The sequence below is a fragment of the Pinus tabuliformis genome, chromosome 5_2 (genome assembly GCF_031772625.1).
Source record: "Pinus tabuliformis cultivar Carrire ecotype Pingquan chromosome 5_2, CPIR1, whole genome shotgun sequence".
Classification (NCBI taxonomy): Eukaryota; Viridiplantae; Streptophyta; class Pinopsida; order Pinales; family Pinaceae; genus Pinus; species Pinus tabuliformis.
Genome location: NC_142306.1, coordinates 891,633,899 through 891,705,987, shown reverse-complemented (window position 1 = coordinate 891,705,987; position 72,089 = coordinate 891,633,899). Strand labels below are relative to the sequence as shown.

The 72,089-nt window shown below is 36.7% G+C and overlaps 1 pseudogene; it reads left to right on the top strand.

Moving 5' to 3' along the window:
- The first annotated feature begins 36,280 nt into the window (after positions 1-36,280).
- LOC149162165 (UDP-glucuronate 4-epimerase 2 pseudogene) lies at positions 36,281-66,359 on the top strand (annotated as a pseudogene).
- The last annotated feature ends 5,730 nt before the right edge of the window (positions 66,360-72,089 follow it).

Here is a 72,089-nt window from a genome sequence, read left to right as displayed (position 1 = left end):
ATCCAAGCAAAGAGAGATACATGTGTTTTAACCAAAGAACCAAGAAAAGAGAGAAATAAAAGTGACAGATGCGTTTTAACGAAAGATCCAAGCAAAGAGAGAAATAAAGTGACAGATGTGTTTTAACGAAAGATCAAGGAAAGAGAGAAATAAAAGTGACAAAATGATAGAGGAAATATAGTGCATGATTCTTTTAAGTTTTTATTTTTTATTTTTGTATTTTCTTTGACATGCTTGATCCAAAATATATGTTTAATATTTTACAACCAATTATTTTTTTTTTATTATTTTAATTTAGATACTTTCTTAAATAAAATACAATGGGATCATATTTAATAGAGAGAGAGTGACGTCGAGGGGGAATAAAGTGGGGAAGAGATACATAGAGGTGGGAGAGACACGAAGAGAGGAAGGAAGAGAGAAAAGAGGGGGGAGAGAGGAGGAGAGAGGGAGGGGGTAGAGAGATGGATTTGGAGGGGGAAAGAGAGGGAGAGAAAAACAAATACATTGTGTGTGTGTGTGTGTGTGAGAGAGAGAGAGAGGGAGAGAGAGAGAGAGAGAGATAAAGGAGAGATGAAGATGGAATGAGGGAGAGCAGAGATGAGGGATGGGAGAGAAAAAGAGAGGATATGGATGGGGAAAGAAGGGGGGGAGAGAGACATGGATACATAGATATGGAGGGGGGAGAGAGGGGGGGAGAGAGAAGGAGAGAGAGAGGTAGATAGTGACAGAGTTGGAGGGTGGAGAGAGACTTTGTGTGTGATGGGGGGAAGAGACAGAGGGAGGTGGCAGAGAAAGGGAGAGAGAGGAAGTAAAAGAGAGGGGACTTGAGAGAGAGGAGAGAGAGATGGAGTTGGAAGGGGGAAAGAGAGGGAGGGCAGAACAAATACATTGAGAGATAGAGGTGGAGAGAGAAAGGGGGTGGTAAGGGAGAGATGAATATGGAATGAGGAAGAGAGGAGACGAGGGAAGGGAGAGAAAAGGAGAGCATAGAGATGGGGAAATAAGGGGAAGAGAGAGACATAGGGACATAGATATGGATGGGGGTGAGAGGAGAGGTAGAAGGGGAGAGAGAGATGGAGATAGTGACAAAGTTGGAGGGTGGAGAGAGAGAGAGTGTGTGTGATGGGGGAAGAGACAGAGGGAGGTGGGAGAGAAATGGAGAGAGAGGAAGGAAGAAGAGAGGACTTGAGAGAGATGAGAGAGAGAGAGGATGAGAGAGAGATGGAGTTGGAAGGGGAAGAAAGACATAGAGAGAGAAAGGTGGAGAGGGAGAGGGAGTGAAAAGGGAGAGATAAAGAGAAGTGAGAGAGAGAGAGAGAGAGAGAGAGAGAGAGAGAGAGAGAGAGAGAGAGAGAGATGTAGAGAGAGTGTGTATGTTTTAGTGGTGAGAAGGACATAAAAATGGAGATAGAGATATAAATGGGGGGGGGGAGAGGGCAGAAGGGAGAAGCAAAGAGAGGAATGGAGGAAGAGAGATAGATATGGAGAGAGAAGGGGAAGAGAGAGAGAGAGAGTGAGAGAGAGAGAGAGAGAGAGAGAGAGAGAGAGAGAGAGGAGGAGGGAGAGAGAGAAGGAGAGGAAGGAGGGAGAGAAAGATATATATATATATATATATATATATATATATATATAGAGAGAGAGAGAGAGAGAGAGAGAGAGAGAGAGAGAGAGACTTTGCATGTTTGGGGGATGAGATGCAAATATAGATGGAGGGCGTATAGAGTGTTATCACAAAATCTGACCTTGATAGGCTGCTAATCAAGGAGACTCTAAGTAAGGCTTAGCCTCCTCAACCCAAGAGGGCTCTCTCACTAGGTTTAGGGTTTTTGATTAATGATTAGATGGCTAACTCTAGGAACAAAATGAACAAAAGTATAACTGGTTGACTGGTTGAAACTATGATTAGCAAATATCTATTGGGCTATGGAGTCAAAATAGTCTTCAAAAAAACAACATGATCAACAAAACATGGAAGTCAAGGCACTTAGAGTTTAGGTTTATGAATAGAACAGTAAAACAGTAAATCAACACAGTTTACAAGCATGTGAAGGAAGTTAGAGAATTTTCCAATGAATTCTAAGAAACACAAGATTATACCACTACAAATAAGTAATTGAACAGAGCCATAAGAACATCAAACACATAAACTCTTTGTGAATCCTAAGTAGTCAAACTGATCTATGTATTAAGTATGAAAACCATAGTTTCTTACAATAACACAATCTTTCCTCTACTAATGAAATTTCCAACCTTGAGGAATTTGATTTTCAAGCCTAATATAAAACTTTACATCATTTGATACTATCATCCACCTTTGGAGGAATTCGAATTCCTAACTTAGACACCTATCTATTCAAAAACAAGCTATTTAATTACAACTTGATAGCTAGCTGTCTTTTATGAGTCCTAATACAAATAGGAGTAAAACTCCTAAAACAAGCCTTCAACACCCTTATCTCAGTCTTTAATACATTATTTAATCAACTTCCAACCCTGTCCTCGAGTTTAATGATGACCATGATGCTGTTGCAAAACCTATTATATTATGCCTTAACTGCCCTAAAAATCAGGAGATCCTCTTTTTTTAGGCCCTTAAGCCTTTTTTTTTTATCTTCAAACAGTTTTCTACTGGTGTATAGGTGTCATGCATTAATAATTTGTTGAAACATCATTTTCCACCTGTGCAAAAGGGAACTCGAGCATGTGGATGAAAACATGACTGTGCTTACGAAAATACTCTGTTTTCGTAGCACAACCTTCATTTTACCTATGGAGTACTCCTTGAAGCTTTGCTACCTGCACCCTGCCATCTGAGAGTTCACACATGAGTCCATATCCATTAGAAACTTCAAAATTTGGAACTGATCCAACATTCCCTCCACAATGCATCTATAAGAGCCAAATGATCATCTTCAGCAGTTTCATAGCGCGCTACGAAACTGCTGTGTGTGTTCTTTTTCAACATGGCCTTCAAAAATCAGTGGTTTGGGAGATTTTTCCAAAATTTTGAGAAGACTGATGTATTAACCAAAAATCAAAATCACATCCCTTCATAGATGTTCTTCTTTGCAGCTACTCTTCCTTTATATGCCAAAATTCTTTTATGTGCCAAAAATTGTTTTAATACCTTCGCTACCTTTCTTCAACACCTTGTTTCATCATTGTTGTAGACCCTTTTCTAGAGTGGTTAGTTGTATTTCCAGATCTTCAATTTTCCTCTTCAAGCCCTTGTTTGTAGCTCTGAGTTGAGTATTAATTTTTCTCACAAATTTGGCTTCTTTGATTGCAGGAACAGTCCAGGTAAAGTATTGTTGTTCACTACTAACTATTTCTGGTTTGGGCACTCTTTCAGCCTCCCAGAGAGCCTTCATCCTTTTGAAGTTAGTCTTTTCAGCAGCATGTTCTCTTTCTCTCGCCCTTAGTTTAGCAATTTCATTGTTGGCACCTTCTAACCTTTTTTCCATGGCTTCGTAACTGGCCTTTTGCAGTTAAGTAGCAGAAACTGTGTTTTTGTCTCCTTCCGGTCTTGAAGATGGTAATTCTAACTCTTCTTGAACAACAAAGGCTTCTTCTATTCTCTCCAATTCATCATTGGACTGTTGCAGCTTCTTGGATTGCCGAGTTAAGGGTTTTTTGGGTTTGAAAACAAAAGCTGCAACCTCATCCTTAAATTCCAGTTTTTTGGAGGATTTCACTTTCTTCGACTTCCTATGATCAACTTCTGTCACATCTTCCTACACCAAAGGGGATTCCGTAATGTCAATGGCCCTTAAGATATCACTTAAGTCACCCTTCAAGCTTGAACCTTCTCCTGAAATCAATGTTTTCCCCTTTTCCTTTGCAATCTGGTTCCTAGTAATTTTCCTTTGAACTAGTTTGTTGGATGACTATTATAGTGTTTCTCCTTTAAGTTCAAATATCTTTCCCTTGGCAGATTTAGGAGTTTCAAGAACGACTGCTGGACTTTTAACTGCTAAGGTTTTGCTTGCTTGTTCTTTCACTTGCTTCCTTGGCTTTAATTTAGCGTACCTTTTAGCCTTGATCATTGCAGACCTGCTAGCTTTTGCTGATGAAGTTTCTTGAAACCCAAAGCTAGTACCTTCACCTTCTTTTTCTGTTCCAAAGTCACATACAAACAAAAACGAAGACCAATATTTTTTGACCCTTTTGAGTTCATGTAAAACTATCAATTTAATTAGGCCATGATGAAATAGGGAAGTCTCACACCCTTGGGACTTTAGCTGAACTTTATCTACCATCTTAGCTATACTTTGAAATAAGAAGTAAGGAAAATCTAGAGAAATCATACCAGTAAAATGCAAAAGGAGTTTAAAATGATATGAGTAAACCTTTTGATATCTGCCTTCACAGGTGAAATAACGTTGAATGTTAAAGAGTAAATTGGTATAGCTGTCCTTGATGTAGTCTTTGGAAACTGCCTTGGTCAAGTCGGTTTCTGAAAATTGCGACTTTAGGAACACCTTACATGGTTCCATGTTGAATCTGAAGTTCTTGAACCGGGCCTCTTTCCCCCTAGGAATTTCAATCACCAACGCTATAACCTCTAGAGGAACTTGCAAATCAAGCATTTCGACCTTTGTCCTTAAACCAGTAAAATGAAGTGCAAACTCCTTGGTTACCTCGGTATGTCCTCCCTGCAATTTCTTGTAAAACTTCCAGCACCCTACTTTCTTGAAAGCCTCCACAACTACTTTGACTTTGCTTAGGACCTCAGTGTTTTTTGGATCAGTTCTCAAACAATGGCTAGACCTGTGGCATTTCTTCTCCTCTGTCATCTTTTCTTCTGAGCTCATGTAAAAAAACCGGCTTCTTTTGAAAATCAATTGATCAGCCTTGCTTGAATGATGATCAGCCTCGCTTGAATGACGGATGAGGAAAACCTTGGTGAATAATTCCCAAAGTTTTTAATCGAAAACAACTCTATTTCACAGGTTTGCATGCAAACTAAGACGATGAGACTAGCCAACTTCTTTGAATTTTGAAATTACCATTCATAAAGGCCCCTAAATTCGAAATGATGAGTTTGGATCGGTGGGATGCTCGTGGAATGACTTGTAACTAACACCTAATCATGAAAATTCTAATAGGTTTTTACCAGATTGATGTTTGACAAGACTTTTTTTACGAATCTGTGCTTTCATAGCACGCTACGAAAAGAGCAACGTTTTCGTAGTTTCAGGACTAATTTCAAAGTTTTCAAATTTTCCTTGAGCTATGAGTTTCTAACAGGGCTGTGGCACTTATGAAACATAGGAAAGGGATGTTAGACTTTGTTTGGACATAAAAGAAAAACTAAACCTTTGAGACATCTTAACCTAACACCTACCCACTAAAGCATAAGATGTCTTGACGCTCATCTAAGACAATGAAAAAGAAAAAGTAAACTCTTGTTTTGGTGATAACAGTGGCTCCACTTGGGATAGTGTACCCCTGTGACACACTAAGAACTTGTAGATCCAGTGCTATTCATTTTTGGTAAAGAGGAAGACTTTTATTTGACTTCACAAGCATCTTCTTCAAACTGTTAGTCCTTCAATCAGGCTTAAGATCTCTGTTTTAGATTGTCATTATTAGCAATAAAAAACTGATCAAAATGGAATATATACAATGTCACGGGTAACTGATGAAACTTCAGCAGGTATAATGCTTTAAGAACCTGCCATTGACAGGCCCTCCAACATATGATCCTCCATCAATTTCCTGCAATATATAGGTGTTGTTTCCATGAAAACCAACAATCTTAAAAGGACCTTTGCATAAATTCTCAAACTTACCATGCTTGCCCTTTTCCTCAATTTTGGCCTCCCACTTCAGCACTTTGTCTTGTATTTAGAAACTGTCTTCTTTAATCTTCCTGTCAAATGTTCTTTTAATTCCGTTTTGAGCATGCGGATGATTTCCATAGACTTCATTCCTTTTCTCCTCCAAGTCTATCAACTAGTTTATCCTCCTCTGAATGGCATTTGGCTCTTCTTCAAGTCCTTGAATTAACTTCCTGACTAGTACCCCCAGTGATGTAAAAAAAACAACTTCGGCACAATAAACTAATTCATATGGTGAAGTCCCAATTGACCTCTTTGTACATATCTTGTCAGCCCATAAGGCGTACTTCAGCTTTAAGTGCCAAGCTTTCTTGTTCTCCTGCAATACCTTTTTGATGATTCTAACAATGCTCTTGTTTGATGATTCAACAAGACCATTTCCTTGCGGATAGTAGGCTGTAGAGTGTCCAAGAGTAATGTGATATTGATGACAGAAATTAATCATTTTCTTAGACTTGAAAGCTTGAGCATTATCTGTTATAATCTTCATGGGGCAGCCAAATCAAGACAATATATTATTCTCTAGGAAAGAAATAATTACAGAATCATTAGCTTGCCTTGTTGGAATCACCTCTATCCATTTGGTGAAGTAGTTTGTTGCTGTGAGAATCCAACGATGTTGTACTGGTAATGATGGATGTATTTCTCCAATAAAATCTAACCCCCACTGCTAAAAAGGTGCTTCAACATAGATAGGAACCAAAGGTAGAGGCATAAGTTTTCTTCTTCCTTCAAAAATTTGGCATTCATGACATGCAGCAACTCTTTTGTAAATATCTCTAAACATTGTTGGCCAAAAATATCCTGCTCTTAGGATCTTATTTGTTGTATCCTTCCAATAATGATGTCCTCCACAATCACCTTTATGGAATTCTTCAATGACCCTTTCAGCCTCTTCTTCAAGTAAACAATTCAACAAAATTCCTCTTGTATCTTTCCAAAATAGATTTCTATAAAATATAAAATATCTCAAAAATTTTAGTTTAACAAACCTTGCTCTAGATTTTTTTAGATCAGCGGGAGCTTTTTGATGTTGTAAAACAAACACCACATCTTTTACCAATCTAAAACAAGATATTTCTCATCAATTGGAACCATATCTTCCTCATCATCAGAAATTTTTGATATTTCTACATTCAGATTTATGTCAAGACAATCCAAGTTTGACTGAGTCATTAACTTTTCCAATCCTTGTCCCTTCACCAATTTGGTTGGTTCGATATCTATATCATATTCCAACAATTTTGCAATCCAACTTCCCCTTTTTCCATGATGATCTTCCTGAGTTAGAATATCTTTCACCACAGTACTTGGAACATATGCCATAATGTGAGAATGCAGAATGTAAATTCTGAAGTCTTTAATAGCCTTTACCAAAGCATATGCTTGTTTTTCTAGAATATTATATTTCAGCTCAGCATTAGCTAATGTTCTATTAAAGAAAGAGATAGGTTGTTCAATACCTTGTTTTCCCTTTTGAAGCAAAACTCCAGCAATGGTGTTTTCGGAGGCAAATGTAAGAACCAGAAATTCCTTTGAGAAATCTGGACTGATGAGTACTGGTGCTTGTGCGAGTGTCTTCTTAATTTGCCCAAAAGAATTCCTTGCCTTAGTTATCCATTTAATATCAACTCCTTTCTTTAACATCCTTGTTATATCTTTGACAATCTCAACAAAGTTAGGAATGAAACGCCTAACAAAATTCACTTTTCCAAGAAATGATTGAATTTCTTTCCTACTTCTTAGAAAATATACCCTTTGAATGGAATAAAATCTATTAGGATCAATCCTAATTCCATATTCATAAATTATATGACCAAGTAATTTGCCTGAAGTTAAAGCAAAGATGCTTTTAGTAGGATTAAGAGATATACCAAACCTTCTACATTTGAACATAATTTTTTCTAGGTGCTTCAAGTGATCCTCTTCTTTCTTTGAAAAGACTGTGATGTCATCAAGATAAATAACCACCATCTTGTTCTTTTCTTCAGAAAAAGCAATGTCCATTGCTCTTTGAAAAGTAGCTCCCACATTCATGAGACCAAAAGGCATCTTGGAGTACATGAATGTGCCCCATGGTGTTGTGAAGGCAGTTTTCTCTTGATCATCCAAATGCACAAGAATTTGATTGCACCCTGAGAAGCCATCAAGCATATACATTCTTTGTGAACCAACAATATTTTGCAGAATTGAATCCATCTTGGGAAGAGGATAGTTGTCCTTTAAGGAAGCCTTATTCAAATTTCTGAAATCATACAAATTCTGATTTCTCCACTCTTCTTTCTAACCGGAACCAAATTTGCAAGCCAATTTGAGAATTTGATTGGGACAATGATTTTAGCATCAAAGAGTTTCTTAATCTCCTTTTCAATCAATGGCATGAGAAGGGGATTAATTCTTCTCAACTTTTGTTTCAATGGTTTCTCATTTTCTTTAATAGGAATAATATGTTGAATAATGGAAGGATCATACTGTTTTAAGTCAACATAACTCCAAGAAAAAACATCAAAAAACCTCTTCATCATCTCAATATACTTGAATTTCATATCAACTGAAAGAAACTTTGAAATTTTGATCATCTTAGGTAAAGCTGATGTACCCAAATTACAACTTTCTATTTCCTCTTCATCAGCTTGTATCTTAGGCGATTTGAACACATCATTCTGATCAAAAAGCTTTTCAAGAGGAATAAGACCCTTTGGTACTGAATTATTCTTTAATTGCAAGACTTCAAAATTTTATTTAGACTCAACAAGCATGTTTTGTTGATCTACTTGAGTACTTTCAAATTCTTCTTTCAGCTTGATAAAATTCTTTACCTGTTGATCATCTTCAAAAACTTGCCAATTGGTGATATTATTTGGTATAGCTGGTCTATGACGAACTTCAATCTCATATTTCTTAAAAGAATGAATAGGAATGACAAAAAGACTTGGAAAAACAACAAGAGAATCAGCAATAGAATTTTGGTCTTTAGTTTTGATAGTGAAAGAATATTCTTGAAAATTTTCCAACATGTCTAAAACTAGATTTCTGTTTTTACATCCTTTGTTTGATAGACACCCTCAACTTCTCTGATAACCAATTCAGAATCTCCAAAAATGAAAATATTCTGAGCCTTCATTCTTACCAAAACATCTAGACCCAAAATCAAAGATTCATATTCAGCCATGTTATTTGTGCAATCAAAATTCAGTTTATAAGAGTAAAACTTACTCTCATCACTTGGACTTGTGATCCAAATTCCTGCTCCTACCCCTTCTTTTCCTGCTGATCCATCAAAGTACAAAGACAACCATCCCTTCATGTCTTTATCATTTTCTTGCTGATTTTCTGAGTGGTGATTTTCTGCTTTCATTTCTTCCATTCCACTATCAACTGACTCATTAAAAAGAATGGCAGATCCAAGCTCAGTATCAAATGAATAAATAGGAAAGTTCTGAGGTCTATCTCTGCTGCTTACCATATAAGCCATTCTAGTCTCCCGATACAATCTCCTTTGTTCACCAAAAACATGAATGGTGGCATAAGTGAGGTTCATCTGGATTGTTCCTTTGATTTTTGCTGCCCATGATCTTGATAGCAACATCCCAAACTTTGGCAGAATATCAACCACAACAATGTCCATAAAAATTGTCTTTGCTGAGATTTGTGTTAGACCAACAACAACATCTTTGATCAAACCAATACATTGGAATCTTTTTGAGTCAAAAGAGAATAAATCCTTATATGTTCTTGTTACCTATAATCCTAACCTCTCCATAATTACTTTGGGCATGAGATTATGAGAAAACCCCCGATTCCAACATAGCATTATGTAGAGTCATATCATGAATACTAATGCTTACATAGAAAGGAGGAAACTCTTCATTTTGATCATCTTCTAACGTTGGACCCAAATATATATTAGGAATATCTTCTTGGACATTTAAAATATCAGCAGCTCCTCGTTGTGAATTCAACATCTCAACAATCTTGCTTCTATATTTATTTACCTTGAGAACCTCACTAAAAGGGACTAATAGTTTAATCTTTGAAATTTCATTCTCAAGGTTGAAAACAGAAACAGATTTTTCAGCTTCTTTGATAGGAGGAGGGAGTTGAGTGTCCTTTTTACCAAGTGGAGAGTCTTCCTTACCTTCAGTAACCTTTGGGGTATCTTTTTTGGCTTCAGCAACCTTTGAAGCATCTTTCTTGGGCTGTGCTTTGTTTGCAATAGTCGGCACTTTTCTGTTTCTAAGATTGTATTGTTTTTGCATCTCAAAGATAGCATGTTGATACCCTTTAAAATAATATGAACGCTCTTTCCCTTGATTGGTCAAACCCAACTCATCATGTTCTTCTTTAGTCAAGAAAATTCCTGACACCTCTTCATCCAGACAATGGATAGATTCTTCAGGAATTTCAGGATCATCTTCTTCATCAACCAATTTTTGCTGAAAATGAGGTCTGATTGGAGGATCAGGTTGCTAATTTCTATTTTCTCTTGGTCTTTGTTGGTTTTGAGGTCTCCTGAATTGAGGGTTTCTAAATTGAGGTTCATGTTGCACAAGAGGAGCTGAGGTGTTTCTAATAGCTAACCTATCCATCAACTTCTCCATGGTTTTCATCATTGAGTCTAATTTATCTTCAGGAGTTGAAAAGAAAGGTTTCTCTTCTTCTTTCAATTTAGCTTTTCCCATTTTTTACCTTTTGGCAGCTATCATGTTTACCTCAACTTTAACATCATTACTCTGCATTTCAGCAAGTGTACGTGATTCTCTTTCTCTCAACAAAAGAGAAAAGTCAGAATCAAAAGCTTCAACATATCTCATATGTGCAAGAGCCTCTGGGGGTTTCAACTGAGTTGGAATTGAGTTAAACACTTTATTGAATATTTTTGAGAAATTTTTAACAGTTTCATCAGGTGCTCTTCTAAGGTTGTTATACTCAGTAAGTGCTTGAACCGGGTTAGTTCTGTTTCCCCATTTTCTTAGAAAATTGTCTTCAAATTCAGCCTAGTTTCGAATGCTTCTCGGGGTAAGAGTTTTAAACCATTTTCTAACTTCACCAATAAAGGTCTATGCAAATAGTCTTAGCTTCACATCCTCATCATCAACTTCCTATCTATCAGCAAAATCATTAAATCTGTCTACATGTTCTTTTGCTGTAATTTCTTCATCATCACCCCATGTAGGGATTCTTGTAACATATTTACTAGGAAGATCCTGCAAAACAACAGGGAGCACAAGTGGGGCATAACTAGCAGGTACAACCATGATTACAGGATGAACAAGGGTGACAGGGACAATAGGAATAGAAGATGAAGAGCCAATATGAGCAGGACTACTTGGTTTTTGTAAGCCACTAGGAATAATTGAAATAGAAGATGAAGAATTGATATGAGAAGGACAACTTGGGCTCTGTAAACCAGTGACAAATGTACTCCAATTTGGAAGAGGTAAACCAGTTTTAGATTTTAGCAAGACTTCGAATGGATCAAGATCTTTCAATTTATCTAGAGCCTTGTTTTCTAACAACATCTCAGAGGTAACAACTTCCCAAAACTTTTCCTTATCTTCTTGTGTTACTAGGGCTAAGGTGTCAATTCCTCTCTTTTGCAGATCTAAGATAATACCAATGAGTTCTTCTTCATTTTCTGATATAAACAACACTTCGTGAAATTTATCATTAGCTATTTTGTCTTCAATACTTCTTGAGAATTCAGAGAGCAAAGATTTTGAATAAGATGGAGTACTTGATATTTTTGAAAATCTTTGACTGTCTCTTGAAACAGTGTCCAGATTGTCCACAGGAGTAGCTGGATTGGGGTCAGGATTGCTCCATGTATATCTCCTTCTCGAAGCCACCTTTAAATCTTTAAGAATATATGGAGTCACCAAGGTAGATTTCAACCTCAAAAAGTTTTCTGAGCTCCCACTACCTTCAAAAGTTTAGCTTCTTGATTTCGGGAATGAGTAATCTTCAGGCTCTCGGTAGACGCACCAAAATATTATCACAAAATCTGACCTTGATAGGCTGCCGATCAAGGAGACTCTAAGTAAATCTTTCAAACCAATCTTTTGGTTGAGGCTTAGCCTTCTCAACCTGAGAGGGCTCTCTCACTAGGTTTAGGGTTTTTGATTAATGATTAGATGGCTAACTCTAGGAATGAAATGAACAAAAGTATAACTGGTTGACTGGTTGAAACTATGATTAGCAAATATCTATTAGGCTATGGAGTCAAAATAGTCTTCAACAAAGCAACATGATCAGCAAAACATGGAAGTCAAGGCACTTACAGTTTAGGTTTATGAATAGAACAGTAACACAATAAATCAACACAGTTTATAAGCATGTGAAGGAAGTTAAAACATTTTCCAATGAATTCTAAGTAACAAAAGCTTATACCACTACAAATAAGTAATTGAACAGAGCCATAAGAACATCAAACACATAAACTCTTTGTGAATCTTGAGTAGTCAAACTGATCTCTGTATTAAGTATGAAAACCACAGTTTTTTACAATAACACAATCTTTCCTCTACTAATGAAATTTCCAACCTTGAGGAATTAGATTTTCAAGCTTAATATAGAACTTTACATCATTGGATACTATCATCCACCTTTGGAGGAATTCGAATTCCTAACTTAAACACCTATCTATTCAAAAACAAACTATTTAATTACAACTTGACAACTAGCTGTCCTTTAAGAGTCCTAATACAAATAAGAGTAAAACTCCTAAAACAAGCCTTCAACACCCTTATCCGAGTCTTTAATGCATTCTTTAATCAGCTTTCAACCCTGTTCTCGAGTTTGATGATGACCATGATGTTGTTGCAAAACCTGTTATATTATGCCTTAACTGCCCTAAAAATCAAGAGACAGAGTTCCTCTTTTTATAGGCCCTTAACCCTTTTTGTTTATCTTCAAATAGTTTTTGGTTGGTGTATATGTGTCATGCATTAATAATTTGTTGAAACATCATTTTCGACCTGCATTAATAATTTGTTGAAACATCATTTTCCACCTGTGCAAAAGGGAACTCGAGCATGTGGATGAAAACATGACTGTGCTTACAAAAACACTCTGTTTTCGTAGTACATCCTTCATTTTACCTATGGAGTACTCCTTGAAGCTTTGCTAACTGCACCCCTGCCATCTGAGAGTTCACACATGAGTCCATATCCATTAGAAACCTCAAGATTTGGAACTGATCCAACATTCCCTCTACAAGGCATCTATAAGAGCCAAATGATCATCTTCAACAGTTTCATAGCACGCTATGAAACTGCTGTGTGTGTTCTTTTTCAACACGGCCTTCAAAAATCAGTGGTTTGGGAGCTTTTTCCAAAATTTTGAGAAGACTGATGTATTAACCAAAAATCAAAATCACATCCCTTCATAGAAGTTCTTCTTTGCAGCTGCTCTTCCTTTATATGCCAACATTCTTTTATGTGCCAAAAACTGTTTTAATACCTTCGCTACTTTTCTTCAACACCCTGTTTCATCATTGTTGTAGACCCTTTTCCAGAGTGGTTAGTTGTATTTCCAGATCTTCAATTTTCCTCTTCAAGCCCTTGTTTGTAGCTCTGAGCTAAGTATTAATTTTTCTCACAAATTTGGCTTCTTTGATTGCAAGAATAGTCTGGGTAAAATATTGTTGTTCACTGCTAACTATTTCTGGTTTGGGCACGCTTTCAGCCTCCAAGAGAGCCTTCATCCTTTTGAAGTTAGTCTTTTCAGAAGCATGTTCTCTTGCTCTCGCCCTTAGTTTAGCAATTTCACTGTTGGTAGCTTCTAACCTTTTTTCCATGGCTTCATAACTAGCCTTTTGCGTTTGAGTAGCAGAAACTGTGTTTTTGTCTCCTTCAGGTCTTGAAGATGGTAATTCTAACTCTTCTTGAACAACAAAGGCTTCTTCTATTCTCTCCAATTCAACATTGGACTCCTACAGCTTCTTCGATTGCCAGGTTAACGGTTTTCTGGGTTTGAAAACAAAAGTTGTAACCTCATCCTTAAATTCCATTTTTTTTGGAAGATTTCACTTTCTTTGACTTCCTATAATCAACTTCTGTCACATCTGCTTGCACCAAAGGGGATTCCGTAATATCAATGGCCCTTAAGATATCACTTAAGTCACCATTCAAGCTTGAACCTTCTCATGAAATCATTTTTTACCCTTTTCCTTTGCAATCTGGCTCCTAATAAGTCTCCTTTGAACTAGTTTGTTGGATGACTGTTCTGGTGTTACTCCTTTAAGTTCAAATATCTTTCCCTTGGCAGATTTAGGAGTTTCAAGAATGACTGCTAGACTTTTAACTGATGAGGTTTTGCTTTCTTGTTCTTGCAACTGCTTCCTTGCCTTTAATTTAGCATTCCTTTTTGCCTTGGTCATTGCAGACCTGCTAGCTTCTACTGATGAAGTTTATTTGACCCCAAAGCTAGTACCTTCACATTTTTTTTCTGTTCCAAAGTCACATACAAACAAAAACGAAGACCAATCTTTTTTTACCCTTTTGAGTTCATGTAAAACTATCCATTTAATTAGGCCATGTTGAAATAGGGGAGTCTCACACCCTTGGGACTTTAGCTGAGCTTTATCTGCCATCTAAGCTATACTTCGAAATAAGAAGTAAGGAAAATCTAGAGAAATCATACTAGTAAAATGCAAAAGGAGTTTAAAATGATATGAGTAAACCTTTTGATATCTGCCTTCACATGTCGGTTTTTGAAAATTGTGACTTTAGTAACACCTTACATGGTTCCATGTTGAATCTGAAGTTCTTGAACCAGGCCTCTTTCCCCCTAGGAATTTTGGTCACCAACGCTATAACCTCTGGAGAAACTTGCAAATCAAGCATTCTGACCTTTGTCCTTAAACCAGTAAAATGAAGTGCAAACTCCTTGGTTACCTTAGTAAGTCCTCCCTGCAATTTTTTGTAAAACTTCCAGCACCCTACTTTCTTGAAAGCCTCCATAATTGCTTTGTCTCTGCTTAGGACCTCAGTGTTTTCTAGCTCGATTCTCAAACAATGGCCAGACCTGTGGCGTTCCTTCTCCTCTTTCATCTTTTCTTCTGAGCTCATGTAACAAAACCAACTTCTTTTGAAACTCAATTGATCAACCTTGCTTGAATGATGATGAGCCTCGCCTGAATGATGGATGAGGAAAACCTTGGTGAATAATTCCCAAAGTTTATTGCCAAAAACAACTCTGTTTCACGGGTTTGCATGCAAACTAAGACGATGAGACTAGCCAACTTCTTTGAATTTTGAGATTATCATTAATAAAGACCCCTAAATTCGTAATGATGAGTTTGGAGCGGTGGCATGCTCATAGACTAACTTGTAACTGACACCTAATCATGAAAATTCTAACGGGTTTTTACCAGATTGATGTTTGACAAGACTACTTTTACGAATTCGCGCTTTCATAGCGCGCTACGAAAAGAACTACAAAAAGAGCAGTGTTTTCGTAGTTTCAGGACTAATTTCAAAGTTTTCAAATTTGCCTTGAGCTATGAGTTTCTAGCAGGGCTATGGGACTCATGAAACATAGGAAAGGGATGTTAGACTTTGTTTGGACATAAAATAAAAACTAAACCTTTGAGACATCTTAACCTCACACCTACCCACTAAAGCATAAGATGACTTGACACACATCTAAGACCATGAAAAAGAAAAAGTAAACTCTTGTTTTGGTGATAACATAGAGAGAGGGGGGGGGGGAGAAATAGACAGGGAAAGGAAGAGGGAGAGATAGATAGATAGATAGATATATATGGAGAGTGAGAGAGAGTGTTTATGCATGTTAATATAGAGATATAAAGGAGGAGAGACAAAGGGAGAGAGAGATATAGATGGATGGGGCAAGAGGGAATAAGAAAGAGAGAGAGGGACATGTGTTTGTGGGTTGATACAGAGAGAAAAATAAGTTGATATGGAGGGAGGTATAGATATAGATGGCATGGGGGAGAGGGAATAAGAGAAAGAGTGTGAAAGGGAGGGAGAGGTGGAGAGAGAGAGAGACGGTGGAGAGAGGGGGGGGGGAGAGAGAGAGAAAGTGTAATGTCCCCTAATAATAATAAAAATAATAAATAATAATATAATATAATATAATATTAAAATATAAGAAAACAAATGATAAACAATAAAGAAAATATCATATTAGTAAATAAATAATAAATAATGAAGAAAATATAATAATAATAAATAAAAAAATAGTAAATAAGAATACTATAGTTCTAAACAAATATAAATAAACTATAACAATACTAAAAATAAGTAAAGTTAACAAAAAGTAAAATAAAATAAGGAAGAGTTAAATTAGAACTATAAAAATAGTAAAAATAAGTAAAGATATCAAAAAGTAAAAAGAATAAAATAAGAAAGAATTATATTATTAGAATTACTAAATTAAGTTAAACTTAAAATAAAGAAATAAAAGTTGCATGTTGACACATGGAGTGTGTGCATGCGGTCCCCTTTCCATTATTTGGTCTATTTAATACATGAAGAGGAAGATGAGATTCATTATTCCATCATCCATTTTCTTGGGAGAAAAGTGTTGTGAGAGAAAGGATTCCCTAGCAGTAGTATATTGATTGAGGACTCGGGGGTGGCCAATTGTAGAAGTATTATATCCATCTGAGCCTATGGTTGGGTGAAGAGTCGTCTCCAAAACTTTTTGCAGTTAGGAGGATTCAAATAACGTTCAACTCCGAAATCACAAGTAAGAAATATTGTCGCCACAAGTAAGTTATCTCTGCTCATATTTTCGAAATTCCATGTTAAATAGGTGATTAATTGTGTGTTGATTATAAATCACATAATTGATGTAATTATTTGTATATTTTAAAATCAGAGTTGTTACATATGATATCAGAGTATGGTTACAACTTTGAGACCTATAAACCCTAGCATGCATGCCTAATTGTAATAAAATCTATTATTCATATTGGATTTTATATATATGTATTATAATATGTATGAATAATGTTGTGCTCTCTGTTTCATTTTTTTTTTAAACTTTATGATTCCTAACACTTAGAAATTTATGATTTCTTGTTTAGTGCATATCACTAGCTATGAAGCTTTATTAGTTTCTTATTTTTTTCCCTGGTTAAACTGTGTTTCAAAATAAACAAGATTTTGTTTATCATAAGACTAAAAAAAAAGAAAAGAAAAAAACAGAATAAGTGGCTACCGTGGAATGCTTGAAAGCCTTGAAAAATCTTGTCTGGGGCCATTTTCAATGGAAGTCGAATACGTGGCTTCCGCAACTAATCTAATATTGATTTTCCTTTTTGTTGAGCATATTGTAAAACAAACTTCGCACATGCCCCATACTTTCGTTACCCTGTTTAAGGTTATTTATTTTTATTGCTAGGGGTATCCGTTTCCACTTCTCCATTGAAAATGAACCACGAAAATTGTTTGTCGGTCTTCAAACATCTTTCCCCTTCGCTATTCAAATCCCGGAGCCCTAGTTTCTCTACCCACTCGTGGGCTCTGCCACAAAAGAATATTTGTAGTCTCCTTTATTTATTTTGGAGATAAATTATTGAGTAAATTGATATTGCCGTGTGCACATAATGAAATTGTTTGAGGCGAGCCAGATTTGGGAATTATTAATACAGTTTAAATTTAGTTCTTTCCTCTTGGTTTAACCAGGTATTTTATTTTGTTTGCATGCATAGATCTTAATTATAAAATCTAAAATCTAGTTCACAATATCTTACTGCGCATAATGAGTGTTTCAATTCGACTTTAGTAAACAAGAAGACGCCATGGATTCAGTTGCCTAATGGTGATTATGCATGTGAGAGGAAAGTAGTGAAAATTCTCGGATCATAACCAATTTACAAAGAGATTTTTTTTTTCTGTCAACATAGAACAAAAAAAACAAACAAACTACCGACACCTTAGCTGAGGAAGAAATTCTCTCAACGACCATAATGACAATATGGCAAACACAACCCACATAAGTCAACGGACAATATGACATGCAATCAATTCATAAAAATATTGGAATACTTATATTAAGTATTTGAATATTTAATTTAAATTATATTATTTTTTATTTTCAACCGTGAATTAACACTTAGAATAACGCTTTCCACTCTCATTAATAAGAACATGGCCATTCTGGCTCTAGCTAACCCTTAAATAAATTTCGGGCTAAGATATTAGGACTAGGCTGAATTCCAATGAGGAAATCCATAACAAATATAATAATAATAAATCAAAATAAAATTTTCCAACCGAATGGAAACCAAAAAGGCAAGCACAGAATATTGAGAAAACGACCAGACACCATTTTAGGCAACTTAAGTAATGAATTTAAATTGCATTTTTAAAAAGAAATTTAAATAATCATTTCTTTTGTTTTTCTTAGGATTTAATCGTTAAGCTTTCATTAAATATGTATGTATGTAGGATTTAATATATCAGTGTTTTAAATCAGTTTGGGGGACTAATTATTATCTGAAATTTTAAATTAACTATTTCTTTTTGATAGGGAAAAGTTCGTGGTTCTATAGATTTTCTTTTTCCTTCAAATTATGTTATAAATTTACACATATATAAACTATACCATATAAATGTTGTTATATGATGATTTTATATTATTTATTTATATATTAAGGATAAATATCTGTTAAAATTGGACAACTAGGTCCAAACTCCATGTTCTGATGCTCAGATTAAGAGGCTAATATTTTTGTTGGATTCCTCTTTCTGAGAGGTGTAAAATCCATATAAAAATAGTCTTAATCCGATGAGCAGAACTTATATTTTGAATTTATTATTCTTAATAAATTATATGTGCAAGGTCAGCGAGTTTTGTAATGTAGGCTCACATGCCCAACAGATGTGTCACACACCCTCATTGATGGATATATATACAGGAAAAGTTGGAGAGAATTTGAAGACAACTCAACTCACATCTTCCTCTCTTATCCTAAAAGTACGAGCTACCAGGAGGGTTGTTGTGACACATGCTGGGCTGGCTGACCAAAGGAGACTTTGCTGGTTGAAGCATCCTGTTGACCGCCGTAACGAACACATTCATTTTTCTTGTTTCTGATTTGTCTTCTGTAAGATCTGCTTATATGTTCTATCTGCATTTTGCTTATCTACTTGTATGATTGCTGTGAGAAAAGTGAAATTGCTCTTAGCATAGAACATCTACAAAACTTTACATGGTATCAGAGCTGAGGTGAAGACAAACTCTATCTATAGCAATCATCATCGAAGAAAATGTATCCTTGAGGTAATCTCCTCTCCACGTCTGGGTTTTTGGAAGGAAAGAACCTAAAGATACACTGGCCTAATGGAGACCCAGCCGCAGTCATAAAGGATCTCAACGCAGTAACTGAAGCTATGTACACGTTGTTGCACGTTGTACACTCTGGTAGCATGGTTATACATGGAAACATATATATGCAGTCTATGTATGGAACCGCAGCAAATACCCTATACGCACAGCTATGACTATAACACAGTCTATACGGGAAATGCAGTCAGGTATGGAAACGTCTAATCCGTTGGCAATGCTCTATACGCACAACAATGAACTATATATGCACAGTTATATACGCACATATATATATATATATATATATATATATATATATATATATATATATATATATATATATATATATATATATATATATACGCACTGTTATATACGACAGTTATATACGTATAGTTATGCAATGAAGACATCCACGCAGCCATATATGCAGATATATATACGCACAGTTATATACGACAGTTATATACGCACAGTTATGCAATGAAGACATCCACGCAGCCATATACGCAGACATATATAAGCACAGTTATGGAATCCTAATACGCTGGTCATTAAGACACTTATACGCAGAGCACAGGACAATGAAGCCGTAGTCATAATAATGGAACCGCAATCAAGGAAGAAGATCTCGCATTTCCTCGCTCCAAAATCTCGCATGGAGAAGCAGGCCCGCATTAGGGTATGACTGCACCTCGACCGGGGTATTAGGTACAGTCATGACCAGAACTCGAAGGCATGATGAGGAATGCAGATGCGATGTAATGAGATATGCTGTAACATATACGCATAGCACCTCTCTCGCTGACATTAAGACACTAAGTAACGTAGCATAATACTGTTATGCATACGCTGATATGTATACGCAAACGCTAAAATCTAACGCAGTTATGGCATACACTATTCTTGAAAGACCTAGCCGCAGTTCATGAAGAGATACATGGAGACATATACGCTGTCCGCAGTTCATGAAGAGATACATGGAGACATGTACGCTGTCCGGAAGACATACATCCACGCAGTCTACGCTATCATGAAGTCAATATACGCTCAGGTATGGAAACCCTATACGCTGGGCAGGAAATGAAGAAATCCACGATGGATCCGTTGTCACATCACGTTGATCATCCAATGTGATGCCTGAAACATCAGCAGCCCTAAATTGGATCCGTTGGAATCATTACACGCAGCCAATGTGATGCCTGGAACAACTGCTGTCATAAATTCATAACACACAGTTAATAAAGGGTCCATACGCAGTCATGAAGATACCCTTACACACAGTTCATATATATGGTGTTCAACGTTGCTCATGTTATTACACGCTGTTCATATGTATATACGTTGTTCATGTTATGCACAGAGATATCCATATGCAGTCATAACAACTATCAAGGTATGGGGCTGTTATAAATTCCTATAGCCGTAGTCATGCATACATATATACACTGGGGTGATACAAGTTATACGATGTATGCTCATATATTCTAAACTATGCTCAGGACAAGGTATATGCTGGTTATGGCAATAAATATCTATGCAGGCAGAAGGACGTATTATCATTAGGATGCAGCTATGATATAATGATGCATGGGCAGTATGAGAAGTATGATGCATATGGGTACTATGAAGCAGCATAAGGCATATATCATGTGCATCATAATGAATTAGATCATGTGTATGGGTAGAACAATGATGCATGGAGCATGAACAACATCATAGTAAATATAATCATGAGGATGGTACAATTGTGATGAATGATGCAACGGGCAGCATCATGATGGTGCTTCACAGTTAAAGGCAGCACATGATGAGCAGCACTATGAGATCATGTGGATGGCAGGACAAATGATACATGTGTATGTAAGGGCTGTGCTGAAGGAAAACATACAAGGGGACCTTTCCCCTCAAGTGTCACAAAGACATCTGAAATATTGCAACTGGTCCATTCTGATCTTTCCGGTATGTTGCCTGTAACATCCCTGGGGGGATGTTCTTACTATATGACATTTACTGATGACTTCTCTCGCAAAACCTGGATATACTTCTTGAAGAAGAAGGATGAGGCTTTCATGTGGTTCCGTACCTTCAAAGCCTTGGTGGAAAATATGACCGGAAAGAAGATCAAGATTTTGAGGACTGACAATGGCACTGAATATGAGTCAAATGAGTTCAAAGACTTTTGCAGAGAAGCTGGCATTAAGAGGGAGACTACCACTGCATATACTCCTGAGCAGAATGGTGTTGCTGAACGCAAGAATAGGACTATTGTGGAAGCTGCCCGTGCCATGCTATGTGACCAGGGTCTTCCAAAGTTTCTGTGGGGAGAAGCTGCAAATACTGCTGTGTACATTCAAAATCGATGCCCTCATTCCGCTTTGGACTCCAAAACTCCCGAAGAGTTTTTCTCTGGTAAGAAACCTGATGTCTCACATTTTAGAATTTTTGGATGTCCTGTCTATTTTCATGTGCCGAAAGAAAAGAGAAGTAAGCTGGATGCTACTGGGAAGAAAGGAATGTTTGTGGGCTACAGTGAGACTTCTAAGGCATATAGAGTCTATGTACCTGGTCAAAGGGAAGTAGAGATAAGCCATGATGTCACTTTTGACGAAGATGCTTCCCTGAAGAAAGTAGTAGATCTTCCTAGATCTGAAGAAAACCATGAAGAAAGACCTGGAAATCTGGAAGAACCCCAGGATGAGACTATGCCTGATGTTGAAGGGCCAATGGACCCTTTTGATCCTTCCCCTTCTCTAGGAAAGAGGCCATCATGGCTCAGGGACACCCTCGAAGATGCTAAGGGTCATGCTGCCCCAAGGGGAACATTCCGAGAAAGCAAGAAGCCGTGTAGATACCAAGGGTATCTAGCTGCCATGAGTACTATTATACAATCTGAACCTGGATCTTTTGAGGAAGCCATCAAGCATCAAGTCTGGAAGGATGCTATGCATGAAGATTATGAGGCTATTATGAAGAATGATGTCTGGGATGTGGTCCCGAGACCGAAGGACAAATCTGTTGTCACCGCTAAATGGCTCTACAAGATTAAACATGGATCTGATGGGAGTGCTGAAAAGTTTAAGGCAAGATTTGTTGCCTGTGGCTTCTCTCAAAAGGAAGGAATTGACTATGACGATATATTTGCACCTGTGGCTCGATATACCACCATCCAATCCATCATAGCCCTTGCTGCTACGCAAGGATGGAGTCTTCATCAGATGGATGTCAAGACCACTTTTCTGCATGGTGCAATAAAGGAAGAGGTGTATGTAGAACAACCTTTGGGATTTGAAGTTCAAGATCGAGACACTTATGTCTGCAGGTTGAAGAAAGCCCTCTATGGGTTAAAGCAAGCACCCAGAGCTTGGTATGAGAGGATGGATAGTTACTTGATGAAGCTGGGCTTCACTCGAAGCAGTGCTGATCCAAACCTTTACTTTAAGGTTGAGGAAGGAAAGCCTCTCATTCTAGTGTTGTATGTGGACGACCTCTTCCTGACAGGTGATGACCCTCTCATTCATCAATGTAAGAGGGAGCTTGCTGCTGAGTTCGAGATGAAAGACCTAGGACTGATGCACTATTTCCTAGGCCTGGAGGTCTGGCAGAGACCTGGAGAGATTCTCCTTTCTCAAGCAAGTATATTGTGAAGCTTCTGGAAAGATTTGGGATGGTGGACTGTAAGTCCGTGTCGACACCAATGGAACTCAACTTTAAGAAGTTGAGTGGCAGCGCTACAGGGCCTATCTTGGCCAATCCTACTGAGTATCGACAACTCATAGGAGCTTTGATGTTCTTAGTGAACACCCATCCGGACATATGTTTTGCAGTGAATACTTTGAGTCAACAGATGGTTGAGCCTCATCATTTTCACTGGGTTGGTGCCAAGAATCTTTTGAGATATCTTCGGGGCACGATAAACCATGGGCTGAGATACACTGCCGGGAGTGTGATACTCCGGGGATATACTGATGCCGATTGGGCTGGCAGTGTGGTGGATCGTAAGAGCACATCTGGATGCTGTTTCAATCTTGGTTCTGATTCGATCTCATGGATGAGCAGGAAGCAGAAGTCGGTGGCTTTGAGCACCGCGGAGGCCGAATACATTGCTGCTAGTATGGCCTGTTGTGAAGCAGTTTGGTTGAGGAAGCTCTTTAGTGAGCTGTTCCAACATGTGCTAGATACCACTGTAATACTCTGTGATAATCAGAGTGGGATTCATATGACTGAGAATCTTGTGTTCCACGACCGATCCAAGCATATTGATATCAGGTACCACTTTATCCGGGATATGGTACAGCGAGGCGCCGTAAGGCTCGATCATATAGGAACTGATGAGCAGGTCGCAGATATTCTCACTAAGCCCCTGGGGAAGGTCAAGTTCCTAACCTTCCGTGAGAGTCTTGGTGTCGTAGAAAGACCCTATGATGTGGGTCCTGTTGGACGATGAGCTCTGGGAGCTCTGGGGGGCTTTGGGGATAGCTTCTCGGAGCTATAAGCACTCATAATGCTTCTGCCCCACCCTTGTGATTATTGAGCTGGTTCGCCACTCATTTAATCTGTGCCCCGTATGCATCCTACCCATTGAGTTCAGGGCTCATGGGAAGTACCTCTCATTTGGCCAATGAGGTGTGGAAAAGCTAGAGACTATTAGCAAAGATTGATGGACGCATCAGAGATTGCCGTACTCTCTATCTAGGATGGCATGGTCCAACCACTTGATCTGGGATCAAGATATGTGAGGTCTAGGACCTCTGGACTGATTATGTCAGTCGGGGAATGATGTCTTTGTGACTGACCCACTTCTGTTCTGAAATAAAGAAGCCAGCAAAGCAAGTTTCGGCGGGATGACTCACGATGTTAATTGCACTAATAGATGGAGTTCTCCCTAGTTGAGAGGGAGTGCTAAGATTGGACAACTAGGTCCAAACTCCATGTTCTGATGCTCAGATTAAGAGGCTAATATTTTTGTTGGATTCCTCTTTCTGAGAGGTGTAAAATCCATATAAAAATAGTCTTAATCCGATGAGCAGAACTTATATTTTGAATTTATTATTCTTAATAAATTATATGTGCAAGGTCAGCCAGTTTTGTAATGTAGGCTCACATGCCCAACAGATGTGTCACACACCCTCATTGATGGATATATATACAGGAAAAGTTGGAGAGAATTTGAAGACAACTCAACTCACATCTTCCTCTCTCATCCTAAAAGTACGAGCTACCAGGAGGGTTGTTGTGACACATGCTGGGCTGGCTGACCAAAGGAGACTTTGCTGGTTGAAGCATCCTGTTGACCGCCGTAACGAACACATTCATTTTTCTTGTTTCTGATTTGTCTTCTGTAAGATCTGCTTATATGTTCTATCTGCATTTTGCTTATCTACTTGTATGATTGCTGTGAGAAAAGTGAAATTGCTCTTAGCATAGAACATCTACAAAACTTTACAATATCAGTTAAGAAAAAGGATAAATATCAGTTAAGAAAATGGGAAAGGTAAATGCTTGCCAAGTGTATTTCCAATAGATTAAAAAGAACAAAGTATAGGTTAAAATAAAAAATACTATATGATTGTTTAAAAGAAAAGAAAAGGAAAGATGTCTTTGGAAGGAGAGGAAAAAACAAAATTGGTATGCTATTTTTATTAAAGTTTTGTAATATTAATAATAATATAATTATTTTAAGTTTGAGATAGATTATTATTTTAATAATTTTATTGGAGATATTGTCTTTCTAATTAGTTGCAATAAAAATAGTAATGGTGATTTATTTTTTGGGCGGTAAACAAATTTTTTAAATAAATTTCTACTTGCAATGAGAAATAAGGTATTTACACGAGTCAAAGAGATAAATGTAGTTTAGAACCCCTTGCAAAAGTGGATTTAATTTAAACTATTAAGTAAATTCAAGGAAAATTATTGGATGAAAATACGGTCATAAACAAATTTATATATGATGCCAATACGTTGAAGGAATAGTGTTTGACCTTGCTGGAGAGTAAGTCATCATTTGAAGAGGGGAAGAATAACAAGTCATAATTATTTAAGGGGAATATAAAAATTCATAAATGTACATAGAGTTAATGGTTATTTTGTATATGCACTAATATTTTTCTTTCTTTTCTTTCGTTTTGTGATCTAGTTGCATAAGGCCCAAGATGATGATGCTCTTTTGAAATTTGACGATTTACCTAAATTACCACACCTACTAAGATGGATGTAGAGGATTACTTAGCTATAGTGATCGAATTCATAGTTAATTTCTATTGAGTTGTCTTACTTCGAGGATGTTAATTCGAAGGAATGGAAGAATGGTAATAAAATCATTATGTCAACAAACACTTAAAAAATACAAACAAAAATAAAAATCAGTTAGTTCAAATCCGTCACCAACGAGGTTTGAACATCTAACCATCGACACACAACTTAATCCCTACTTGATCATGTGCTTATGTTGTAGACTAGTCGTTAGTGTTCTATCTTTTTAAGAAACTCATGTAAGCTTTTGACTCGTGAGGATGTATATTTGTGTTTTCATTTATATAGTGATTAAGATGCAAATGGGTATGGTTGAAAATATATATGATTGAACTCTAATAATCATGAGGGCATATCAACAGTTTGATTGGTCAACATTGCTCCAACGATGTCACCCCTTGAAAGTTAGAAATGATGTGTGTACCCCTACGTAAATAGTCAACTTTCTAGTTAAAGGAACATGGAATGATTATTGAAAAGGAATTGGTATCTTGATGGAAACATGACACTATAGTATGGATGAGACAACCTAGATCCTGAATGGTTATTGTATAATCTTATTTCAATGTTGATATTCTTTACTTAGGCAAGTAAATGACATAGATTTTTCGAATGAATCATGAAAAATGTTATTAGTAATCTATATCTTATATGTATTGAGATGATTCTCATATTTATGGAGTTATGTTATGAGGTTATATTGACATGGGGTTCCATTTGTTATGTGGTGTGATGATTATCTCTAATGTTATAATTTATGATGATATTTCAAGGTGAGAAGCTTGTGGTGATCACATGCAAATTTTATGACATGCATGAACATGAATTTTTTACTATTCATAATGTTGTGATAACAGTGATGTTACATTATCATGATGACATGCAAGAGTTGGCATGTAGATTATTTTCTATGATATTATGATTATAACTAATGCAGTGGTTGCATGTTGAGATGTTGTGACTTACAGGAACTCCACAAATGGGCCGAGAGGGCCAGTTTATTTGATGATCTCGTGGGAGCCCATACTTGCAAGGGAGAATATGTAACACCATATGGGCTGGGGACATACTCAATCAAAACTACATATGCCAGTGGTTCCTTTGTCTTGTATAAATCTTGATGGATAGCTCTTGAGGGTCTATGGGACCATCTTGAGGAGGCCAAGTGCCTGATATTGTAGGCTAGGTGCCTAGTATTGGATTAGGATGCCGAAGTCTGGTGGGGGTGTAAGGACTTCGATGCCTGGGGTTGTGCGCCTTAGTAGTTGTGGAGAGAGTGCGCCAGCCTTGCGAGATTCCCGGAGTCATTGAGTACTATACTAGATGCCTACCTTAGGGCAAATGAGGTCTGAGTCAGGTGCGAGCCTTGGGGCCAACCTTGGACTAGGATACAGACTGATGAGGCTTATGCTTGGTTCCGAAATTGGGAAAAAGGATGGAGATTCCTTGAGAGTTCCCGGGTGTTGTGAAAACTTTCGATGCCTATTGTTTATACTAGTTCAGTAGAGGGTGTAGGGAAAACATGAAGTAATAAATAACTAAACAAATAAATTGTTAAATAATTCAACTTAACTTTGGGATGAAGTTCCTTAAAGAGGGGAGGTATGTAATGTCCCCTCATAATAATAAAAATAATATTATAATATAATATAATATAATATTAAAATATAAGAAAATAAATGATAAAAAATAAAGAAAAAATAATAAATAATGAAGAAAATATAATAATAATAAATAAATAAAATAGTAAATAACAATACTAGAGTTCTAAATAAATATAAATATAAATAAACTATAAAAATAGTAAAAATAAGTAAAGTTAACAAAAAGTAAAATGTTAAATTAAGAGAACTATAAAAATAGTACAAATAAGTAAAATTATCAAAACATAAAAATAATAACATAAGAAAGAATTATATTAAGAGAATTACTAAATTAAGTTAAACTTAAAATAGAGAAATAAAAGTTGCATGTTGATACATGGAGTGTGTGCATGCAGTCTCCTTTCCATGGTTTGGTCTATTTAATAGACAAAGAGGAAGATGAGATTCATCATTCCATCATCCATTCTCTTGGGAGAAAAGTGTTGTGAGACAAAGGATTCCTTGGTAGTAGTACGTTGATTGAGGGCTTGGGGGTGGCCAATTGTAGAAAGATTATATGTAGCTGAGCCTATGGTTGGGTGGAGAGTTGTCCCCAAAACTTTGTTGCGGTTAGCAGGATTCAAATAGCGTTCAACTCTGAAATCACAAGTAAGGAATATCATCGCCATAGGTAAGTTGTCTCTGCTCATATTTCCGAAATTCTATGTTAAATAGTTGATTAATTGTGTGTTGATTATAAATCGCATAATTGATGTAATTATTTGTATATTTTAAAATTGGGGTTGCTATAGAAGGATAGAGGGAGGGAAATGAACACATAATGAAAGTTTGAGAGAGAGGGAAGAAGAAAGTGACACACAGAGACAAATACAAACATAGAAGTTATATCTAGAAAGTCATCTTGATACTTTGGTTTTTCACTAAAATAGATGTATGATTTCCGTGTAGTTGTTGATTTCTAATCATATTTGATCGCTTGCACCAAATGCATTTATTTTAGTGTAGGCGTTGATTTCTAATCCTATTTAATACCTTACAATATATGCATTGATTTCATTGTAGATGTTGATTTCTACTCATATTTAATTACTTGCACAAGATGCATTGGTTTCAGTGTATATATTGATTTCTAACCATATTTGATCTCTTCCACAAGATGCATTAATTTCAGTGTAGATGTCGATTTCTAATCTTATTAAATACCTTACACTAGATGCATTGATTTCATCGTAGATGTTGATTTCTACTCCTATTTGATTACTTGCATTGGATGCATTAGTTTCAGTCTAGATATTGATTTCTTAATGGTCACTTGCACTAGATGCATTGATTTATGTGTAGATGTCGATCTATAATCCTATTTAATACCCTACACTAGGTGCATTGATTTCATTGTAGATGTTGATTTCTACTCCTGTTTGATTGCTTGCTCTCGATGCATTGATTTTAGTGTAAATGTCGATTTCTAATCCTATTTTATACCTTACATTAGATGCATAGATTTTAGTGTAGATGTTGATTTATACTCTTATTTGAGTGCTTACACTGGATGTATTGGTTTCAGTGTAGATATTGATTTCTAGTCCTATTTTATGGCTTGTAATAGATGCATTTATTTTACTGTAGATGTTGGTTTCTAATCCTATTTGATTGTTTGCACTACATAAATTGATTTTCGTGTAGATTTTGATTTCTAATCCTATTTGATTGTTTGCACTACATGCGTTGATTTTAGTGTGGACATTGATTTCTGATTTGATGCAACTAAATGTATGATGTACATTAGTTTCAAAGTAATTAGATTAATAGTGTGCATTGATTTCAGTGTAAAAACATATTTGTCCCCTCCATCTATATCTCTATCTCCCCTTGTATCTCCTTCTTTATCTCCCTATCTCACCCCCCAAACATACACACTCTCTCTCCATATCTATCTATCTCTCTCTCCCCCCCCCTCCCTTTTCCACTCCCTCTCTTTCTCTCTTCCCCTTTTCTCTCTCTCTCTAATAATTCTCTCTCCATATCTAAATCTTTCCCTCCCTCCCTATATTTTTCTCTCTTCTTCTGTCTCCCCCCCCTCCATAAATATATTTATTCCATCCCCAAAACATACACACACTCTCTTAGTGTAAGCACATAAACATTATTCATGACATGAATTGAGTTCTGTGTTACAGTAATTAAACCATAAATACAATACTTGAAATTTCATGGTAAATAAAATGTTCACTTACCTGAAATGTCTTCTTCCTGAAACTGTAAACTATTTGTAATTGACTACATTACAAATAGCAATTTAAGTTTTATTGTTAATATCCATTCTTTCTTTGCACCTCCACACTCCACACAATGTATGAACATTAATAATTTTATATTTTAAATTGAATCTGGATACAAAAGAGTCGAAGATGGGAGGGAATTAAGAGCAAATAATCTAGCCAACCTTAATCTCAAAAGGTGTATCTGAAGATAAAAATGAACCTTACAAAACTTTTCAGATGGAATTAAAATTTTCCACATCCATATCGTTCAATGTTTCATTTGGAGAACAAGGGTAGTTTATGTAACATATCTCATGTAGTAATCTTTTTACGTAATAAAGATTGTTATGCTCTTGACCTATAAGAAATTCCAGAATACCAAATATGCGAAGAAATACAACCGAGAACAGAGAACAATATGAGAAAAACAACAAGTATTTTATTATTTAGAGATGAAAGAAATGTTCACTTTCCTCTTCGAGGGGAAAACCTCCAACAAAGAAGAGCTCGATTACAAAATAAGACTCGATATCTCTCAATCGAGAGTCTGTGTCCTTTATATAGGATTCAAACATACAATACCATGAGTGATTACCATGGTTCTCTCAATACCATCTATCTAATACCATGGTCCGTTTGCAGCCAACTCTGGTCTGTTTCTTAAATGCGAGTCAACCACTTACAATTATTAATACGAGCTTTATTGAATCTTTGACTAACTATAAATATGATCTGACCCTATTACATAAATAGAGGGGTTAGGTTTGGACCCTAACATGCCCTCCCCAATTAAAAGTAGCCTTGTCCTCAAGGCTAAAGCTGTGGAAATTGCTGAAGAATAGTGGTTGGTTCCTAGGTTGCATCTTTTGGAGAGGTGTCTTTCCACCTGACAAGGACTTCCTTGATCATGCGACCCCATAAATGTTGTTCTCATGCATCCAGGACCTGTTCAAGTTGGAGCTAGAGTGAACCTTCTTCATCCAATTCAGGTAGACTCATTTGAATTCTACAATTGTTCCCCACCAATTTCTTGAGGCATGATACATGGAAGACCAGATGGATTTTTGAATTTGGTGGCAAGGCTAGCTTGTAGGCTACTACTCCAATGCGCTGAAGTATTTGATAAGGTCCACTGAAATTTCAAGCTAATTTTTGGCAGTCCTTTTCTTTCAGCGATGTTTACTTATATGTTTGCAACTGCAGGAATACCTGATTCCCTTATTGAAATGTGCGCTTGTAACGATGTTTTTCTGCCTATTGCTTCATTCGATTCTGAGCTTGATGGAGATTATATTTGAGACATGATAGCATGGTTGCACGGTTCTGTAGGAGTTGATCCATTGCTTGCACCTTAGAGCATCCAGGGTTATAAGAAAAAGGGGAATGTGGGAGTTTTCCATACACTGCTTCATGTGGAGTCATCTTGGTGGCTTCATGATAGTTAGTATTATACCACCAGTTAGCTAAAGGTAGCCACTGTACTCATTGATGTTGCTTTTCTAAAGTTAAACACCTTAGATATGTCTCCAAACATTTGTTGGCTAATTAAGTTTGACCATTAGTTTGGGGATGATAGAAAGTACTTAGTTTGAGTTGGGTGCCTTGTAGCTTGAAAGTTCTTTCCAAAAGTCACTAGTGAAATTCGGGTCACGATCAGATACAATGGAAGCGGGCATGGCATGCAGTTTGAAGATTTGTTTCATGAAAGCTTGAGCCACCAAAGTGGCGTTAAATGGATGGGTAGAGCACAAAAATGAGCATATTTAGAAAGTCTGTCCACAACCACCATGATGACTGATTTGTTGCCTATCTTTGGGAGACTTGTAATGAAATCCATAGAAACATCCATCTAGACGGAGGTAGGGATTGGCAATGGTCGTAAGGTGTTTGGTAACTTGATTGTTTCTCCTTTGTGGCGTTGACACACATCACATTCAGCTACAAAAGTAAGAATGTTATTTTTCATGCCAGTCCAAAAGAAATAACAACGAGTGCGAGAATAAGTCTTCTGAAAGCCTACATGATCTGCAGTGGAAGATGAGTGCAACTCTGCCAAGATGCGCATTTTGAGGTTGGATGTCGGAAATACAACTACTTTATCCTTGTAGTGAAGAATCTCATCCTTCGAAGAGTAGCCAACTAAGGAATTAGGATCTACTCTCAATTTATCCATGAGTTGGGAGAGAGAGGGGTATGAAAGCCATTCCTTGCGGGCTTCTTCAAGCCAATCAGGTATGGGAAGAGAAATTGATAGCAGGGGGCTTTCATCCTCAAATTGGCGTGATAAAGCATTCGCTACTACATTGTCACACCATTTTTTGTAAATTATCTCATAATCATATCCCAACATTTTGGCCAGCCATTTATTTTGTTGGGGCGAGGATAAACGTTACTCCAAAAAATATTTGAGGCTTTGATGGTCTGTGCAGATTTGGAAACGCTGCCCCAATAAGTATGGTCGCCAGGTATCTACTACATGTAAGATGTCCATCATCTCCTTCTCATAGATAGAGTGTCTGAGATGTTTCCCACTTAGTTATTGGCTAGTGAAAGCCAAGGGTTGACCTTCCTGCATTAAAACAACACCAATACCAGTACCTGAAGCATCACATTCAATCAAAAAATATTTGGTGAAGTCGGGCAGTGCTAATACAGGAGTGGAACACATGGTCTATTTGAAAGCCATAAACATCTGTTGTGTTGCATCAGTCCAGAGGAATGAATTTTTCTTGAGAAGGTTAGTGAAGGGTCTAGAAATGCAACCATAATTGCAGAAAAAATTGCAATAGTAGCGGTGAGACCCAAGAATCCCCCAAACTCTTCAATGTTTTTGGTTCGGGCCAATCTTGCATTTCTTGTATCTTTTTGGGATCCACCTAGACACCTTCACGACCCACAATGTGTCCCAAATGCTCAACTTCTTTCATGCCAAAAAAGCACTTGGACAATTTGAAAAATAATTTGTGAGTCTCGAGCAATTGCAAGAGTAGGTCTACTTGTTGAAGATGTTTTTCCTAGGTTAGGCTGTAGATGAGAATGTCATCAAATAAAACGAGGACAAATTTTTTGAGATATGGTTTCAGCAGGGGATTCATGAGGCTTTGGAAAGTGGATGGGGCATTATAGAGACCAAATGGCATGACCAAGAATTCATAGTGGTCATCATGAGTTTGGAAAGAAGTCTTGGGAATGTCTACTTCTTTCATGCATATTTGGTGATAGCCCGAGCGAAGATCTAGCTTAGTAAAGAATTTGGCACCATGTAGTTCATCAAGCAGATCATCAATAACCGGGATAGGGAATTTTTCTTTGATAGTGAGCTTATTAAGGGCCCCGAAGTCTGGACACATGCTCCATTCCCCATCTTTCTTGAGCACCATGACCACTGGTGATGAATAAGGACTAATTCTACGACAAATAACACCGACTTGAAGGAGTTCCTTGATGATTTTTTCCATTTCATTCATTTGGGCGACGGGATATCGATATGGGCGCACATTCGGTGGTTGTGCCCTTGGGACCAAAGTGATGCTATGATCACGTTCCCCTCTAGAGGGTGGAAGCTCTTTAGGTTTTTCAAATACATACTGGTGACGGTTTAAGACCTGTTGCATCTTAGGATGAATATGAGGAGTAGTGGGCTCTATGGACTAGATGGCATTAAACTGGGCGATGAATCCATGATTGCCCTTTTCTTAAAAAAATTCCATTCGATGTGAGGTGATGATAGAAGGAGCACTTGCCTGGAGTCCATGGAGGTTATGCATGTGGTCATTCTGCTTGAAGCTCATATATAACTCCTGTAAGTCCATTGTGATTGGGCCTAGTGTGTGAAGCCATTCAACACCCAAGACAATGTCACAACCACCCATGTTAATCGCAAACATGTGGGTCTTTTGGTGGTAGTCTCCCATCTGAAGTTCGATATTTTCGCAGTAGCCTTCACATTTCATTGTCCCCCCATCAACAATCTGGACCTAGAAATTATAGACTGCCCCGATAAAACAATGAATAGCTTTGGAGACTCACTGAGGGATAAAGTTATCAGTGTTGCTGCTATCAATCAATAATACTACAGGGTGATGTTTAATAAAGCCTTTGATTTTGAGAGTTTGGGGCGCAGAAATGCATGCGAGAGCATGTAGCGAGATAACCGGTTCCTTTGGCGTAGCTGGGAGCTCATTTTCCTGCTGGATTTCCTCAATTTCATCCTCTGGTCCCTCAAGGGGTGGGGATTCCTCAGATTAGCTGTGATTAGTAAGATCAATTTAAAAGAATTTGAGTTCCTTGCATTTATTCCACGGGGAGTATTTGTCATCACAGTAGTAGCACAATCCTAGTTTTCTTCTTTCAACCATTTGTGCTGGAGACACCTTTTGAACCTTAAGTGTTTGGGTAGGGCCATGAGCCTGGGTGGGGCATCCCTTGGCTATGAAATTTGGACAAGGATACCAAGAAGCTAAAGCACGTTCCACTTCAATAGCCTTGTTGCAAGCATCTATCCATGTAGGTGGGTGGTGCATCCGAACATGTGCTTGGATGACTTCTTTGAGACCACTTATAAAACATTCCAAGTAGAATTCATCTCCTAGACTGTCTGTGCAGATGTCCAATGTCTCAAAGGCTGTATTATTCTTTTACTGTGCCAGTTTGTCAGATCTTAGTAAGACAACTCAAAACGTTAGAGTCTTTGTCAAAGTGGTCACAAAGATATTTGAGAACACCTACCAAGTTATGTTCCTGGGATATCATTTCCAATGCCACTGCCACCATTGCCATCTCTCTTGGTCCAAGTAAAGGGCTCCCACATGCAGTTTAGTTTGATCATCTCGAATATCATTTAGAAGGAAATTTTGTTCCATTTGTGCTACCCATACTCTCAGATTGAAGCCATCACATTTATAGATGTCTAGGTTGGGTGACCAAGGGTGGGAATGTTGGTGATTTCCATGGAAGTGAATATGATGGCTAGACTCTCCTTCAAGGTCTTCATTAAGACTATGTGGCTACGGATGCAATCCCGACGTGCTCAGTTTGAAATTTTCCATGAATTTCTGCATCTGGTCCGCTATGTCATTGAAAGAATCCAACTATTTTTCAAGGCGATCAATCTTCTCGTTGGTCATGGATTGAGATCTATTTTCTACCATACACATATCTTGGTCACTTGTCATCACTTTGAAAAAAATTGGGACCGCCCGAAAATTCAAGCTAACAAGTGAATGGTACCACTGCGATTAGCTTGTCATCCTAAATCTTATGGGATAAATATATTGTAAGCATCCCGGTAAGGCCTCAGAAATTCCACAATATTAAATATGTAAAGAAATACAACCCAGAACACAAAACAATATGAGAAAAACAACAAGTATTTTATTATTCAGAGATGAAAGCAATGTTCACTTGCTTCTTTGAGGGGGAAACCTCCAACAGTGCAAAGCTCGATTACAAAATAAGACTCGATATCTCTCAATGGGGAGTCTCTGTCCTTTATATAGGATTCAAACATACAATACCATGGGTCATTACCATGGTTCTCTAAATACCATCTATCTAGTACCATGGCGTGTTTGCAACTAATTGTGGTCCCTTTCTTAAATGCAGGTCAACCACTTAAAGTTATTAATACAGGCTTTATTCATTGTCTCACTAACTATAACTATGACTCAACCCTATTACATAAATAGAGGGGTTAGGGTTAGACCCTAATAATGACAGTGCAGTGTAGAGGTATCTAATAGCATCTACAAAAAAATGAGTACCTGAAGCATTACTAATTCAATAACAACCTGTATATATAGAACAATATATTCATGATATTCATAGAAATTTCTCCAAGTGAAGCATTAGAACAAGCATTTTATTCTTACTCACAATAATGTTTTGAGCACGTTCATAAAAAAAATAGCATGTGAAGCATAACGTGTAGCTAGAATATTTATTCTTCATAGCAGAGGGAATGCAAATATCCTACTTGTGTGTTCGTAAGAAGTGTAGCATAAATTTGATAGACAATATTATAGAACATATTCAAATCAGATTTGAAGGATAGATATTGAGTAACTGAAGCGACGCGGGAGAGTCGAAGCAACTAGGGTTACCGAAGCAAGTAGAGTTCGACTCTAATAGAGAGTGGCAGGGGAGGAAGCTTAGCTCCCTCCTAGAAAGACGCTGTGGCCAACAAAAGTAAATCATTGATTGGGAACAGTAAAGGCTGTACAAATGATAGGAACAAGGATAATGAAAAGGAAACAGAGGGGACCAGAACAAAAGAAAACAACAACACAAAGGAAAAAGAGGAAGAAGGCAAAAGTCTGGGTTCACAAGACAAAAACAAAAAGGACCTTGCAAACCAAAAGCATAAATCACTCCTCGAGTAATATTAAATGATCCTACTAGGCAGGATCATAGGGAACACATGGGGACCTATGCCATTATCTGTAAATTCATGAGACTATGGCCCACTGAAAAGGCTTTACAGACGTGGATCAAGTATCACTGGAAACCCAAAGGAAGAATTGACCTACATCTTGGGTAAAAAGGATTCTTCACAGTGGTTCTCTCTAACATCGAAGATAAAGACAGAATATCCGAAGGAGGACCCTATTTTTTTGTAGCAGCTAGTCTCTATATGAGACCTTGGAGAATGAACTTTGTCCCAGAGCGGGAGACTTTCTCTTCGGTTCCAATGTGGGTAAGGCTCTACTCTCTACCTCTTGATTATTGGAAAACTGAATCGTTGGCTGCCATTGGCAATAAACTAGGATGCTTTGTCAAAGCTTCTGAAGCCACAAGAAGGGGAAAATATACCTCCTTTGCAAAGATATGTGTGGAAATGGATCTATCAGGAGTGCCTCCGGATGAAGTAATCCTGGAAGTTTTGGATGAGTAGTGGGTGCAGAAAGTAGACTACGAGCATATCCCTTTCAGATGCCAAAGATGCCATGAACATGGGCATCTGTTAAGAGACTGCCCTCTCAGTAAAGAATATAACAATGAAAAAATTAATACAATGAAGGAGACTGAAAGCTTTCTGAAAGTGGCTAGTAGAGGAAGGGGAGGAAAAAAGGGGTCAAAGCAACAACATATCGAGGGGAAAAAGGGTAGTCAGAATAAGTTTGAAGTGCTAGAAGAGACTGAAGAAATCACAAGAGAGAACCAAAATCAGGAGGAAGGTGCTAAAGAAAAAGAAAAAAAAGAGGACAAAAATCAATCTCGAGATATTGATTCTCAAAAAGAAGCCATGAGAAGTGAAATAGAAATCGAGATGGACCAGGAAATAACCCAAAGTGAAACAGATCTGGAAGATCATGAACTACAAGAAATTCTAGACAAGGAAAACTTGGGTATGGAAGGATTCTTGATGTAGGGAACCAAAGGAGGAATAGATTCTCTGCCTCAAGAAGAATGCAACAGAATACATTAGTTGTTTTTATGGAAAACTTAGGAATGAGGGGTGGAAAAAGGTAAAAACATCCACAAATAGGAGCATAGAGGGGTGAAAACAATGAAATTAACTCCAGGATTAGCTACCAGAAATCCAAGAAATAAAAGAGGCAGAAAAAAGCAAAATGAGCTCTTGATGGAGTGTGGAAGGCTAATGATAGATTCGGGTAAGATTAAAGATCTAACCAATTACTCCTTTACAAAGCTTTAATTATGAAGTTCATATCTTGTAATATCAGCGGTCTAGGTAGTAAAAGAAAACAAAGAGTGCTAAGTAAAAAAATGAAACTAGCAATGCCGGACATAATCTTCATTCAAGAAACAAAATGCTCAATTCAGAAAATAAAACAAATCCATAGAAAATGGTTTAGTAAATTTGAGTTTCTATAAGTCAAAGCAGAGAACACAACTGGACGCATTCTCACTCTTTGGAAACCCCCAAAAAGTCAGCGTAATAGATGCGGAGGCATCAAGAAATTATCTATCATCTATTATTCAACCAGTGGGGGTGGCTGATACCTTCCTGGTTACGAATGTTTATGGTCCTCAAAGAATAGATGAGAAACTTAGATTTCTTGACTCCCTGTTAGATCTCAGAAGTAGACATGAAGAAATCCCTTGGGTCATTGGAGGAGACTTTAACATGATTAAATCTCTTTCAGGAAAAAAAGGGAGGTACTAGAATCCTAAGTAAAGATTCAGTAGCATTCCATTCTTTCATAGAAGACATGAAAATGGTTAACTCTGAAATGCACAACGACCTTTTTACTTGGAATAACAAAAGAGGAGGTAATGCCCAGGTTGCCTCCAAGTTAGACAGATTTTTGATCTCCGAGAAACTGATGCTCACAAATAAAGAAATATTTGCAAGTGTTCTCCCCTTTGGAGGCTCTGATCACTAGCTGATTCAATTAGAAATCAAGGGGATTGATTCTCCCAGGAATAGACCCTTTAGATTTGAGAACATCTGGCTCTCCCACACAGATTTCATCAACAACATTGAAAAATGGTGGTCCGAAGGTCTCAAGTTTCAGGGCACCAAAATGTTCCTCCTTCATAAAAGACTAAAGAACATAAAACTCAAACTCAAAGAATGGAACAAGAAGGATTTTGGTAACATTTTCGTAAACAAAAAATTACTGGAAATCAAAATATAGGAACTAAACCAAGCAATGATCATAGATGGTTTTGATAAAATCAAAAGTGAGCAAGCTGAAAAACACAACCAAGAATGGGAAAATTTATGAAAACAAGAGGAAATCTTTTGGAAACAAAAGTCTAGAGTTCAATGGCTCAAAGAAGGTGAACGAAATACAAAATTTTTCCACAAATCCACCATAGCCAATAGAACACACAATAGAATCTCTTCGATATTGAATGAAGAGGGGGAGCTTCAGACCTCTCAAAAGAACATAGAAGCTGTGATGGTTTAGCATTTCAGAGGCATCACAAAGGAAAATAATCTAGACAGAGACCAACACATCAAGGAAATTATAAAAAATATCCCCAGAATGGTGTCCAGAGAAGATAATTTTAACCTGAATAAACCAGTAACCAAAGAAGAATTCAATGCAGTTATCAAAGATATGCATAATGGCAAAGCTCTAGGTCCTGATGGTTTTAATGTAGATTTTTTCAAAGCCTGTTAGAATGTTGTCAAACAGGATATTTTAGATGTAGTAGAGGACTCCAGAAGAATCAGATCCATTCTAAAGGCCCTCAACACCTCCTTCATCTCCCTGATCCCCAAACAGGACTCAGCTCTGACTCTTGATAAGTTCAGATCCATTTCTTTATGAAATGTGGTTTACAAACTTATTTCCAAGATTTTGGCTAGTAGACTCAATCCTCTTCTTCCTTCTTTGATTTCAGGGGAACAGTCTGGTTATGTTGAAGGAAGGAAAATCCTGGACAACATTATTCAGGCCCATGAGGTAGTCCATTCACTCACTAGCAAAAGGCAGGTTGGTATGATCATGCAATTAGACATTTCAAAAGCGTATGACAAGGTGAACTGGATTTATATCAAGAAGGTCCTTACTGGCTTTGGGTTTGATCATGACTGGGTCAGATGGGTTATGGCTATGGTTACTTCTCCCAGCTTGTCAATTTTGGTGAATGGCTCGCTCTCAGAGATCTTTACTCCTTCCAGAAGCCTCAGGCAGGGAGACCCCCTCTCTCCCTTTCTCTTTATCCTCATGATGGAAGGATTGTGCCAATCCATTGAAAAAGCTAAAGTCTCAGGAAATATCAAGGGCCTCCAATTAACCGAGAATGGTCAAGCATTGACTCATCAACAATTTTTGGATGACACCATGCTGCAGGGTATCTCCACAGTCAAAGAAGCTTCAGCATACAAACAAATCCTAAATGACTTTGCCTTGGCTTTAGGTATGGAAGTCCATCTCTCAAAATCATTTTTTTTTCTTAAACACTAACATTGCTATTCAGAGGAACATCTCTAGAATTCTGGGCTTCTAAAGGGACCTCCTCCCTTCAAAGTATTTGGGAATACCTCTTACAACTAAACCATTGCACAAAAGTATCTGGGAACCGGTGTTCATCAAGATGCAAGACAAGGTCAAAAAATGGACTTTCAGATCGTTGGACCTTGCTGGTAGGTTGATTCTGACAAAGGCCATTCTACAATCTATCCCTATTTTCTTTTTATCAGCCCTTCCAGCTCCCAAAGGGGTCTTACAATAATTCATGAATATTCAGAGAGACTTTCTTTGGGGCAAGGAGGAACCAGGAAGAAATGGGCCCTAGTTTCTTGGGATAAAATCTGTAAACCCAAAAGTCATGGAGGCCTAGGCTTAGATGATGAGGACATTCTGAGTAATGTATTAGGAGCCAAGATTTGGTGGAGATGGGTTAAAGAACCAGGGGCTCAATGGGCTAAAACCTGGAAAGAAAAATATGCAAGCTCCTAGAAAACAAGGGATCTTATAAGAATGTCAGGAAACATAAAAGGCTCTCGCATCTAGAATAAAGCATGGGAAAACAGAAGCCTAGTACAAAACAATAGCTTCTGGGAAATCAGAGCAGGAGACCAAGCTCTCTTTTGGGAAGATAAATGGCAACAAGAACCAATGTTGTTAAGAGAGGAATTTATGAGCCTCAAGCAAGAAACTGATTCCCAAGGATTAATAAAAGTTAGAGATTTCTGGAATCTTCCTCATGACACTGAAAAGTGGAGAAAATGGAGGAAAATCAACTGCAGAGGGGACAACCCCATAAAAGCAAAAACAGAAGAACTCATGAGAATTTTAAAACAAAGGAAGATCTTGGTCACAGAGGGGCAGGATCAGTTAAGATGGGACCAAAATAAAGAAGGTGTCTTTAATATCAAGGAAGAAAAAAGAATAATCCTAAACCTAGATCCCTGCGTTTTGGCAAAGTCCTGGCAAAAACTTTGGAGCCACCAAGGGTGGATGAAGATCAAGCTTTTTATGTGGTTAGTTCATCACAAGAAAATATTAACTTGGGAAAACATTTAGAAGAGGGGGGTTATGGGGCCTTGTAGATGTCAGTTATGTGAAGCTCAAGAGGAGACAATGGAGCATATTCTCAACAACTGCACCTACACCACCTGGTTGTGGGATTCTTTTAACACCATTTTTCAACAGACAGATAGAGACAAAGGTAGTATCATTAACACCCTGAACAAGTGGAGAAAAAACTTTTCAGAGTATGATATCCTTAATTTGGCCTGGACCTTTACGCCAAGCTTCATTATCTGGAATGTTTGGAAGGAAAGGAATAAAATAATTTTCAAGGATGAAAAAACTATTCCTCTTCGCCTGATGGATCTGATCTTAAACCAGATTAAGGAGACCGTTTCCACCATGGTGCACACTTATCCCAAGAATCCTCCCACAATGCTTGAATTGAGAACTCTCAAGCATCTGGGAATGTAAGAGACCATTCACCATGGTCTTAGCAGAAAAGAAATAGTGTTGGAAATGGAAAAGCTGTTTTGGCATCCTCCACCGAAAGGTTATCTGAAATGCAATATTGATGGGGCTTCAAAAAGCAACCCAGGGACAATAGGTTATGGAGGTGTGTTAAGAGATGATGAGGGAAAAATAATCTTTACTTTCCACTTTCATTTAGGCAGAGCCAACAACAACATGGTTGAATTAATGCTTTGGAACAATGTTTAGAGCTTCCTAAACTAAATCACAACTCAAATGTCATTATTGAAGTAGACTCAGAGATTTCTATAAATGCAGTTAAGAAAATCAGCTATGGAACAACAGCAGAAAGGGTCTCAAAGCATTGGAGACTAATACAAGCGTACCAGAGAATCCAAAAACATCTCCTAAGTCTTCGAACTGTTAGCTTCAATCATGTTCAGAGGAAAGCCAACAAACTTGCAGATTTACTAGCCAACCAAGGAGTTATTAATTCAGAATCCAGGATTGAGATGAAATGGCAGGAGATGCCTCCAAGCAAGTTAAAAGCTCTCTGCAATGAACAAGCAGTAGAGGACAAGGAAATTTTCAAATATTGGGCACGAGGGTCAGTCACAGAATAAAGCTTTTTATGCAAGTTCATACACAGTATTCTGGTCGGCACCTTGAAAAAGGGAAAACTCTAAATGGTGACAGCTTCCTTTGGTGTAAGGGAACTTGTCTCCTCGTTATCTCGAATTGCGACAAAGGGTTTTCTTTACAGTTACTGAATGCTTCGGCTGTGAGTTCCAGGGTCAATTTAAAGGGATGAACAACTGAATCGCTCCCACGAGGGAAATTCTACTACATTCCTCTTACAATTTGGAAGACCAGGCTTTGAGTGGTTTCCTAACGATCGCGAGGTATGCGAATGGTAAGTGGTATTGGATTGTTGAGAGCGATTCCACTAGGCTCTCAACACGTGGCATGGGTGGGGTTCGTTATACCACCCTTCATCGCGCCTTAAAGATCATGCTTCTTGGCTTTCCGATTTTTCTCCGAGCCGTCCTTTTGGGCAGTGGCATTTGACGGTCAGATTGGGTCGGGCAATTTTGTGGGGCCGCTAATATTTTCAATCTTTGCGAGTTAATGATGGAAGGGATCACGGCGTTCGACTTTAGGTCAGCTTTTAACCGAGGGGACCATTTGATAGGTTAGATTGTCCTTTACTTTGTTTTGAGGGTCACATCTATGGTAGTACGCCCTTGATGTTTCCGTAGGCCTTGTGAATTTCAGGCTTTTGTATATATTGTAACTTTACTTTTGGGTTATAAATTTAAATCTTTGTAAATCATTGTTAGACATAGGGGTTTTACTTGGGCTTAATATGATACCCCAATATAATACCATATGTATTCATATTGGGTGATATTTATTGAGGAAAAAGTGATATAACATATTGGGGGATATATAGTGGTAAAGAGTTTTTATATTTGTAGTTATAAAAAATCGAGCTCAAAGTTAATGAAAAAATATAAAGTGGTATAAATGATGTTAATAAAAAAATGGGTAACTACAATATTTAATGAAAGTATAAGTTTTTTAAATTGGGAAGGTGTATTGGATTCATATTAGTAGGGGGTTAAATAATGTGATTTTGAGAGTTATTTTCCTATATGTAATCAAATTAAGGGTATTGTTTAGTATACCATAAACACATCTAATATATCAAAAGTCCATTGAGTAAATCCCACCATATCCGAAACATGGTTATATTGCATATATAAACATTTTTTATCAATACAAGTTAAATATTTATTAATTGACCATGTGAAGTTGACCAGGGGTTTAAAAAGACAATGAGATTATTAGGAAGCTGTCAAATAAAACAAATAAACTTGATTATTGAGAGAGTTCAGGGATTACTTTATGACATGATTTGGACGTGTAGAATTCTATGTACATTGTTGTTCTGGTGCTTCTCTATTGCGGTGAGTGCACACTCAGAGTATTCAAAAAAAGAATTTATACTATCAATAAATTTTCAAGGTCATGCGGTTTCTACTTCAAATTTGCAATTTTCTTGTGTTATTGTATCTTGAAATCCTTTCCAAATGCAATCAAAATATCTTCATCATTTATTTTGCAGGTAGAAGTTTATAATCGAAACATTCTAGCTTTGCATATGTGAAAACCTACAGGCTTCGAGTACAAGAGTGAAATGTATTTATTTCTCTAGTGCTCCGAGATCATTCCTTTGAAATGGTCAGTTTTGAATATACATTAGAATTTATCAATTTGTAAAATATTTTAGTGTTTCTTCAATGATTCTTACATTTTTTCTGAACTTTCTACATGCAGGCATCCATTCTTGATCACCTCTGCTCCAGATGATGAACACATTAAAATGTATATCATAATATTTAGAGACTGCACAAAGAAGATGAAAAGAGTTAAAATGTATATCATAATATTTGGAGACTGCACAAAGAAGATGAAAAGAGTTTTCTTGTTGGTAATCACTAATTTAGTATTTTTAGCTTCAATAGTATGAATTTTCTTGTCGGCTATAAGTTCTAATCACAAATATTTATAGACAATGGAGCCCCCCAGAACCGGAAAAAATGGATTTCTCAGAGTGGAGCATGGACTCTATGGAGACACTGAAAGAAAATCCAAGTATGTTGAATATTACTTGACCAAATAAAAGGAATCAGAAATCCAAAATTCAAAGTATTAAAAAAAATGAACCATGTGCAAAAGTGGACTTCTCAGAGCGGAGTATGGACTCTATGGAGACGATGAAATAAAATCCAAGTATGTTGAATATTACTTGACCAAATAAAAAGAATAAGAAATCCAAAATTCAAAGTATTAAAAAATATGAACCATGTGCAGGTTTCCCAAACATCGGATCGATGGGCCATATGGAGCTCTGTGCACAAAATTTCAAGTAATGTGACATGTTCTTCTTGATAGGGATCAACATTGGCATACTCCCTTGATACGCATTCTCAAGGACACATGAAAATCACAGATTGTGCTTCCTAAAGGAAAAGGGCGGGCCAAGGTACAAGGAACGCTTATTTCTACCCGGTAATGCTCTATGGGAAGAAACTGGAATACAAGTTCATCACTTTCACAACGCTCAACAAGACCATTTTTTAAAACCAGAATACACAAATGTAGGGAATTGCATATAATAGTGTTTAAATTCTTTTTAGACATCGTAGATTGCATGTGATGTTTTAGTCCCGTAAACAATTGTTCAAATTGTCTAAAAAAACATTTGTATTGCATATATAAACATTTTTGAGCGATACAATTTAAATATTTATGAATTTACTATGCAAAGCAGCCCGGTGGTTAAAAAAGGACCATGAGATTATTTGGAAGGTTTCGAGTTAAAAAAATTAAGTTGAAATTAGAGGGGTCTCCCAACCACGTTCAATGGGTCATTGTTGATGTACTATACCATGAGTATTCGAGGGGGGAGCGCAGAGAAGTGTGCAGAGGCACCTCCCCACTTCTTCATTTTCTCTCTCGCACTTTCACACTTCCACCACATGCAATTAATTTAACCACTTCGTAATGTGATGGAATCCTTAGAATTGATCCAAACGGAAGCAACGCTAACCCTGATAATTCGATAAGTCGGAGATAGTTATTTTAGTATTGCAGTATATTCCACTGACTACAGTATCTTCCACCGCCTCACCGCACGCCGACTTCGCTTGAGTAGCTTTGAAAAGGAAACACTTCGTTACCATATTCAAACGTGAACGGCAAGCACCGCGTGCTAGCATCGATATTTAAATTGATGTAATTGACTGATTTTTTTTTTTTAAATCCCACTCTCGGCTTTCGTATTTGTGTGTGTAATTTAGCAGCTGTAGTTGCGGTTTAGCGTAATATTTAGTGCTCTGTTTATTTCAACTCGTATCAAATCCAATCTATAGAATCTTGGAATCTAAGACTGAGGCTGAGAGAATATGAGAATCCATTTAAGACTCTGATTTTACATAGTTATTATGGTTAAATATTGAAATATTATTGGATCTAATGGTGAGGGAAGTGATCATGTATATTTTTATTATTGGAAGTCATCATGTATATTATTATTATTATGTTAATAAATAAATTTTATTATTATTGTGTTAATAAATAAATTTTTGAGAAATATTCATGAAAGAGCACTAAAGTGTAGAAGACTTTTTGCCAATTTAGAAAAAGTTGTGGTGGTCAAGTCCACATAATGAACCTTCTCTAAAAATCTACTAAAAATCTCTAGGAGAAAAATAAAAGAAATTAAATTAATATAATGGGAGAGAAAGATTATGTTAAGCATTTAGTTAGAGATAAACACTAAGTGAGGTGGAATAAAGCATTGCGGGAGATAAAAGCATGGTTTAAAGAAAAAGAAAAGTATCTTTTTTGAAAAAAAGAAGCTTACAAACCTTAAAGAAAGACGTGCTAAAATCTTCTTGAAAAAAATCTATAAAAATAAACCACCTAAGAATCAAAGGGAGGTTGATACGTGAGAGAAAGAAGATCTTAACTTGGGAGGAACTTCTAGAAGCCGTTCTTGTTTGGTTAGAACATGCTCCATTCCTAAATATTTCCAAAACAATAATTAGGCATAATTTTTGTTCTCTTTTATATGTTCATGATAAAATAAATTGACATTAAAATGCAAATTGAAAATAGAAGGTGTAGAATAAGTTTCACAAGTTATTAGTTTACATGCCTATACTAAATTCTTTTCGAGCAACCTCCATTAAAGAGAGATTTGATTGCAGTGAAAATACAGAAAAAAAAAATATGAAATGCCTATACTAATCTATCTTTTCTTGCATGTATATGTTACACCTTAGTGAATTTTATACGTTAGTAAATTCAATGAGGGTTGTCTCTCATACTCCACCGAACCACTCGATTTGAAAATGAGATGGACAATAAAATTATTTAGTTTGTTTTGTTAGCAATAGTGTAGCTTAAAAGGCTACAGTTTTTTCTTTGAAAATATATATCTTTCTCTTATGTTTACGGAAAAATATGTTGGGTTTTTTTGGAAATTTAAGTTAAATTTATAAACATAGGAAATTGACAAAAATCCTATCCCAAAATCATGAAATTTATAAACTGTAATCTTGATTGAGCAAGGAATATTTTATAAATTTAAGAGAAATTCATTCCCACAATCATCACATTCATAAAAAGAAATCTCGATTAAGGAAAATTGGATTTTAGAGTAAAATTGGGTTTTTGAGTCGATTCCAAGAATTATAATCTTAACAAAATACGGAGATTTAAATTATCTTAAATTTTCCCGATTGCAAATACATTGCGAAAATCGAAGTAATATGAATTCCAATTATTAAATGCCAAAGAGATTGCTTACACCACTTGTCAACAAGCAAATCATCTACCATCATTGGTTGGTTCTCGAGCGATAAAACTCAGTATAAAAAATTTGATTATTAAATGTTGAAGGGGATGTGCAAGTGAATTTTCTGATGCAGTGCAAGTGTATGGTGGATTTTGTATGTTGATACATCTTTGGATTGAAAATCCATGGAAGAAGCATGTAGACAAATGGATATTGTTCAAATTTGTCTTCCAACAAATCAATACAATTTTACAAACCTGATGATATGATGGTTGAATTTTATGGGCACATGGTCCGTTATTTAGTTAGTGTTGACATTCTCTAGCATTGAAGCTTTGATGTTGTCCGTAAGATATCTCCTCAACCTATGCAACAAAACCTTAACTCTTTATTGGAGGCTTCCGTTTTGCGTTGGAAGCATAATGGTTTCTTTACTGAAAATGAATTCCGACTCTGATGGACTAGTATTTCTACATGTGGGATTAGGAACGATATTCATAAAGATATAGTTTTGTTATTTTATTTGATGAATTCTCTTTAATTACTACTAATGTGATGGAATTTATAGTATTTATATATGTGAAGTTTAACTATTTTTATTGGATGGTATCTTTTTAATTATTATTAATTTCGCAAAAATTATTATAAATGAATAGTTACACATGATTATAATTCAATTATTTATATATATATATATATATATCTTTTTTTCAAATTTCAACCAGAAGGGTTGCATCATATCTTCAAAATAAATAAGAATATTGGGAACTGTTTTTTGTCAAATTTCAACAAGAAGGGATGCATCATATCTTCAAAATAATATGGAATATTGGGAACCTTGAGTTGAGAATAATTAATATTTTTTTGTTATTAATGGAGAAAATAGTTACGTTGTTGTAACTTTCTCCCTAGTTTAGGATTAGTTCTTATAATTATGGGGTTTGGGTGCAACTTCCTATTTCCTAGTATTGTATTTATTGATGTAATCTTTGATTGGTTGTGAATAGAGTGGACGAGAGTGATCTCTCAAGTTTGATGAGTGTAGTCTCCAGGTGCAGGCCTCACCTGAGAGCTACATCTCTTTCTTTTCAATTTTGTTCACATTTTATCTTGGTATCGGAGCTCAGAGTGAGTGAGACTGATCTTTTGTCACCTGTGAGGCTGAAGTGCCTGTAGTAGCTAGCTTGCCTGTGTGGTTGGAATAGCCTGTGTGGCTTGAAGTGCCTTTGTGGCTGTGTGTACACGAGAGCTCTGTGCTCGATTGAGCAGGTGGATTGCAGAACACCTGGCTCGGACTCGAAAATTTTGGCGCGGATTTTGCACGGATTGGCGCAGATTTTGCGCTGACAGTCGTGCCAGAAGAGGAATTAGTGCGGATTTTGAGGGATAAACTGCGCCAGAGCGCCAAAAAGCTCGATTAGCGCGGGATTTTATCGGGAAAGTCGCGCCGATTAAAATACTCTAAGCGATTTTGAATTAGCGCGGTTTTTTCGCTCGGGGTAGCGCCAAGGGATCTGCGAATAGACTGAACTTTGTTTGGCGGTTTGCCAGTGGTGCAGTGACGGTTTGCAAGCGGTGCAGATCGGCTGAGTTGTAGATCCGTCTGGAAGAGACAGATCGGGAAAGTGCCAGAGGAGATCTGCGAGAAACCTCGACTTTGTTTGGCGATCTGTAGGGAGAGCAGGATCGGCGAAGTGGCAGATCAATCCGGGAGAGGTGGATCGGATCAATTGTGATCAGATCATTGTTTCGGCTGTGTTGGAAACGCCGAATTTGCTCATTGGAGCGGGAGTGCCAAACACTGCAGATCGGTGGCAGAGGTGATAGATCGATCTGACAGGTATTGTTTTTGTTGCTGTTAAGTAGATTCACAATGAGTAATACGATGGAATCTTACCTTAACGAGTCTGGTAAACTCAATGGGTCTAACTTCACGAATTGGAAGTTTAAGATCCAGACCCTGTTCGAAGGTGCGAATGCTTGGACTATAGTGACAGGCGATGAGCAGAAGCCGACTGCGAGCACGCAAAAGGAAGACTGGGAAAAACGAGAAAACAAGGCCAAGGTCCTGTTAAAGATGTCTGTGAAAGACAATGTCATTGCACACATCAGAGACTATAAAACGTCCGCAGAGATTTGGACGAAAATCAAGAATCTGTATGAAACCCAGAATACAAACAGAGTTTTGGCTCTGAAAAGCAAGCTATTTTCAATGAGGATGGATGAAAGGGAGTCTGCTACTGCATTTGTCGCGCGTATTAAGGATGTTAAAGACGGATTGGTGGCCATTGGAGTGGCGGTGGCTGATGAAGATCTTGTTGCAATTACAATGAATGGGATGCGTGATGATTTCCAAACCTTCATCACTGGAGTCTCGGCAAGGGAGAAAACACCCATGTTTGATGATCTCACTGCGATCTTGCAACAAGAGGAAGAGCGACGGCAGAATCTGAATCTGAACCCCCAAAGTGACGATCTTGCGTTGGTGGCAAAACGACGACTATCCAAAGGGAAGCAGTCACAGCAGCAATCAGTCCAGAAAGGAGGAACAACACATAAAAATCACTGTCATAAAGGTATGCTTGCAAATCATTCTGAAAATAAATGCTTTTATTGTGGAAAGAAGGGTCATATACAGAGAGATTGTTATTATAAGAAGCAGGCTGATGAGGCAAGGAGGAGACAGGTAAATCCAAAACACAGAGGATATTTTGTTGAAGAAGAAGACTTTAGTCATGAATTTCGACTGTTCACAGTCAACTGTGCCCTTTCTGCATCAAATGAAGATGACATCTGGTATGTCGATTCCGGAGCATCCTCTCACATGACAAGTAATAAAGAATTTTTCGACAGTCTTGAAGAAATTATAAATGGATCAAAAATATATCTAGGGGATGATAATGGATATCAGATTAAAGGTCATGGGGTGATTTCAGTTAAGTTACCAAATGGAAAAATTAGTCACCTTTCAAATGTTTTATATGTACCTGGAATAAAGAAAAACCTGATATCTGTATCCATGATGGCTGACCAAGATATGAATGTCGAATTCTTCAAGACTCACTGTGTGATAAAGGATTGCAGGAATGAAATTGTTGCAACAGGCATGTGAGTTGGAAGCCTATACAGATTGGATGCAAAAAGTATATCAAAGCAAGCCATGGTTGCAGCTGAGTCGACAGTTGAACAACTCTGGCATCAGAGGTTTGGTCATCTGAATCTGCAGGATCTCATGTTGTTACAGAAGAAAGGTATGGTCGAAGGTCTCCCCATCTTTCGTAACATTCAGTTAAACTGTGATGGTTGTGCCTTAGGAAAGATGCACAGAGAAAAGTTCCCTGTGCATGATAGGAGGAGGCAAACAGAAATCTTAGAACTAGTGCACACTGATGTATGTGGTCCCATGCAGACAAGGTCGCTAGGGGGAGCATACTATTTTTTGTTGTTTACTAATGACTGCACTAGGTATTCATGGGTTTATTTTTTAAACAAGAAAAGTCAGACTTTCCAATGTTTTATAGATTTCAAAACCCTGGTGGAAAGACAGTTTGGAAAAAGTATTAAAATTCTCCGATCTGATCAAGGAGGAGAATACAAATCAAAGGAATTCATGAAATACTGCAAATCTCACGAGATTGTTCAGCAGTATACAGTGCCGCACACACCACAACAAAACGGAGTTGCAGAGCGTAAAAACAGAACCCTGGTAGAGTGCGTAAGGAGCATGCTGCAAGGTAAGGGTCTATCTAATACTTTTTGGGCAGAAGCGATAAATACTGCTGTATATTTGAAAAATAGAAGTCCTACTAGGTTTCTTGGTTTCAAAACTCCTTTTGAAGCCTTATATGGATTTAAACCAGCAGTAAACCACTTAAGAGTCTTTGGGTCAAAGGCATTTGCACATGTACCCAAAGCTGATAGAAAGAAACTAGACCCTAAGGCAGTCAAATGCATCTTTGTTGGTTATGGCACAGAGTTTAAAGCATACAAACTGTTCAATCCCGAGTCTCGTAAGATATTTGCAAGTAGAGATGTAGTCTTTTATGAATAGGTACAGGATAGGAAAGCTGATGTTGGAGATGATTGACACATTCCATTGCTGTTGGAGGAAAGCAGTGAGGATGAAAGGGAGCAGGAACAGGAGCAGAAAGAAGAGAATGAAGAAGAACAACAAGAAGGTGAAAGAGCAGGCCAAGTTATTGCAGAAGAAAACAAATTTGAGGTAAGTCCCCTACCAAGAAGGTCAGGTAGGAAGACTCAATTACCATTGAAGTTGAGAAACTATGCGTTGATGTCAAAGTTTTTGAACATTATAGAGCCCTCTAATTATAAAAAAGCTAGTCAATTTGAGGAATGGAGAGCTGCAATGAATGAAGAGATGGAATCAATTCTTAGAAATGATACTTGGGATTTAGTTGAGCTGCCTAAGAATAAAACACCCATAGGATGCAAGTGGCTGTTTAAACCAAAAATGAATGCAGACGGAAGTATAGATAAGTTAAAAGCTAGGCTGGTTGCAAAAGGATATTCATAGCAGGAAGGTATAGATTTTGATGATACTTTTGCACCTGTAGCAAAGCTAAATACAATTAGAATGCTTATTGCTTTAGCTACTAAATGTAATTGGGAATTACACCAGCTTGATTTTAAATCTGCATTTTTAAATGGTGATTTAAAAGAAGAAATTTACTTAGTACAGCCAGAAGGATATGTAAAGCAAGGGCAGGAACATCTTGTTTGCAGATTGAAAAAGGCTTTATATGGTTTAAAGCAAGCTCCCAGGTCATGGTATGAAAAAGTTGATTCTTTCTTTATAGAGCATGGTTTCCATAGAAGCTTAAATGATCCAAATTTGTATACCAAGTACAATGATCAGGGGCAGATTATTTTGATTTCTCTATATGTGGATGATATCATTCTAACAGGAAATGCAGATGACTTAATTAGAGGAATCAAAAGGCTCATGGCACAAGTTTTTGAGATGAAAAATCTCGGAAACCTTAACTATTGTCTGGGATTAGAAGTATTCAGAGATACTGGGAAAACTTTCCTTACTCAAGGGAAGTATGCGAGAAATCTGTTGGAAAAGTTTGGTATGGATCAGTGTAGAGCAGCAACAACACCTTTGCAGCAGAATTTGAAATTGAGCAGTGACGATAGCACTAAGGAGGTAGATGCCACAATGTACAGACAGCTGGTTGGCAGCCTTATATATATTACATCAACCAGACCTGACTTGGCATACTCAGTTAGTGTATTAAGCCAATTCATGTCAAAACCGCGTGAAAGTCACTGGACAACAGCAAAAAGTGTGTTGAGGTATCTTTGTGGTACTGTTCATTTTGGTATTTTATACACTGATGTATCTGATGTTACTCTAGCAAGTTTTTCAGACTCAGACTGGGCAGGTAACCTGGATGATCAGAGGTCCATCACAGGTTATGCATTTAACATAGGTTCCAGGGTAATTGCATGGAGCAGCAAGAAACAAAGTATTGTAGCTTTGTCGTCATGTGAAGCTGAATATCAAGCATTGTGTGCAGCAACATGTGAAGCAATCTGGTTGAGGAGACTTCTTAACGATGCAGGAAAAGAACATAAGCAACCCACTTCTATCAAAAGCGACAACCAGAGCGCTATCAAATTAGCATACAATCCATTGTTTCATAAAAAAACCAAACACATAGACACCCAGTTTCACTTTGTTAGAGAAAAAATACAGTCAAAATAAATTGCTGTCGAATATTGTAAAACTTGTGACAATGTGGCTGATATTTTTACAAAGCCTCTTGCACGAGTGAAATTTGAATTGTTTAGAAAGATGCTAGGGGTTCAGGAGAACCCTTTCTCCATTAAGGGGGGGAGTTGAGAATAATTAATATTATTTTGTTATTAATGGAGAAAATAGTTACGTTGTTGTAACTTTCTCCCTAGTTTAGGATTAGTTCCTATAATTATGGGGTTTGGGTGCAACTTCCTATTTCCTAGTATTGTATTTATTGATGTAATCTTTGATTGATTGTGAATAGAGTGGACAAGAGTGATCTCTCAAGTTTGATGAGTGTAGTCTCCAGGTGCAGGCCTCACCTGAGGGCTACATCTCTTTCTTTTCAATTCTGTTCACATTTTATCTCCTTGTGACTCACCACATAGAGAGGGTGAGACTTCTTCTATTTCTGATTATGGTGAGCGGAAACAATATGGTGAGCGGAAACAATATGAGACTTTCACTGCTCATTAGATTGTGAGGAGGGGGAACAATAAATAAATATATATATAAAGCAGGAAAACCAACGACAAACTTTGATGCGAAGTCTCTCCGTAGATAACTAGAGAAAATAAAAAGGTATGGAGCGGGACAAACCTGGCGTAGCCTTGGTTCTATGCATGTAGGAAAGATGGAAGAAATAGATAAAAAAAAAAACCCTTGCATGACCAAAGTGTGAATGGGTGAGCAACGCAAAGGGAATTTTATTTTCCAAATGAAAACCCTAGCTTGAGGCATCATTGGTTATCTAAAGGAAAATTGGGACTGACGGTGATGGTTTCCTTTTGACAATATGAATAACACATGAATAGATGTGAAATGACATCACTGGTAGATGAAAAACAATTCAGGTGAGAAGTAAATATGCGACAGTTGGCAATACGAAATGCCACATCAGAATGGAAAAATATTATCATACCTCGTCCAATATATAAAAGAGGAACAAAGCATGTAACGATATGGAAAATGGTTTGACCTCTCTTAGAGATAGATATTTCCATTCTATGTGCCATAATATAGAGAAACAAAGCTATTCCAACAAAAAAATCAAATGAATAACTTTGTATTCATGGGAAAAATACAAAAAAAATCCATCAAACATAGATATATATGTTGCCTCCCATATAAAAATAAATAATAAACTAATATTTTATATAAGAGAATTTATATACCAAATTTATGAAATTTGAATTCTTATGTATGGTTCGTTGGATGGAACCCTATTGGAAGGTTAATCCTATATTTGATTTCAAATGAGAAGGTAATCCTATATTTCATTTCAAGTGAGAAGGTAATGGGAGAAAGAGTTAACATAAGTTCGTGATTCACATTAGTGTTTATCATTAATGTAAATGGTTAATGTAGCTATAACGAATATTTATATTACATCTCATGAATGAATTAGAATTGGAATTGGAAAAAAAAATCTTATAATCCAAATTCTTGGTGAAAATGTAGATTGCTATCATAAGAGCTTCATTGTAATGGTAGAGCTCAACATACATAAAGAAAAAGAATAGCTAAAAAAAAAGGAAAAACAAATAATGGTAAGTATGAGGAGGGTTGTTAGAGATGGTATCAGAGTTGTAGGTTCAAATCTAAGGCCTATGGGCCAACACATAGTTGTACGATAGGAATTAACAATTGTTATATCAGACCTAGGCACGAATAGAAGATGAAGTGTCACCTTCTATAATATAACTGTAGGAAAGAGTAAAAGACTTCAAAACTAGAACTACACAGTAGTAAAATAATTCTTGAAGAGGTAGAAGAAGAGAGATCAATAATTTGATATTTTTTATCGCTACAGCTAGATCATGAGAGCTATATTATTAGGGAAATATCAGGTTTGACTATATAACCAAATCATATTAAAGTTTAAGTATTTATATTTTAGAATACACTTAGAGGGGTGAGATGCACTGCTCAATTAAATATACGCATGGAAATGGGATGAGACGAGGATATAAGGCATGAGATAGTGATAACTATGCTAAAAAGGAGCAATGTCTCTAATTTTAGTGTAGAAATTATACCAAGGAAATAGGAAAACAAAGTATTGGTATATACACATTTTCCAATCTAAATACAAGGCAATACCATTATATAATATATGAGATACGTAAGGATCGTACTAAAATTGTCTAAAGATTATGCACTTATCTTTAGTGTCAAGTACTACAAACTCAATAATGCAACAACAACGTTACTCCATGTGAAAACCTACTATAGAAGAGAGACAACCCCTTTAAGGCATCATGAGCTTGTAGTTGAGTTGGGTAAAGTATATAGTAATAGAATAAATTCTATCCGTCCTCGTTCTAATGTAATGATAGTATAAAGAACAATCGAATAAAGGTTGTTGTAGAAAGTTCGAGGAAGGTAATATAATTTGGCAATCAGAGCACTAAATGATAGAAGTGACCATTATAGATGCAATATCACGAAAGGGAAAAGCAACACTACCCAACAAATATTAAGGGGAAAAATGGGTATAGAATCAATTTGTTACAAAAGGAAGTATCCATTTTTATATAAGTTTGAAATATTTTAAGGCCTACTATTATACACAAATTTTCATTGTAATATATTACTCCACCCAATGTAAAGGGAAGATACATGCAATGAGAATTTGTTCTCTGACTACTTTGTTATACAAAATAGGCTATGGGATTTAACAAGTTATTATCATTATATAAGGGTTGTATGCCTTACAATCAAGGGAGTCAAATATGAGCTAGTATATGTTAAATCCAAGACCTATACAAAGAAATAATGTTAATAGTGGATTGTTTTCGATAGAGAGAGATGAGGGAAGAAGCAAAATAATAATTGGAGTAAGTACTACACCTAAAATGATGTGTGGTATAAATTTCCCTGAACAAAAACATAGGTGTGAATTTATTTTTATAGCATCGAATTGTTGTTAAGAAACGTATGTAAAGGTATTAAAAGGTCATACATGGATGTTAGAGATGGTATTTGATGTAAGTTGTGACATAGGCTTGGTAACCAAGAATCTTGGATGAGATGTTGAACCTGTGTAGAATAGGTAGCTATTAAATATAATATGGCATGCATACATATCAACTTTTTCATTCTTTACTTGGCAGTGAACCTTAAAATATAGAGTACAGAAAGGAAGAGTCTTTATCACAAGAGTAAGAATAGAATAAACATTTAAAAATCAATTGTTACATACTACATGAAGTAATAAGATCAATAAGTTGTAAAATGTGTTTATCAACTGAAAAGTTAAGGATAAAATTAAGAACATAACTATAAAGGGATGTTGAAAAAAATCCAAATAACTAAGTACACTTTTAGAATGGTATGAAAGAAAGATGCAGAATTGCATATAATCATAATGTGTACTATTGTTCTATTCAAGAAAGTGATACAGTGGAAGGGAAACCTAGTAGACCACCTCACTAAAAAAAAATGCTTGGGTAAGTTTTATAAGGTATATAGCTTCAGTAAAGTGGTTAAAAAAAAAAAACTTATAACGAATTGTTCCATATGAAGTGTGGTCTAGAAGAAAGTATATGTATAATTGTCCAGCATAAATTTGGATACTATGGAAATAGCATAACCATGTGTGTGTGTAGGAAATAATATAAGAACACAAGAACTTAAATTTTGAATCGAGAATAAAGAGAACTTTTATGTAAAAATCATCTCCAAACTGAGTTATGCAACTATATTCTTGAGATTCACATGGACAAGAAAAAATATACATGTAACCATATAGGAAAGGTTATGACCCTAGGAATTAGTAGCATGCAGTGCATACCTAAAATACAAGACATTATAAGGTAGAGAAATATGAAAACAAAATGGCTTAAAAAGAGGGATTGTGAATCAATATCTTGCGAATGCAGTGTAGCATACTCTAACAGGTACTCAATAAGGAGTCTTCTCAATCATATTCAAAATTAATGTTGAAACCATTGGAGCATTTTTATCAATAAAATAGATGCGAACAACATAATTCTCACGAATTGATTCCATCGTCGACTAGAAATTTTATGTTTAGATATATAAATACCTTAATAATTGGAGCATTGTTATAGTTCTATTTGGGCACATCACTCCCAACATTAAGATTAGTACTATTAGGGCTCATCAAACCCTAATTCAGTTGCTACATGCCCTAGACAAGTCATCAGATTGAATGCCATCATTCTTGAGAGTTTCCTGGCCTGAAGACACCCTGAAATGACTCCTTGAGGGACCATCACAACCTTGGTCAAGGGTAAATGCACTGAATAGCACTTAGGCCCATTCAAGCCTGCTCTGCAGAGCACCTAGGCCCACTTTGACCTGCGTTGAGCGAGATTGAGCGAAATCTTCATTGGGTTCTTGGAATATTCCTACATTCTAGACCATTCTAGAAGATTCCCACCTCTTATCCTCTCCTATGATCTCGAAATTGGATAGGGAATGAATCAAATAACCTCCTATCCTCTCATCACTTCCTCCATGGAAACTAACTCCCAAATTGGAAAGCCATTCAATACCCAATTTATGACAAAACCATCTCTATTTCTCTATAAATTGAGCACTCATCATAGTGATGAGGGGTTGGATTTTGAAGAATTGTAGGGAGATACTGTTGGTTTTAGGTTTGAGATCATAAGTAAGTATTGTTATGCTACCGGAGTGTTGTGGTTTTGGTGTGATGAAGGATGGAACTCAAGCTGGATGAGTGACATGGGATCAGACTTCTTTGGTTGTAACTATTCCTTCTACTTAAAAAAGTTGTTTACACCTTTTCCCATATTCTTGTCTTTATGGATGATGATTATATGCGTACATGCTTTCGATTCCATTTTCTTATAGTAGATAGATCTCTTGCTTTGATTGGTTTTTGTCCTTTGTTTATGATTGCAAGTACTAATTGCTTATAGTAGATAGATCTCTTGCTTTGATTGGTTTTTTTCCTTTGTTTATGATTGCAAGTACTAATTGAGCGGGTTCAGTTCGAGAAGGAGCGACGAGAGATATTAAAAGGAGACAAAGGGAAGTGAAAGATAACAAGTAGGTCCCCTGACTTATTTATCTTCTATAGGAAATGTTAAACTCTTTAATTGTGTTGTTCTAAGTGTAGCTACCCACTTAGGGAAGTTGTGTTTATCTGTAGATGCAAAATTCCACATAACAAATTGGCGCATCCACTAGTGAAAAATCATCATTCTGAGTAGTTTATCTTCATCCTAGTGCACCCTATTAGACTTTACTTGCCTCCATTGATCTTATTTCATCATTTTTGAAGTGTTTTTTAGTAAAAAATTGTGATTGAATGTCCCTTGAATGGCCTCTCTGGCACCAGCTCAGGCTTGGTCTGGGCACAATGCGCTACAGAGCACCCTTGGTTTGATGACAGTGCTTTGAAGCGCATTGTCTCCCATTCAGGGCTGCACTGATCCTCCTTAGGGAGAAAATACTACCTTTGGTTTGGCTTTTCCAAATTTCCTTCTATTTTTTCTCACTGAAAGATCAATGATTGTTGTGTCTCTTAAATCAATTTGTATTTCTCTTCCTAGCCCTACTTTTTCCTTGATCGTTTAGTGTTTCTTAAATGATTTCTTTATCATTATCAATTGATTGTCAAAGTTAGCTTATAGTCGATTAATCTTTGCTGAAAATAAAGTGTGGTAAAGTCTTCATTTCTTTCGAAAAGGAACTGTCGTAAAGTCTTCATTCTTATAAAAAGATTGATTGATTGTATGTGCATTAGTTTCCTTTTGTTCATCTCAACATTAAGGGAATTGAAAATAAAAACTTACATCGTGCATTGAAAGGTTTGTGTGTGCTTGTAGGAATAATTTAGGGAAATTGCATTATTTGTGCTCGATGCTCTTTGATTAAAAGAGTCTGATTGTCCTATCCCTATTAGCTAAGGTTTTGATTGTTCAAATTGAATTAAAAGAATGTTTATCATATTAGTTGCATTCTAGGAATTTCAGAAAAACATCACGTGGTGAACTTGAAAGGAAAATTATTAGGCAAGATCAACTTAAAATTAATCTCAATTAACCTAATGGAGCACTATCACCTAACACAAAACATTTAGAGGTTCTAGGCTAGAGACGTGTTTCAGTGTCATAAAACATAGCATATGTAGCTAACTTGTCTGTGATACATTCAATGTGTGATACCTCATTCCACGTACGTGATTATATCGTAGCTCGTCCACGTACCTTCAGGTATATAAGGCGGTTTTACAGTATGTAAAGTATAAAGGAATGCTCTCACTGTGCGGTGTCGCATTGGAAAACACTAACATGGATTGGGCCTCCACATACTTTCGGGTATATATGGGAGGACTACATTAGGTTTCTATCCATCCTTAGGTAACCGAGTCAATCACCTTGTACACTGTGATACACTGAACACAACATTCAGGGAGATTGTCTACCCATACTTCTCAATTCGTCGGGAGGTATTATGTAGTTCACAGTTGCTTGGTGATCCTTTTGCCTAGCTTACCCATTTTTGTTTATTTATTTTTTGTAATAAAATTAATCAGAAATCATGGAGGAACATCAACCCTTACCCCATCGTTTGTAGAGGACAGTGAGTAAACTGCCTTTACTGCCTGAAGCTACACTTAGCCGGAAAAAGCGGTCTCGTTTGACTTAGTCCAGTAAATCACAAACTTTTGGTTCTTCATCTGAATTAACAGAAACACCTATACCGGTAAGTATTGTGACCCCAGTTACTCTTACAATTACTGGTACATCTGTTACTGAAGTGGAATCTCCATAATTACCTGACGACACTAGAAGTGAACCTAGTGAAATAGTAACCCAAGTTGTCCAACAAGAACTTGATTATCAACCCAAAGTTTTTCAACAAGAAATTACTTCTGAACCTAAATCTGTTCAACCAGAAGTTGATCCTGAACATATCACCATTCAATCAGAAGTTACTTTTGAACCAGAAGTTGTTCAAGAAGCCCAACCTGAACCTGTTGTTATTTTACTAAAACACTTGGATCTTGAAGTTGAAAAATCAGAAGTTGTTACCATACCGGACGACGATGGATCATCCTCAGACATCTGTAACTGTCGAGACATCCCCTTTACCTCAAGAACAAATACTGGAAATATATTACAGACCTGACAGTGAAATCCTTCCAGATAGTTTGATTTCGATTGAAGAGGAACCTGAGGAAGAAACACCCGGAACTCCAGTTCAATTTGGACCTCGACCTTATCTTTATCCTCATACTCCTCATTTTACTACTCTTTTGATCCTGATTACTTTCAGACTCCCATTGATTCGTTAGGAAATTTATTAGGATATTTGACTATGGCATAGTCAACATCCTAGACTGTACCATCTGTTACAGTTGTGGCAGAATCTTCTGTCGCTACCTCTTCGATGTTTACCATGACACCTGAGTCAAATTTGTATGGTGCTCCGTCTGTCCCACCAGGTTACAAATATTTATCTGGAACCCACTCAGGTGTTGCTTATAGCCCTTGGTCTTCACCCATGTCCTCTACAGGAATTTTATATGGTTCTTCATTAACGGATACTGCACAACTTGACTCATCAAGTCAATATCAAGTTGGTTCATCTGGTTATTGTCCAATGTATTCGCTTTACACTGGATTACCCCCATAGAGAGAGCAATATGCATAATCTCCTTATCCTCCATTTTCTGGGGGGAAACCATATGGCGGTATGCCATCATCTTTAGGTCAGCCTGGAATGACTGTTTGTCAGTGGAAGCCAACAATGCTCGTTCAACCAAGGCTTGTGTATCCATCACAACCTATGCAATCTGTCTCATCCATACCTACTACACTTGTTGTTACAACTTTACCGCAGTTGCAAGCTCAGTTAGTTGTATCTCAACCTTTGCAAGCTGGTCATTCAACCTCAGACCCCCAAGTTTTAGGTTTACAGATTCAACCTTCTCAAGCAGTTTTACAACAATCGTTTGTGCCCGGAGTTCAACAACCTCATGCCAATTTACCTTTTACTGGAATGACTCTGACTTACATTGTTTTAGTGTATTCACAACCTCGTCAAGCTTACATTGGTGGGAAACAACAGTTAAATCAACAACCATGGCAACCATAGTGTTAATAACAACAATTCCAGCAATACCAAACTTATCCTGGACTTGGTCAAAAAACCTATGCTGGGTTTTGTCAACAACAAGTTTACCCAGGTCCTGGTCAACAAGCCTATGTTGTGTTTGGACAATAGAAAATTTATCCTGGTGTTTAACAACCACCTTATATTGGATTTTCTCAACAAACTTACCCGTATCAAGGCTACCAGCAACAGATGCCTTATGTTGGTATGCGAAGTCCTATTGCCTAGGCAATTCCATCTTACCCTAGTTATGCTCAACATGACCTCAATAGACAGTTGCCTTTTTTTGCAACACTTGAATTACCATTTCTAAATCGGCTTACGAGTGACCCAATTCTTTATGCACCTTGGTGGCCAGTGATTCCCCATAAATTACCTTCCGATATTCTGAAATTTAATGGAAACCCTGGAGAAGACTTGACCAACCATGTCATGACTTTTCATTTATGGTGTTCATCAAACTCCCTGAATGATGATTCGGTTAGACTACATCTTTTCCAGAGAACACTTACTGGTCCGGCTGCAAAGTGGTACATTGAGTTACCACGAGCTTCTTTTGATAACTTTACATCCTTAGCTACCATTTTTTTAACCCACTTCCAGTTACCCATACGATATGAAACTGGAACAGAACTATTGACCAACTTTAAACAAGCTACTTATACTCATATCTTTGATCATATTCATGAGTGGCGTTGTCGTCGTTGAATGGTTAAAACTTATGTTCCTGATGAACTTTTAGCTGAGTGGTTTATAAAATCCTTGTTTCCATCTATCCCCAAGGATGTGGTGAAAGGTAGAGTTGTTACTGAAGAGCAAGTAATTGCTCATGCCCAATATTTGGACTTGATTTATACACAGTCTGGCATGCTCTATGACAAGATCACGAATGCACCCAAACTAGCTTATATTGTTCCTCCACCACCATCGAGTAAGGACACTCATGTCAGTGACGGTGTCATTGGTTCTTCGAGAACAAAAATGACAGGTAGACCATCTGGTCAAACACTTGCCATTTTCAATCAAAATTCAAATGCATCTGATAACACTCTTGCTTCCAAAATAAATGTTGTCTCATTTGAAATAGGAAAGAATGAAAAGAAACCAGGAAGCAAGAAGAAGGGGAAAAACAAGAAGAAACAAAATAATCCCCCTTAAGAGAAATCATCTGATTCCTCTCCTACGGCTAGGAAACCTCGTTACCCATGTTTAGTCTATAACGATGAGCACTTTTCAACCATGTGGGTTATATGCCATAGTTACCAGCAAAATTAGCATTCCTGATTCAAGTAAATGCCCTGAATAAACTTATTCACTGAACCATTATTGACGTGGGGGAATCTACTTATATTATGTCAATGAATTTATGGAAAACACTTGGCTCATCGCCTTTGTCACATTCACCAACAACGTTAAAATCTTTTGACGGTCGCACATATACACCTTGTGGAACTTTGAGTAATCTGCAAATTGAACTAGGGGGGGAAATAGTAACTATTGAAGTTGAGGTCGTTGATGAACCCCTTGACTACAACATTTTGCTAGGAAGACTGTGGGTATATGCTATGGCTGCTATGGTTTCGACATACTTTCGTATGATTGCATTCCCTCACAAAGGTGGAATCACAGTTATTGATCAACTCACTTTCTTCGCCTCTAGTTCATAGGCTACTGGAAGCATTCTGTTAGTTCACAGACCCCCGCTATCTCTTAAAAACATTGGTCTAGGTCTCTTCAAGGATTCTTTCGTAATGGGTACTTTTTCGCTACTGTCACCATCACACATGGCAGAAGTTGCAAAATTTGAGACTTGCAACATGATATCTTCCTCTTCATCTGATTTAACACTAGTAGAAAATGAGAAATTAGTGACTAGGTGACTAAAAATGTTAGTCACCACAACTTTTCCAAGTGAAATACTACCATAAATGAGCAATTCTAAGTGACCCAACTAAAAACGACTAACATAAATAACTAATTTAGTCTAGGGTTAAAATATACGACTAGCTAATAAGTAATACAACTAAAAATGACTAATGCACGAATGACTAATTTAGTCTAGGAACAAAAATACAACTACCTAATAAGTGCTACAATAATACAAATCAATTCTTTATGTTAGTCATTTTAATTGTGTCACTTCAACAATCTAAACTTTCAAGTGATAGGGGATTCAAAGGTTATTATAGATTGGCCGAAAGGTTATACTTCTTTAAATACTTCTTCATTCTCACATTGTGTATAGGTGAACCAAATTTGCATTATTTATCTCTAACAATTTGTATTTTTAAACATTATTTGAAGACTAGTTCTTATTTTATATCTTATATTTTTTCTATTATAAATATTTCTTTACATTTTCATTTCAATTTTATTGCTCCATTCAAATCGAATGTTCACAACATCACATTTGGAGTGTTGCATCTTGCTCTGCCCTACTGATATCTACGTGGAAACGCCAAAAGAAAAACTTTTGATTTATTTTGACTGAGTCAAAATGTTAAACATTATAACATATTACAACATCTCTACCAAACTGTGCTGGAGAGTGTCTCTCAAGTCAATAAGCTGGACCCACAAGATTTTGAACTAATAACCTTTACTTAAGAAATACCTTAACAATACACTCTATTAGTGACTATTCTATACCTCATAATCTAATATTAACATATTACAATAATCTCACCTTATTTTTATTTTATTTTTATATTTAATTTAGTCATGTTATATTAATATTATATATCTTTAACACAAAATTATTTCAAATATGACTTTTCATCTTTCTTTTTCTTTTAAAAAATAGTAATTTTTAATGACCAATTATATTATATAGAAAAATCTATACATTCTCATTTGCCAACTAATATGAGGCAAAATTCTCAAATATGTCTTTTCAATTATATCAATATGCAATTCTTTAATTTATCACTTTCTCCAAATTTTAACTATATATTTATTTAATATATATTAATTTTTCACATTCTTATTACATAATAAGTTGAAAAATATGAGCATAATTCAAAATTAAAATAATTAAAATAATATTTTAATTAAAAGTAAATTAATATTTTCTATTATTTTAAAATATAAATAATAACAAAATAATATTATAGTAAAAATACAAATGTTAATCAAAATCTAAATTTTAATAATCAAATACATTTCAAAATTTTACACCTAATTCATTTCCACATACTTTTATATCATCAATAATGACCCACATTCTTACCACCATGTGAAAAACCCATATTAACCAAAACATAACATCCTTTGCCACAATGTCCATGTCAAGTTACCAAATACTTATACCTAATTAATTAAAATGATAATATCCAATTGACTAACATTCAAATACTTTTTTCCCTCTTCTTTGCTATGTTTTGTTGCCGCTAGTGATGCAGAGGATGGTGCGATCTAGCAGAAGACATAACCGAGAAGAAGAAAGAAGGTTTCGTCAATTTTCCACCATGGATTTCACTGCATGTATCAACACCACTTTCAATTTCTCTTGTGATTATCACTATTAATACCCAATGAAGGGCCTTTGTAGGGCATCGACAATGTCTTGCAGATTTCTAAAAGGATATCTATGATGGAGAGTCAAATTGATCAACCACTTCAGGTTGAAGGAGAAGAAAACAAACTGAATCAGTGTGCATCCCCTGCTTCTTCTTCTTATTCTCAAGGACAACTAGGTCTCAGAGACAACTAGTCAAGGCCCTTGAGATGTTGGTATTCTCTGGTAAGCCTGAAGCGCCTCAAAACCTTAATTTAGTCATTCTATATCCATCATTGTTTTTAAAGATTGAATTCAATCATAAATTTGAGCTTCTGTTTCATGGGTTTGAGCATGAAATGCACTTGAATTTGTCTATTTTGCATTTCTCGAGGTCTTGACCAGATTTTGTACAACTCGGTTGTGTTTCATGGGCATTCTTTTGGGGGACTTGAATGATATTTTCTGAGATGAAATACAATGTACCTCAGAAAATGATGTTTCCACAACCTAGATGAGAACTTGAATGATATTTTTTGAGATGAAATACAATGTACCTCAGAAAATGATGTTTCCACAACCTAGATGAGAAAAATGGTGTTTCCTCAAGCTAGATTAGAAAAATTACATGTGGTCTGGACCACTTGCGCTAGTGAATTGGCCCTTCAAGGGGATTGGAACCCTGATGATCAGCTCGGTAAGCCATTTCCCTCAACACTGAATCACAACTTTATTGGCCAGATTTGAGACTTTAATAGGTATAGGGAGTGACAATACTTACAACTATAATGTGTTTCCTTAGATTTTCCTATGTATTTCAGATTTGAGTATCATAACCAATTGATATGCAACCCAAGTGACCCTTGTTGGGGACATTCTTCTAAATATACACGGCTCCAGTCACAATGGGGGACATTGATGATGAAACCTAGATTGATTTGCATACAATTTTTATGATGCTATGGGTAATCCTTCTATATGCCATTACCCATAGGCCATCTAATTTCTCTACCAATTGTGTGCTATGGCCATTCTCCTGGTTAGAAGCCAAACCTTGTAGGGTTCCAAGTTATCCTAAATATATTGAATACTTAGAAAATACAGAATAATACTAAAGAATTGCTTCAAAGTGTTATAGGGGTTGCATAACAACCTTAATCCATCAAGATATCGAGTAAACATCTCTCGATAATATACAGAATTTTTATTGTACCTCCTTACTGCATGTCTCATAGAGTCTAATGATCTCTCTTTATATGGTAATTTTTCCAACATTTCCAATTTAGATCTATTTTGGTTGACCAAATAACTGAATACATAATTATATTAATGTGCCCTCATGTTGGCTCAGTTCTTAGATGTAAAGTAGTATGTGTTTTTGTTGTTCTTTTCTATTAGAAAATAGAGAGGTTCTAAAGCAATGTTCCACCAAGACTCTGGGATGGGGATGTGGGTGTGGGGAGACGCACATGGGGGCGTGTGGGAGTACCCTCAAATTTTAAGGAAATTTAGGGGATGGGAGAAGTCAGGGTATATAATTATTTGTAACACACACATATATATAAAATTCAAATTGATATTCAATAATGAAGCATAAATATATTGATCCATACATAATTGAATTAAATAATGAAATACACTGATCCATATTCATCGTTCATACTGGTACATACATCACTCATACTCATCATTCATCCATACACCACAAGATTCAATAATGAAATACATTGATCCATATTCATCATTCATCATTCTATAATTTACATTGATTTAAAAATTATATTTATCATTCATCATTTTAGAATGTAAATTGATTTAAAATTTAAATTCATCATTCACAAGTCTGGAATGTAATTAGTACTAAGAAAAATAAACTATAGTAGATACCAATTTTTTTTAACCAAATCATTGATCGCACTGGAAAACCATCAGAACCCAGAATCGGTCAGAATTGGACCAGAACTAGTAAAAAAACTGGACCAAAAAACAAATCAACCAAAAACACCTAAAATATTCAAAATTTAAAGAAAATATATATATATTCATGTGCATCCATATGAATCCAAACCATTTATACACAAAAAAGCTAAAGTTCTCATTTATATAGCATGTAAGGATGCACATAACCAAAATAGCACTGAGTGCAATCCATCTCTGAACCGAAAATACATCAACAAATAGGCCCTAGATGGCCTCTAGCATCCAAAAGAAACATACCACAAAAAATATCTACATATCATCAAAATCATTACCTATATTGGGATCATGATAGGTATTTGTTAAAGAAACTTTTTGATGTGGTGAACTTTTCTCATGTAGAGCAATTGACTGCACAGGCTAGGGTTATGTATGCCATGGAGAATCCCAACTCATATTACCACAATAAGATTATGTGAGTGGTTAATATGTTTGAGATCTGCAAGTCTACAAACCCACAACTTGCTATTGTCTGGGCTCTTCAAGCTTGGTATATGGTTTGAATAATGAGAGCCCTTTTTCTGAACAACATGGAACAGATCAGCCTGCTAGTCTCTATGCAACTTCAAAGAAGGTAGGGGAAGTGATTGCTCACATTTATAATCGCATCTATGGGCTTTCCATCACATGTCTCAGGTTCTTCATTGTTTCTAGACATTGGGGAAGGCCTGATATAGAATACTTCTTTTTCAAAAAGGATATACTTCAAGGAAAGACTATTGCAATATTCCAAGGTCCAAACCAAGTTGACGTGGCAAGGGACTTCACATAAATTGATGAAATTTTCAACGATTGTGTGGTGCTCTTAACACTATAGACAAGAGTACATGAAGTGGAGGAAAGAAGAAAGGCCCTTCCCAACTCAAGATTTACAACTCAGGGAACATGTCACCTATCTCGGTCCCAGATCTTGTGAGTATGATGGAGGAATTGCTGAAAGTGAATGATTTGCACTCATATATATTGTTTCTCCCTAGTCTTAGCTCACAAGAGAAGGTGATGTAATGGCTCTTTGACATGTATAAAAATCCCTTGGCATCACACAAACCTCAATTCTACACCATCGAAGAAGCACCATGGATGCCTTTTGTCAATATGCATTTTTCATTCCTGTCTTGGGGTCTTGATCATATGTTCTTTCTTAAGGCCATCATATGCATATTAGATTTTGAAAAATATGTAAAGGAATTTTGCTCACATCATCAAATATCATTACATTTTTGGACAACCAAATGCCCTATGCACAATTAATTGTAATGCTTCATTTCAAAATCCTGTTATCTTCCCACTATGTCTTTAGGGCTCCCTAGGAGTTGTTAGCCCATTGACCAACCCTTCCAGTTAAATTTTTAGCTATTTCTCACACCTCTAATTTGAAACAACATCCCACCAGCATATGGTAAATGGATTCTGAAGCACACCTTCACATGGGACACATAGTTGGGCCCTCAAAGGATCACTTAAACATGGCATCCTCTGTTGGAACTTTGTTGTTCAAAGCCATTCACAAGAAGAGCCTAAACGAGCATTGTTTTAAGTGGGGCTTTCTTTCACTATAGCTTGATACACCACCATTTTTATATCTTGGATTTGACCATCAATGAACATTGCACCATATCATGGTGTTGCAGTGTAAAAGCACCTAGTAGGGTTTTTTGACCAGACCAAAATATCTTCTACATCCTTGAGATGAATAAAGTTGGAGGCCAACCCATGGATGTATGCTTCCCATTTCTTACCAAGGGCCCCCACTGTACCAATGTCCATGATGGTGGGGACATTGGTATACCAATGTTCCTGATAACCCTTCTAAAAAGAGTCAATTACTCCTTCAAGTTCTCCTAGAGAAATCTCGGCCATAAGGTCCAAATTTTACTCATTGTTTATGAAATTAAGGAAAAAGGAAACAATCTTCACAATTTCAGTTATATTAGCTCTTGGTGGTTCCTTAAGTAACTTATGAAAGTGAGATGTGCCTACCTCAGGTATGTCCCAAATCTTGTTTACCTTTTCACCATCTCCATTTGATATGCTCCATATTTTGTTGATATTCTTTCTCATTCTAGCATAGTTGTGACAAAACTGAGTGTTCTCATCACATTGGGTTAACCACATAGCTCGACTCTTCTTGTGTCATCTAGTTTCTTCTTGCTCCTAGAGTTATTTCTTTATGGATTCCAGGTTCTTAATATTTCCCAATTCTTCTTCCATGAAGATTCTACTCTTATTAGATCTTCAGATGTCTGAAATCTTCTCTTTAAAGTTCCAAATTTTCTCTTGAGAATCATTATACTTCACTTTTTCTAAATTTATTGTTTTCTTCTTAATCCTTCTCAGGTTGTTATTGAACTGGAACATTACAGAATCCTCTAGGTGAACATTGAAGTGTTTCCATTCATTTTGAACCAAATCTATAAATTTGGAATCCTTAAGCCAATATGAATTGAACTTAAAGGGACCCAAGGGATTTTCCTTTGCCCTCCCTATCCTAAGAAAAATTGGGACATGGTTAGATAATCCTCCTCCACTGACCCATGAACTGGATCTTACTGCTTTAGCTAAATTGTTCTTAGCCAAAAGGAATCTATCAAGTGTTTTTGAGATGTCCCCAACTCCCATATGATTATTCCTCCAAGTAGGATTTATGATAAGTGGTTCTAAATCACAATGACTTGACTCCTCAATCTTATATAATAAGTAATAAGCTATGGGATCCATTCTCTTAGATTCCACGAATAGTTCACCTTGTTTTTTAATTCAATTCATATCCCCTTCCATAATGGCATTATCTCTCCTTGCAATAGGTTCATAAAACCATTTCTCCCAAAACTGTTTCTTCATCAAGAAAGGACTGTGAATATCGATCACATTAATGCTTTTTCCTAGCTTGGATGAATATGGCTCAACACATATCGCTAAGGGTAGGAAGGAGATGCTTATGGACTGAAACATCTTACACCATCCCAACACCAAATCTTTGAATCTCCCAGTTGCACTGATTACCTCAAAATTCCATCTAGGAAACACTGCCATCATTAATCCCTTTTCCTTAGCTGCCTTAATTGTGGACTCTTGTATCAACATTATATCTGGATTACGTACATTAACCAATCTCTTTAGGGAGTTTCACTTATTGGTGCTCCCCAAGAGCCTAATCTGTAGGAAACAAAAATCATTTTAGACACTTGGAAGGAGCTTTATCTGCCCTAAGGGCCCCTTGAATGATCATCTACTTACCTGAATGTACTTCCCTATCTACTTGTATCTTGGCTTGATTTATGATCCATAAACAAGGGAATTATAACCCGCTCGCTTCACCAACACAATACCCTGTGAAATTAACTTTTTGTTTTCTGTCCTCAATTTTTTATAGTGATCTCTTCCTCTTTGATTGCTATAAAGCCTCTTTTCTCTCTCCAACTCTATATGCAAATTTTACTGTAACACGATTAGGATTGGTGAGGTGGCCTTTGCTTTGGTGTAACCTAACTCATATATATATCTATATATGTTTCAATGAAGTCTAACAAAAATGATGGCAACCACGCAAAAATTTACTCTCTGTTATCTGTCCTCAATTTTGTACAGTGATATTTGCCTCTTTCATGGCTACAAGGCCACTGTTCTCTATGCAGTTTTGAAAGTGAACTGCTTTTCAACACTAATCAGGTGTGGTGAGGCGGCCTGTGCTCTAGTGTAACCTGAATTTACCTTGTCGACCTGTGCTCTGGTGTACCGCTCTAGAGGCTAACATGGGAGAAAAAAATATTCATAGTAGATTTACTACTGGGCTAATTTATGTCTTACCATCTTGGCTCAACTATTGGAAGGGTTCTCTTAAGTGTTCATTATGTTCATTATTTCAAGGAAGACATGCATATACATTTGTACTAAGATAATTTTTCAGGAATGTTCTTGAAATGTAAATCAATCGACCAGATTCAGATCAAATAGGTCATTCCATATTTCAAAACCCTTGTCTTGAGAGCCAGAGGAACTTGCCACCTAACCTTGGAACTAAGACAAGAAACACAATAGCAATTCAAAGACACCAAAATATTAATTACTACTGATGCCAAGATCCCAGGTAATGTCTGGATCACATTAGATTCCATCATTCCATATTATAAGAAAATAAACATTTTTCCATCATTTCTAAATTCTCTTGAAGACAAAGAAACCCTGAAGAGTGAAATCAAATGCTTTGCAAATGATATCCTTCAGGGAAAATAGGCCATTGATACCAAATATATTCTCAGGAAAGAGAATCCAATGTTTAATCACAATTTTCCACAACACATCCCCACTAATCGTTCCAACTCTCTACTTTGCAGCCAACACCAATATTCGGGTCCTCATTGTAAATCATGATTTTACTTGTTTTCACATAGAGAGAGCACAAGCTCGTTCACTTTTGGAACTTCACATTTGAATCATTCTCCTCAATTTTGTTCATGGCATTGGTGGTAGCATGGTTTTTTTATATCTTCTCTGCAATTTATTCTTAACTCTTGCATTAAGCCTTTGTGGGATTAACTCTAAATTGAATTAATCCATGGGACTTCAAATTCTCTACAAATCTGGGTTGTAATAACTTTTTCTTCTTACATTTTTCTCATTTTTATTTCCATTGCATGTTTGTATGTGGTAGACACGCAGATATAAAAAATAACCCTTTTCTTCAATCCAAAAATACTTTCACCTTTTTAAATGTTGGCTTAGAATCTAGTATCATTGCTATTAGTCTACATTGAGTAATTGACAGGTTAAAATTTGGTATCAAGCCTCTGCTGCTACAAGTTGAAAGGAAGATTGGTCCTAAATATAAATTGGTCTAATATATCTCTTAGAGATCATTTTTTTCCATAATTTGTTTCATTATTGCTAGACACTTGAAGTCTCTAGGCAAAAGTTGAAGTTTGAAAATTATCCATAAAAATAAAGTGGTTTTGGATATTTAAGAAATATGGCATTTTCACAAGTCTCACTTCATTTTTGTGACAATGCTAAATTGAACTTATTTGGCAACATTGTATCCCCTTGCAGGAAGATCTGGGAAGGTCTACAACAAATTCTGGACATTTTTCCAAACTGCCAAGTAGAGCTGCTCATGATAGTGAAATTGATCAAATAGATCCTTCTACTAAGGCATGGCTTGGACATTTGCAAGATGCTTCTCTATCTCCTTTCTCTACATCTGAAGTAGCAATAGTTGAAGGAATGCACTCTTTTCTTCAACTCTAGGTCTTGTGAGAGTCCAGGGCCTTGGCACATAATATTCACAAACATTTGCAGCAACAGTAGGTGCATCTCTTTCAAGAAATCCAGCACCAAATCCTCAGCTAGTCAAAGCAAGGTTAGCTAGTCCTTTCTCAACTACAAAGTTGGGAAAGTTTGGGTTATCTGAAAAAGAAAGAATTGTTAACCATGGCTCATTTAATGCATTTTATTCTTATTCCATAGATCTTGCTACTGATTTGTCAGACATTACTTTATCCTTTGATGAAACAACTTCCATTGAGGAGAAAAACCATGCTTAGTCACAAATAAAGAAGGAAAATACAGAAACTTAAAATAACCATTTTCATAAGAAATTTTCTTTAAACCAAAATCCACAGCTTTCATATCCCACAAAATCACAGGCTGAATTACTCAATTCATGTATTTCGACAAAGGCACAATGATAGTCCTTCTCTGGCTTCAATCAAAACAATAGACTACTGGAAAACATGAACATGACCTCAATGACTTCCAAAGATCAAGTTAGAGGTTCCCACTTACATCAATAATATGCATCTATTACACCCAAGTTGTATGTTGCCACATCAGCTATTGGGATTCCTAATGGGGATTGCTCCAATGGGCAATATCAGAGTCCACATATTTCAAATGCATGTACTCCTAATTTTGGCTTGAGTGGATATCCAATTAGTCCATTTATTTTAGAACCCATGATGCCCAGCTTTTCTACACCTAGTACATTGGCTCCCACATTTGACAATATTGTTGCAGCTGCTAGCATGGATTCAATATCTACTCCTGGAAGCCTGCGTGGAGGAACATCACGAGGCACCATAGACCTACAAAAGTTATATATATTAAGTGAGAAAATAGGAGTTGGAATTTAGATGCAAATCATGGATCCAATAAGCTTGCCACAATTGCAAAGAACTGCAGAATATGTTGCATGAATGGCCACAGGTTACATTGATGGCTTAGTCTTGATTTTCTCGAGTTATAGAAATCCTACTTGACTGCTTTTCCTGCTCAACAATAGTCACAATATGGTGTGCCATATTTGGGAAAAGGTGGCAATGCTAGTCTTGGATGTTATGCTAGTCCTTCCTTTGGCTTTGCCATGCCATATCCAGCTAGCCCAATTGGAAGTCTTATGCTTCCTAGTTCTCCTATGGCGTTTACAGCTTCACCTATTCGACACAATGAATGAAACCCTCACTATTCCTTGGGTTCAAAGAGTTCATTTGTGGGAGCTTGCCATTCCCTAAAGCCATTAATATGCAGAAAGACAATTAATATTAACCATCATACTAAAATTTCACTGCTTCTTGATATTTAGCTTGAAATGGTTTAGAACTCTCCATGCATTCCCTAAATCCATTTATATGTAGAAATGCCATTACATTAACCACCATACTCTGATATTGGCAGATTGGAGCTCTTGGCACAGGCACAAATGTGCTTAGCCAAGTCAGATGAGTTGCGACAAGATGCTAA